We start from the raw sequence: 60,896 nt of genomic DNA, 5'->3' as shown, positions 1-60,896 counted from the left end.
AAAGCGAAATTAGATGACGTTATAATCCAAACGACTCTATAAAAGAGATTTTAATGGATAATACTAAGAGGAAATTATTAAAAAAGATGTTTTATTGAATAATTGAATCTATAAAAACAATAACAAGACCTCTCTATTTATAATAGAGTAAACACATTTCCCTAAGTTGTAATGCTGGTGTCACGGTTGCTCTGATTGTTTCTGGTATATTTCGTAATTTGTATAAAGCTCCAGCTTAATATATCGATCCGATTAATTCAACTGTTCCGTAAGATGGAGGATTGTTCTGATGTTTGGGGCGTTACCGATTGCTTTTACGTATTATTGGCGCATGAAGATGCCGGAGACGCCTCATTACACTGCATTAGGAGCAATGAATGCTGGGAAAGCTAGTGAAGACTTCTCAAAGTTATTAGTTATGAACAACAACAACAGCAACAATATTATTGAGCAAGTCCAAGCTGTGGATCAGAGAAACGACGTCGTATGCGGAGCTGCCGATCATGATGATGATGATAAAAAGGGCATTTCTTTCGGGCTGTTTTCCAAGATGTTTGCACGCAGACATGGATTGCACTTACTTGGAACAGCAAGTACATGGCTCCTATTAGATGTGTCTTACTTCAGCCAGAACTTGTTTCAAAAGGAGATTTTTACAGCGGTTGGTTGGTTGCCGGCAGCGCATACAATGGGTGCACTTGATGAGCTTTTCAATTTTGCTAGGGCTCAAACCCTAGTTGCTCTATGTGGCCTAATTCTTGGTTACTGGGTCACAGTCATTCTCATTGACCTTATTGGTCGTGTCACAATTCAATTAATAGGGTTCTTCTTCATGACCGTTTTCATGTTTGCACTGGCCATTCCTTATCACCACTGGACTCAAAAACACAACAGTACTGGATTTGTGGTCATGTATGCACTAACATTCTTCTTTGCCAATTTCGGGCCCAACAGCACCACGTTTATTGTGCCAGCAGAGATCTTTCCGGCTAGGTTTCGGTCCACTTGCCATGGAATATCAGCAGCTGCCGGAAAAGCAGGCGCCGTCATTGGGGCTTTTGGGTTCTTGTACGCAGCACAAGATCAAGACAAGTCTAAGGCTAATCCGGGTTACCCTGCCGGTATCGGAATTAAAAACACTCTCTTTTTGCTTGCTGCAGTCAATGTATTAGGGCTGCTGTTCACTTTTCTAGTGCCTGAACCCAATGGGAGATCATTGGAGGAGATTTCAGGCGAGATCGAAGAATGTGAATCTAATAAAAGCAATCCAATAACAGATCAGTTCAATTAACTTCAGTTTTAGAGGATTCTGCTCCTATAATTAATTTCTAATTCTAATGCTTGTACGTTTATATAAATTAAATAATTAATGTTGTTGAGCTTTCAGTCTCCATTATTGTTCTTCTTATGATCAAGAACGAATTTTTTTTTTAATTTTTTGTTCTCTTATTGAAATATTGAAGTAAAATAATTAAAACTGGACCCCAAAAACATTGTGTGTGAACAGTGCAGAGCTTAGATCTTGGTATTCGTTAAAAATTGCCTTCCCACGTTGTTCTGAAGCTCATCGATGCAAAGAAAAATCTAATTTGGGGGCAATCCAATAAACAGTAAGACCACAAATATGATTAACTATCACTTCAAAACGTAATCAACGCGGTGCTCTAGTACGCTAGAGCAGCAGTACTATTCGTCGTATTCGATGGCCATATAGAATATTTATGTTTCAAATATTTAAAACGCTATATAATCAATTCAACGGATCCAGTGGACCTTGTGACATGATGAGCGACGGATGCTGTCTGATTAATCATTTAATCTATATTTTAACATTATTTATAACAAGTCACGTAATTATATAATATGCTCGGATACTCACCAAACAATGGACAGTACTAATGGTTATTATATATATAATTATTTAATAAGAAAATCTTTAAATTATTAAAATAAAACATAAATTAAAAGACAAATAAAACACATTTATATGACAAAACACATAACATAGGAGTAAGTGTTTTACTTATTTTTAGTTTATCTCGTCACCTTGATAGCTTAAAAGATCCCTTGTTAAATAGTGTGTGTGGTTCGATAAATTATTAAAATAAGACATAACTAAAAGATAAATAAATCACACTTATATGACAAAACAGATAACACGAAAATATGTGTTTTATTTTGTTTTAATTTATCTCGTCATTTTAATAATTTAAAAAATCTCTTATTAGATAGTGTGTGTTTATACACCTATTCGTAAGATTTATACATAAAGGATTTGATCTCTTTGGTCGACAAATCTCCAAGGTCAAGCAGACGATCTTGTGATGCAATGACTTGTTGAATCTTTGAGCGGATGGAGAGTCTTTGATACGACAGAAATTTAAATTAAAAAAAAAATTAATTTATCGTAGCCCAACCTTTGTGTTCGTTATTTCTATTTTGACCATTTTTCCTTCCATTAATGATTCTGTATTTATATTGAACGATCTGTGATTATAAAAATTGTTTAAGAAAATTGTGTGGATGGTAGTTTTATGGGTTCAAAATAGAAATAATCCCATATTGCAGCAGCATATCATTCAAAGTTTCCAACCAGGAATTGATGCCTAGAATAGAAATCTCTGCTATATAGTTGATTGTTTATAAGAATAAAATGGCGATCAGAATCTAATTTGCACAAAGTAAAATTGCAATCACAGTGCTATTCACATCCTGTATTTTACAAAGATCTCCATCCGTATAAAATGGTAGTTCATTTGTTTCACAAAGCCCTCTGCACGTTTTGTAGCTCTTTCATGAAGGAATCATCAACCCTTTTTGAAAGCATGGACTTGACTGCATGCGCAACATCCTCATGTTGCCTCTTCTTGATTCAGTAACTTTCATCTCCAGAATCCTGAATACAGAAACAGAAATGGAAATGAAAATCCAATCTTCAGCTTCCGCCACAATGGATACAGAACCAATTGACCTAATAGGATACGGACAATGGTGGGTGACACTGTGTGTGTTTTCAATTGGAAGTTGAGTCTCTGTTGTATCATCGTAACAGGATGTCCCGCCAATGTGGAAATTTGAAAGGAATAAAGTAATGAAGGATTCAACAGAAATTATTATGGATCAGTTATTCATCTGATAATCCACTGGATAAGCGGAGAAGGAGAAAGAATCAGTAACAAAAAGAGGATGAAGAAAACAAAATCAACCAAGTTAAAAGTTTGAATGCAAAATATTTGCGGGTCATGGACTTCAAAACTCTTGGTTAGTTGAGATAAACAAAATCAATGGATGATATGCAGCACCTCAACTAAAGCAAAGAGAACATATAAGAGACCATCTATAACCATGACCACTGAACTTTCCCGCGTATCAAACTAGATCATAATAACAGAGTGCCAAACCTGCTAGACATGCAGCACTTACGAATTATGTGCAGCAATCTCAAAGCGATGTTCTATTTGACGGCAAGGAGACATTACACTGCCATATAGATTATGAATAACTAGATTTCATCTTGAGCTCATCGAAGAGAGTTTTCTACACTTTAATCCTAGCTTTATCAAGAGAACATATATTAACAAATACTTTCATTCACAGTATCTTGCTATTTTCAGATTCATGTGCTCTTGGTAAATTGTTATCTTCAGGGCAAACGCCTTCAACGAGGTAGTAAGCATAACATCTATTTTCAAACACAATATAGCACAAAACCACTCCCATGAAACATACCTATTGACCAGCATCTTCAGGGAACCTCGCATCAAAAGGAACAGAAGGATGCGCATGCGCTGAAGTACCACCAGTTCCACCATGCTGCAACTCAATGACAAGCCACCGAACAGCTTTACTCATCTGCTCCAACCGAACTGCACTAATAGGAGGGAGACCAGTAGTGGCAGCTTGACCCGACTTTCCAGCCAGAGAGCCGGTAGCCTCATCAACCAAGCACTCAGATCCTATTCTTTGTTTTACAGACTCCACGAACTCCTCGGCCTGATCACAAGCCACCCTGAACAACTCCCACCTCTGCTTGAAGTTCTCTAAAGCAGCATCAGTAGCTGCTGTTTTCTGGGCACCTGAAAGTTCCTTAGCTTCAAGCACATTAGCTGCAGCGGCAACAAACTCCTTATATGCACTACTTAAAGCATCCACAATGTTGTCCATCACCGCCCACTTGAACTGCAGGTAACCACAATAATGAACTTTCAGCTTAATAATTCAAGAATTGAGAGTATACGAGAACTACATAATGCAATATCAAATAAAAATGTCCGTACAGTCCTAAATTTGATCTAACAAATCTCATTCTAACAAATAGTTTTGGAAATCAAGAAATTATCCCGCAACAAACAAAATAATATATATATATATATATTTAATTTAATTCAATTCCCTGCGTAACCTAAATTGTCAAATTTTGAGTCTAAACACTTCATTTACGATTAAAACTGCCAATAATTGGTTTATGTGTTTTGATTGCAAAGAGCTAACAATTGCAGCACACGAGAATTTAAAACCCTAAACTAAAAGAAACTATCGAAAAGAAAACTCGAAAATTGAATAGGATAATAAACCTTAAAACTAAAAATTTATGTCCATTATTTTAGTGAAACAAGAAGAACTACTACCTTGGAAGCTGAGACTGAGGCCGAAGCAAATTCTGGAAGAAACTTAGCGCAGAATAAAATTAAAATAATAATAATAATAATAAAAGCAGTAGAAAGTTAATAGATACAGAGGAACTGGAGGAAAGCTTATGAAAACATGACGTAAAGGGGAGATTCTCAGCAATGCACGCGCCTGTGAATATGATTTTGGGCCGGGCTAACTTAAAACCTGAATTGAATATTGGCCTGTGAGAACGAGGTTACTACGAATTTACTGAGGCTCCTTGAGAGAGCTCTATTTTTTAGTAAATTTCCACTTCCTCAAAAATCGTCGTAATTTTTTTTTTTAATTGAAATCACTTAAATAACTTAACATAAATGAATTTATTTTTTATTTAAATAAAAATTAAATTAAATTATTCTTTTAATAATTTTTTTATGACCACCATTTTCATAATAATTTATATTTTAAATTTTTGAAAAAATATTTTTTTAAAAAACATAAGAGAGGAGATTTATGAAGATACATAAATTTGATATTTCAGAATTTAAATGTAATTTAAAAAGAAACATCTTTTCAGGGTAAATTTTTATGGGAAAATGATTAATTTTAATATATGAATTTGTATTTTATAAAACAGAGTGTATTTTAGGAAATAAGTTAAAAAAGAATGTTATCAAAATTTTAGAGTTGTGTTAAAAGATCCACTCAAAAGTAATCATTGGATCTACTACAAATTCCACGATGTAGTTTGCGTAAACCTAAACTGATTGGACTAAATTATGTGATATCTGGCTCAAAAAATTGGAATAAAATCTTCTAAGCTATGATATATACCAACAACTAAACTCTTTACTATATCTATGGAAGGTATTACACAATTAAAGATTTTATTCAAATGAGAGTGTATCTTGTTCTTTTTTTCTTTTTTTGGTTTAAACCACCCGATTTCCGGCGACCGCATTGGGTCCCGACTAATTCGGATTCGGGGTGTAGTCACAGTTAAGGCTCTTTACCCCTCTCAACTGGTGTGTTTAGTGGGGATCGAACCCGAGAGCTCTTCCCACTTACCCAGCCTGCGTCGCCAACTGAGCCACAACCGTTTGGTTGTTCTTTTTTTTTTTTTAAGTAATTTCAATCAATCCAAAATCAATTCTAAAAATTGTGATCTTATGATATGTGACATTCACTCGATTGGTGACTTTGGGGTGGATGGTGTCATAATTTTCAAAATAATTCATATTAGTTTATATATTTTAGGCAGCATTAACTAGCTTTCTAATTAAGCTTGACAAGAAGTTATGAGGAAAACCTTATTCTCTTGATCAATGGAAATTAAATTTAGATGGATACATTTTGCCTTTAAACATAACTTTAATTAGATACGTGTTGATATATGTGAAGAGTTCAGGATATGCGAGTGTTAATCTTTGATTGATTGGTTGATAAATTTCGTAATAGGAAAATAGTATTGTTAGATTTTAATGATCACCCTAATAAATTTCTCGTTAACATCATTTACACGACATAATACGTATTCACTGAATTAAGATAAAAAAAACAACGATGTACTCCATTAATTAATATGCTCACATGACCCGAGATCAACTTATTGTATTAATTCCATGATTAACAATGCCATTAGTAACTAAATGTCTATGGATAAATTCGTTTTTATTGTTATCCTTATCACTGTATTTCAGATGATATGTAATCAACCATTAATTATTTGTATTTCACCGTCATTCATGAAGTAGTAATTAACTTTATTATCTCTTAACGCGTACACAAGCATGTTTAATCTAAGGTGGGGGATGGTTGATTTATGCTTTTAATTTGGAGCGGGATAACTAGAAATAAACAACGTCTTTCAAAAGGAAAAAAGAATTCTCACATAATACAATTCATTGAGAGAATTTGTTTAATCCAATAAATGGTGGTTGCGTGTGCCATAAAAGCATTCTAAATTTCTCTACTAAATATTTAGCAACCAATCACTCATCCCCATGCCGTGTACAAACAAGTTTCCATACGCATGCACCCACACGATTCCATCCCGAACGGGCACCACCAGTCGCAAGCCACAACAGTACAAAAAATGTGCAACAGAAACAACCTGCAAGAATTTGAATAGCCGTTTTCAAATTTAAAGAACTCTAATCCAACCCCAATTCCTTGTATTTTACCCACACTCACACACATATTCTTTCATTCTGTTTTCTCTCAAATCTCTATCACCAAATCTTGCATGCCCCCCTAAGCTATCACTCTCTCCATCATCATCTCCTTTTCTCCCAACCCAATATCAAAAAATATAATTAAAAAAAAACAAACAAACCTAATTTCTTTGTCACCATGAACAACCAACAAGAAGACTTCAACCAAGAAATCACTAGAAAAAGAAAAAGCACCACCACCGCCACCACCAACAATAGCTCAAAAAGAATCAATAATAATAATAATAATAACAATCAAAACATCAACCTCGACCACTACGATCAAGAAGACAATGACTTGCTTGCCCTCTCATTATCCGTCCGCCCCGCTTCCCGTCCCCGTCGAGCCATCCCCGATGAAGAAACATCCCCATCCCCGTTACCTCTCCAGTTATCACAGCCTTGCTCGATGCAAACCCGACTCGTTTCCCAATCCCCACCACAACTCCCTCTCCAAATATCACCCTCCCACTCCCACTCCCTTTGCATCCCTCCCTTCATGCCCGACCCCTCCGTGGTCCCCGTTTATCGCCAAGAGATCCCCTCCCCCGCCCCCGCCGCTGCAGCACCGCCTTCTCGGCCATTACGTCCTCGACGCAACCCCACGCAGGCCCCGGGCCAAGGGAAGGGCGACACGGTCCCGGCCCTATACCCCTGGGCCACGACTCACCGTGCCACGGTGCACAACTTGAACTACTTGCTTTCCAAGCAAATAACGACCATCACCGGGGAGATGCAGTGCAAGAAATGTGAGAAGCAGTACGAGATGGGGTATGACTTGAGGGACAAGTTTTACGAAGTGGGGAGGTTCATTGCTGAGAATAAGAGTAGCATGCACGACAGGGCGCCCAGTGTGTGGATGAATCCCGTGCTGCCCACGTGCAAGTTCTGTGATCAGGAGAATAGCGCGAAGCCGGTGATTCCTGATAAGAAGAAGCAGATCAATTGGTTATTTTTGCTCTTGGGTCAGTTGCTGGGTTGCTGTACGCTCGATCAGTTGAAGTATTTCTGCAAGCATACTAAGAATCATCGTACTGGGGCTAAAGATCGTGTGCTTTATCTTACCTATCTTGGTTTGTGCAAGCAACTTGATCCCAATGGTCCCTTTGGTCGCTAATTATCATTTTAATCAATCAATTGGCTTCTTATCTAGTTTTTAAATGGTTTCTTTTCGTATTTCTATGATTATGGAATCTTGATAATTTCCTCTTGTTTATCATTTGATTAGATTAACAGTCGCTGTTGTCAAAATTGCGTTGATATCAGTTTACGTTGATATTGTTTATCCAATATTTAAATTATGTCTCGATGAATTATCTATTCAAATTTTAAATTATGTATGCATAGATGAATTATCAATTCAAATTTAGCTGATTTGTAGGTAGTTTTGAAGATTTTTGAACGGTAAAAGGGTCTAAAGGAAATATGAGAGTCATGCAAAGTCTATGCTTTGACTGCTTGGATTTCATCAAGCAGCTGGGTCCAAGTATTGCTCAATGAAGTTGCAATGATGGTGTATTAAATCTAGTGTGATGGGAAAAATTGAACCACTTGATATATGCAGAGGTTCTACGGCTTGACCAAGGTCAATTTTCATAAATTTACAGGTGAGCTACTCTGTGAATCCATATATATTTTTAGCATCACCACGTAACTTTGAGACTGCAATGGCAATTTTGAGGACCCGTGTCATTCTGTTGGTTAAGTTATTTTCACAAACAGTTTCTCTTCTACGTGAAGTGTGTATCTCTCTTCCAATTGACAACGAATGACTGTCCTCAACTCTTTCATACAGAAATAGTCTCAGCAAATCATATCATGCCGTGTGTAGGCCCAAAAGCATTTAGCCAGTAATTTTTTAACAAGTGTGTTCAAGTAATAGAAAAGTTCATGAAACTAATGGCCTCCACTAGTCAACCAACCTCTGCTTGCCACGTCAATCCTCAATCATGACCATCCACGTCAATCCTCCATTCATGATCACCCGGCAGGGGGAAAAAAAGAAGTGTGCACAGAGCATTTTTCGGACCCCAATAAAGTTGTGCAATGAAGTTTAATTTCATATTATTTGAAAAAATTCAGACAAAATTTAAGTCAGGAAATAGAACCAAATTCCTCTCCAAGTTACCCATGCATGATGCACGAGCAGCATGATTGCTGCTTAAAAAACAGAAAAGGACTTCTAATGTTACGATGCTTTTGCTCATGATTATTAAAAAAAAACGCATACGTGTCAGCACGATCCACTTTTATATTATATTCCAACGCCACCATAATGATAAAAATCACCCACCATCTCATTAATTACAATTTTGTCACTACACTGTACAGAGTGAGAGCATAGCCCAGCTGAGATTCTTTCTATTTCACATCGTGCTACATTTCAAAATTAACTGTCACGTGACTCCCCACGCAACCAAGCCAGCTAACTGTCTCCGAGTGAACTAGCTCGTATTTTTATGACCGTACGTTAAATTTCCCCATTTTTATTTTTTCGGAGAAGACGTAAATTTCTCTCAACGGTGCCGGATTGAAGGAATGCCCGGGGGGCGCCAGAATTGCACATTTACACCTAAAGAGAGTGTGTGTGGAGACTTTTATTAAACTTCAACGGAATTATATAAGTAGAGAAATGAAAACAGCTCATCACAATATTTGATTTTTTTTTAATTTTCTCGAAAACTAAAAAAAATGGCCGAGTTTTATCAAGGAGCCCTAATTTTTTAATCGTAATTTCGTGAATTAATTTGTGCATTTGATTTTGTCTTTGGTTTGATGGAGGCATTGTTCGAGCTGTGTGATCTGATCGCGCAAAATCCAAAACAATTCTCCGAGAAACTCGCGTGGATTTGCAACCGATGTCCGCAACCCGAATTGTTGTTATCCGGATCCCCGAGAGTTTCTCGTTCTCATCTCAATGCCGTACTCGCCGTCGCTCGGTTCCTTTCAAAATGCGGCGACTCGGCCGATTCCCGCCCCAAATCCGTCATTCTCGAGTTCATCCGCGCCATTCCGTCGTCTTTTAACCGCTCCTTCTGGCCGCAGGCGTTCTCCACTAGCGACTCGATTTCGTCTTTCTTCACGGAATTCTTAGGTTACGTGTCCAAATCCTGTGACGATAGCCCCGATTTCGCTGCAGAAGTCGCTGGTCTCACTGGTGAGGTCATTATTTCGGCGGTCTGTTGTTATGGAGCTGAAGATTCGGGAATCACGAGAGCTTTTTTGTTGGCTTCATCGAAGAATTTCCCGCCAATTTTGCCTTCCGATGCAAATAAATTGGTAACGGTTCTCCTCGAACAGCTGGCATTGCCAATTCCGGCTTCGCCGAGAGAACATATACCTATAAACTCTGGAACTTCGTCGTCTCAGAGCTCCCCATTGAGTGCAAATCATCTTCAGCCCAGTCAAAGTAACGGGAGTGAGTCCAGTCCTGGAAATGAGGGGGCGAGCATCGTGTCGGGCTCAAGTGTGTCAATGAATGGTGGGGCAAGCATATTTGGTGGATTCACTATGAACGATGGGCAACAATTCGGGCAACAATTCAGGCAACAGGTGGCTTCTTTTGAGGAAGAGTCTGTGGAGAGCTTGGAGAAGCAAGAAATTGCGTTTAAATTGATTACACATGTTTTGGATAAAGTACAGATCGACACTAAGCTTTTGGAGCAGATTAGGTTTTTGGCAAAGAGGCAGCTCCAGTCCATGTCTGCTTTTCTGAAGGTACCAATGTCAATAGATAAATTTCATATTATAAAATGTTTGATTTATTGTTAATAGAATTAGATAATTCTTGTTGCATTTAATCAATTTAATACTTGGATAAGTAGAGAAATAGTAGTGCGTTGTGCGGGAATACCTTATTGAAGAAAACATTAGTTTGGGTTAAATTCCGTGTGACAATGTTTGCTTGATTGTTATATGTAAATATATGTAGATAGTTCTTAGTGCATATTAACTTTTGAACTTTTTTAAGAGAAGGGGAAGCAAGAGAAACTGTATGGGAAAAGCGAAAGCATATACTGTATTTGAAAATTAAAAAAAAAATAAAATAAAAGTTTGTTATTGGTTATTGAGTAGGAGAAGTTTTTATTTTGATTTCATAAAAGAAAAAAATTTAGCAAGGTTAATTGGTTATATATGCAGATAAGGAAGCGGGATTGGACTGAACAGGGGCCTCTCCTGAAAGCCAGAATAAATGCAAAGCTATCTGTTTATCAATCTGTGGCAAGGTTGAAGATAAAGAGTCTTGCATCTCTTGATATGGAAGGGAAAACCTCAAAGCGATTGGTGTTGGAGACTCTTGCATTATTAGTTGATGCTGCTGAATCTTGTTTGCTCTCTGTTTGGAGAAAGTTGAGAGTTTGTGAGGAGCTGTTCAGTTCCCTGCTTGCAGGGATAGCACAGATTGCTGTTATTAGGGGAGGTCAGCCGCTGCGAGTTTTGCTTATTCGTCTGAAGCCTCTTGTGCTAACCGCCTGTGCGCAGGTACTGGTTTGTATTATGAGTTTGCACCATGACAAAGCTAATTCTGGTCACTTTAGAAATAAAATTGTTTTTTTATCTTCTATCATTTTTATGTTCTTCTACAATTTATTTGTGACAGGGTGACACTTGGGGCAGCAGCAAGGGAGCCATGTTTGAGACTGTCATGAAGACGAGCTGTGAAATAATTGAATCTGGCTGGACCAAGGACCGGGCGCCTGTGGACACATTTATCATGGGATTGGCTACAAGTATTCGCGAACGAAATGATTATGATGAGCAGGTCATTTGTTCATTTTTCTTGTGGTATATATAGATGTATGCATGCATTTATGTTACCATATAATAATGTATGTAAGTGTTTATGTATAGACATTTATTACTATTCGTTTGGGAATAAACTTTATTTTCTGCTCTTTAGTTTGCCTTCAAGCCTATGTTTGATTTTGAGTTTTACTTCTGCTTAAGTTACTCTTGGAGAATGTTGTGCACTTCTGGATTGTACTGATTGTAATCTTCGGTTTGAGATGACCACTTAAAAAATAATTTAACAGTGCATAGGCCAATGAGTTTTCTCATTAGACTTGTTTCTCTTTCGTCAATTCATGATGTTTGTAACAGTTTGTTGTCTTGCTTCACCTTGGGCTTCAGTTTCTTAGGAGTTTCAAGATTCATCTTTTTTCTTCATTCATCTAAAGCGGGATGGGGTTTTGAGATAGGGAGTTGTAGCTGATGTTAGCCTTATGGGTATACTTTTGTATAGCCCAAATAGTCTTACTTTTTTGTTTTCTTAGTGGACAGCTGGTCCACAAGCTGTTTTAAAATCTTCATCATTAATGCATTTTTTATTTCCTTATCTAAAGATTCATGATGTTTGTAACCTGTACTGCTATAATTTTTTTTTTCTTGTTTCATTTATTATTATTATTATTATTTTTTCGAGTGATAAAATTTGAATTGCAGAGCTAACTACTGGTCTATGCTTATACGTCAAGCCAATTTCAGGTTGAGAAAGAGAAACAGGCAGTTCCAGCCGTGCAGCTTAATGTTATACGCTTGCTAGCTGATTTGACTGTTGCTGTTAATAAGTCTGAAGTGGTAGACATGATATTGCCACTTTTTATTGAGAGCTTGGAAGAGGGTGATGCTTCAACTCCTAGTTTATTGCGGCTCAGAGTATGGAACCTTTATCCTGAGACCATATATTTGCTGATTATTTAGTCTGCACCCTTGTTTCAAATTTTTCTATGTGGATCATTGAAACAATAATGTCATGGCTATTACTTGTTTGTGATATAGTGGCATGGTTTCTCAACTCTTCTCTCCTTAATTTACTACAGCTTCTAGATGCTGTGTCTCACATGGCAAGTTTAGGTTTCGAGAAGTCCTATCGTGAAACAGTTGTTCTGATGACAAGAAGTTATTTGAGTAAACTATCAATTGTTGGATCTGCTGAAAGCAAAACAATGGCAGCTGAAGCTACTACAGAACGTGTTGAGGTATGCTTGCTTCTGTGATATAGAACTTATTTGATACTGTAAGTTGCTTAACAGTTTATCCTATCTAATTGTTGCTCACTGCTTCAATTACATGCTAGACTCTTCCTGCAGGATTTCTTCTTATTGCTGGTGGTCTTAGAAATGCTAAACTACGTTCTGACTACCGACACCGTTTGCTATCTTTGTGCTCCGATGTAGGCCTGGCTGCTGAGTCTAAAAGTGGGAGGTAAGTATTGCCTATTTGAATGCTGGTAGGAAATCGTATTTAATGATTGTGATATCCCTATTTAATTATTTTTATGTATCCATGCACTCTTCTGGATATGGTAATCCTTGCCTCACTTCGTGCTCATTTTTTTGGCCTCATTGTCTTATTTGTTAGAGATTTCATATCTGATACTCTTCACTGCTGCAGGAGTGGAGCTGATTTTCTGGGGCCTTTACTTCCTGCTGTTGCTGAAATATGCTCTGATTTTGATCCTACCGTAGATGTGGAACCATCACTTTTGAAGTTGTTTCGCAATTTGTGGTTCTATATTGCTCTATTTGGCTTGGCACCCCCCATACAGAAAACTCAACCGCCAGTAAAGTCAGTTTCCAGTACATTGAACAGTGTTGGCAGCATGGGTACAATACCTCTTCAAGCAGTGACTGGACCTTATATGTGGAATACACAGTGGTCGTCTGCTGTTCAACATATTGCTCAAGGGACTCCTCCCCTTGTAAGTAGAAGCATAATTTGCTTTAATGGAAGTTCGGTTTGGTTCCAAAATTTGCTGTGGCAGATTGCTGTTTCAGATCGGATATGACATCTCTGTCTTTGATTTTCCATCCATATAAATGCCCTCCTTTATGTTTTATGCTTTTATTATTCATTTCAATGTGTTTGTGGGAAATTGGAATACGTTGGCAGTCTAACTTCTGTTTGCATAAAATACTTGGTAAGGGTCGCCTGGTGATTATCAGGGCATTTTAGGATACAAATCTGGTAGAGAGAAGTCTGGTCTGATGTGTAGGAATAGCAGATTAGTCAGCGTTTTAGCAGTGGTGCACAAGTTTGAGATCTAAGTGAATGCTAGGATGCGCTTGAAGCCGCCATTCTTTTGGAATTATGGATGCAAGACAAGCAAAGCTGATTAAAATCTTGAAGGAACAAGTTACCTATTATCCTGTTAAAGAAAGAGGGCTTTACTTCATGATAGAGGCTTCTATTCTTTCCAAATCACAATGCCCTCATCATATCTTATTGTTGTTTAGTTACATCATTGCTTCCTGGACTTCCTCTGTTATTAGCTTTTTTAACCATTAGGGGAGCCTTGTAATTTAAGCTTTTAAAGTGTTGCCCTTAACACTTTCAGGCACGTATTAGTATTCTTAGCTTGTGTGAATATGCAAAGGCTTTTTGATGTTCAAGAGTAAAGCCTTACTTTGGATTCCTAGATAATACTACTTTGTTCGTTGGTGGTCCTGTAGGTATGGATGCCTAATACCCTGGCATTACTTAGTTGACTGGGCTTTCTTGTTATGAGAGTTGTGCTCTTAGTTGCACTTGTCAAGTTAGCCTGAATGGATATGATTTTTGTTTGTGAATTGGGCTAATATCTGTAGTGATTGCAGTAATATAACTATATTGTAATGTGATATTTTATGATGACTTGTTTCCATGATTGTTTAATTATTATTTTATAATATTCTCTTGTTCGCTGTAAAAAAATAAATAATGTCTTTTCCAGGTTGTCAGCTCAGTGAAATGGCTTGAAGATGAGTTGGAACTCAATGCTCTTCACAATCCTGGTAGTCGTCGAGGGAGTGGGAATGAGAAAGCTGCGGGAACCCAAAGAGCAGCACTTTCTGCTGCTTTAGGAGGACGAGTTGAAGTTGCAGCGATGAGCACAATTTCAGGTTTGTTTAGAAACTATTAATCTAAAAATTTTAAGCTTATAGGAAGGTACCAACAATAGTATTGAAGTCCAATTCAACCTCTCTCTTGCATAGCTGGATTTAACTGGCATACTTATTATTAAATACACAGGAGAAACACACACATGACATACACAGGGATCTGAACCCAGGTCTGTCTAGTTCTGTAATTTTCATTAATAAAATCTGGACTCAAACAAAAGACTTCTCTCTCGAACCTGACTTTAATATCATAGTGAGAAACTATAAATGTCAAAAGCTTAAGTATACAGAAACCAGACCAATGACAATGTTTGTGATGAGGTTTGATGGGGGTTTTTAGTGTTTCTAGAGAATTAAATGCTTATCCTCTATGTTCACTGAATGCTGTCTAGTTTAACTATTTCGTAAAAGTTCATGATTTACCTGGTCCTTCAATTCTTTTGTTGACATCAAAGAATTTTTTTTTTTTTTTTATATTTCTATAAATTCTATTATATTCCGTTGGGTATATAGATTGTTGCTTTTTGTATATTTCACTTATAATCGTAAAAAGACATTGGTTATTATTTGTTTGTAGGCGTGAAGGCGACCTATCTTCTTGCAGTTGCTTTTTTAGAGATTATACGTTTCAGCAGCAATGGTGGCATACTTAATGGAGGCACTAGTTTGACTGCCGCCAGAAGTGCATTCAGTTGTGTTTTTGAATACTTGAAAACTCCAAACCTTATGCCTTCTGTTTTCCAATGTTTGAATGCAATTGTGCTCAGGGCATTTGAAACTGCAGTATCATGGCTGGTATTTTTTCATCTTTTAACTGGAGCTTTTGGAGCAATGCCCTTTGCTTTCCTCTGTTTTCTCATATAGGGAAGGTTCATTCTTTGATGGGGTAGGGTATAGATCTTAGACCGAGTTGTCAAAGTTAAGTGCAGCTGATTTGGTTTTTTATCTTCATGTATGAGTGTTAGCCACATTGTGTGTTAAAACATTTATTCTTGGATTGCAATTTGTTCTAGAGCTATATGTAATCTTTATTTTCCATATGGTTCAGTTCCCCGTATTGGTTAATTGTTAGTTTAAATTTGCACACCACATATGATCGGTGTCTTTGTGGTGAATTCTGAGCCCTGCCTCGTATTCTCTGAGGCGGCAGTAGCTTTTCTGAGGCCTGCCTAGTTTTTGAAATTTTTATGAGGCACATATGTTGATTTTTGTCAGATATAATGTTGTCTTTTTTAAATTATGTTCTTAATATGGTGAAAGACCAGTTCAAGTGTTTGAGTACTCTCGTCACACTAAGATTGGTCTTTGGTCCTTGTGGGTTATTCTTTGTGTATTATTGCTTGTAGTTGATTATGTGTTATATTTTAAATATCATAAATCTACATACAATTTTGATCAATTTGGTGGTGATAAATTGATAATTTCTTTTCTAGATTTTAGTATGATTCTTAATGTCCAAACAAAATTTTAGATTCTTATTAACTTTCCTTGATATTGATTTGTTTATACGTACTTGTAAAATTTATAGTTAAAATGTAAGTACTGTGCATTCTACCTTGAGGCTTGCACTTCTGGTGGTGCGCTTTTGGTGCTTTTCTTGCATTTAAGTTTGCCAGATAGAGCTATTGACTTTTGCGGTAATATTGCTGTTTTGGTGACTACAAAAATGAATGAAAATTAGAATGAGTGTTATAGTGTTGACTTTTGATGATTTCTAGGATGTGATATTTAATTAATAGTTTCTTGTTTGCATGACTTATGCCCTCATTTGCTGAAATATAGGCATTAGAAATGCTTTCTTTCTGTTCCATCAAATATGATGTTTGTTGCTGTTCTCTTTCTCTTGCTTTTGGGCATCATTGACATTTTGATCTGGGTACAGGAAGAACGGACAGCAGAAACAGGCAAGGAAGCTGAGATCAAAGAATCTACTCTTTTTGCTCATGCTTGTTTCCTCATAAAAAGTATGTCACAGAGGGAGGAACACCTCCGTGATACTGCCGTTAACTTGTTAACTCAGCTTAGAGATAAGTTTCCTCAGGTAAAGTTATGTTCATGATAAGTTTCCATTTATGCTCAATTTCTCTGGTGCATTTTGAAACACGTGGAACTCTATAATGCAGGTTTTGTGGCATTCATCTTGTTTAGATTCGCTACTATTTTCATTTGATAGTGATGCTTCTTCTGCCGTTATCAATGATCCTGCATGGGTTGCAACTGTTCGTTCTTTGTACCAGCGACTTGTTCGAGAATGGGTTCTCACATCGCTTTCATATGCTCCGTGCACTACCCAGGGCCTGCTTCAGGTGATGACTGTGCTTATTATATTATTATTATTATTTTAAAAGCAAGGAAACCAGTTTAAGTTGAGTTTGCCCCACCACCACTCTTTCTCTTTTTCTCCCCTCTCAATATGTGAATAGGTTAGTCATATGCAGTCCTATACATCATCTCAATTTCTCTTACATTTGTAGAGTTAGTCATGTGGAATGGATTTGCTTACACTTCATGGTGGATCTTGTTTCTACACTATAATCTTCTGCTTTGTCCTGCATTTGGGGGACAAACAGTTTGGTAATGCAAAAGTATTCCAAAAAGAGTTCCCCCCCCCCCCCCCCCCCCCCCCCCCTTCTTTTTCTTTCTCTGCATGCAAGCTAATTTCTGTGGAAAATTGAGGAAATAATTTCACTTTCAGCCCTTAGGCTGGTTGGTCCTTATATGCTATGAATTATGGTATATATGCTACAAGCTAATATTGGTGGTCAATGTTTTTACACCAAAGTCTTCTGGAATTTAGTTTATTTTCTTGCTGGAATGGAAAGCTTTTGACTATGCGTTTGTTCATTATGTGAAATCTTACTCTTCTTTTGCATGCTCAGTTGGCTATTATTAGACCATGTGGAAGTATTTTCTTGGAACTCTTTGAATGATCTTTGATTATCTGACTTTATACTATGCGGGAATATTTACACGGAATTCTTTGAATGATCTTTGGTCAGCTAACTTTATACATCTTCTGTATCATCATTATTCCCCTTTTCATGGTCCCAAAATTTATCATCATTGGTGATGCTGTATTTGTTCTTTGGTTTAGTTTATGTATTTCTATCTCGATTTTTATGGTTCCAAATTTATACTTCAGGATAAGCTTTGTAAAGCAAATAATTGGCAGAGAGCGCAGCCTACGACTGATATGGTTTCTCTTTTATCTGAAATACGAATTGGTACGTGTAAAAATGATTGCTGGCCTGGTATACGAACAGCAAACATTCCTGCAGTCACAGCTGCGGCAGCTGCGGCTTCTGGAGCAACCTTAAAACCAGCAGAGGCCTTGGAGGTGCTCAGCACTGGTATTGTCAGTGCAACAGTTAAGTGCAACCATGCTGGAGAAATTGCTGGCATGAGAAGGTTGTATAACAGCATTGGTGGATTTCAATCTGGCACCATGCCAACAGGTAGTTTTGGGTTTGGCGGTGGCTTTCAGAGGCTGATATCTGGAGCATTTTCCCAACAGCCACAGACAGAGGATGATTCATTCAATGAGATGTTGCTTTCCAAATTTGTTCACCTTCTTCAGCAATTTGTTAATGTTGCAGAAAAGGGTGGGGAAGTGGATAAGGGACAGTTTCGTGAAACTTGTTCTCAGGCAACAGCCTTGCTTCTTTCTAATCTGGTAACAATATATTTTTCATCTTCATTTCTCCATATTCTTGGTATTGAAAACTATTCACTCAGGCAATGCTTTATTCTGATATATGTGCGTGTACATGTATTTTTTTTTTCTTTTCTGTGCCAGGATTCCAATTCAAAATCAAATGTAGAGGGCTTCTCACAGCTTCTACGGCTGCTGTGTTGGTGTCCAGCTTATATTTCCACCCCTGATGCAATGGAAACTGGCGTTTTCATTTGGACATGGTTAGTATCAGCTGCACCCCAACTGGGGTCCCTTGTCCTCGCTGAGCTTGTTGATGCATGGTTATGGACAATTGATACAAAACGAGGTCTCTTTGCAACTGATGTGAGATACTCTGGACCTGCTGCAAAATTGCGGCCACATCTTGCACCTGGGGAACCAGAACCACAGCCTGAAATTGATCCTGTTCAACAAATAATTGCCCATAGACTATGGCTTGGGTTTTTTATTGATCGCTTTGAGGTTAGGAATCATTGAACTAAATATTACTTTCTCTCTTGCTCTCTTTCTATTTCATGTTCATTATTATTTTTTTTTGTTTTTTTGGGGATGTCATCTATATATGGTAGGCAGTAGCTCATACTTCAATCAGTGGAAGGTTTATGTTTTGTTTTTGGTTGTCCGCTCACTCTCTCACTGTATTTCATGTCCATTGTTTCATCCTCTTCGCCACCTCTTCCCCGCCCTTGCCCCTTTTTTTGGGATGTCATATGTAGTTGAAGGTTTGTGAACACATCCTTGTTGTGTTTTTGGTTGTCCTAGGCTTTTAAATGTATATGAGCCCAGAATCTCAGTGGAAAGCTAAATGATTCTCAACCCCTTTTTCGTATCTGTGTTCATATATTGATCAGTACATGATAACTAGATTAATCAGTCACACCTTGTTCAATCTTAATATATGATATCATTAATAAGTATTCTGCACTTAGGTTTTTCCCTCTGGCTATGGAGCTGCTGTATATACTATCCCTAAAACAGTGTTTAAGTCACCGGTAGTCTGTTTCAAATGTTCTCTTGTATCATGTCTATATTTTCAAGAAAATCACTTGTGCTATATTTCTTGCAGTGTTCCTTTCTTTCTAGCAAACATACTCTTCATAGTGTACCTGGTAATTCTTTATTCTATCATACTCTTATGATCCCTGTTTCTCTATCTGGTTTGGCTTCACAGGTAGTTCGACACAATAGTGTTGAGCAACTCTTGCTCCTTGGTCGGATGTTACAAGGAACCACAAATTTCCCATGGAAATTTTCACGCCATCCTGCAGCCGCTGGCACTTTCTTCACTCTCATGCTTCTTGGCCTGAAGTTCTGCTCTTGCCAGTCCCAGGGATATTTGCAGAATTTCAAATCAGGACTTCAACTTCTGGAAGATCGCATTTACAGGTTGCCGCAATTTCCTTTTTACTTTAACTTTCTATCTTTTTACTTTTGCATTTTTTGTGATGCTTGATTGGCTCTCATTAGGGTTGGCAATGAGACGAGATGTGACGGGATTTGCCAATCCCAGTCCTGTCCTGTATATGCAAATGGGATAAAAAAATCTCATTTCCGTTCCTTTATTTTTTTTTGGGACAAAAAATATGTCCTAGTCCCGTCCCATTCCATCCCATTATCCTGAACAGTCCCAAATGTAAATAAATAAATTCTGATTTTTTTTTTCTTTTAAGGTCATCGTAATTCAATATAGCAAAAATCTTCAATAAATACAAAGTAAAATAATCAAATAATAGTTTTATTTTGACTATATGCATGTTTGAAAATAATTTTATGCTAACATTTTTTAATCGCCTATGTGCTTCCATTGCACATGCATTAATATTAAGACTTACGCTTCAAAAACTATAGATTTGGATAGTAATCAACTTCAGCTATGTTAAAATATCCAATAATTCAATAATATAATAATAAACCAAACCAACAGGGTTGGCAATGGGATGGGACGGGACGGGATTTGCCAATCCCAGTCCTGTCCCATTTATGCAAGTGGGATAAAAAATGTCCCATTTCCGTCCCTTTATTTTTATTTTTTTTTGGGACAAAAATATGTCCTAATCTTGTCCCAAACGGGATGAGATCCTACGGGAACCCATCCCAGCAGGAAAAGTTGTCATCTCTAGCTCTCATTATGATACCATCCCTGCATGTTTTAGGAATGCTCAACTTTTTGTTTTTTGTTTTGGTGTTTTAAACTCTTTATGTTTTTTTCTTTATCAAATGGGATCATCATATATGTAACCATGCATTTCTCTACCTTATCCTTTCAAGTAACAGCACATAGCTTATCTATTGTTCAATTTAATGTTCCTGTTATGGAACTCGAAAATGTCTTGAATGGGTTTTTCAAGTAGGTTTGCCAAATTGTGCTGCTTGGTCTATGCTTTAAATCTGCTGAAACTTTTAACCATGTAAAAAATTTCTAATAATTATTTCAATCTCTTTCTCACGAGTCTTTGGGCCTAGCATGACTTGATTGCATGATTTATGTGCATTTGGTCAATTTTAGATAACTGGATACGAACATGCCACAAAATACACTGTAATTAGGGGTATATACAAAATTTCTAAGTATTTTGTTTGCTTTCCCTGTGCATGTAGCATTCAAGGCTTACGTTTGTTTGCCACAACTAAGAGTCCTTAAATACAATGTATGCACCCTTGTGCTATCTGAGCATTGCACAAGAAAATGCACTTTTGTTGTTTCTACTCAAATTAAATTATATTAGTATAGTTTTGTTTATAGGAATTGTTATTTACTTTGATGCATTTTACAGGGCCTCACTGGGCTGGTTTGCTTATGAGCCTGAGTGGTATGACATTAATTGTGTGAACTTTGCCCAGAGTGAGGCTCAGTCCCTTTCTTTATTTCTTCACTATCTTTTGAATGAGCGAGCGGATGCTTTTCAACATGATGCAAAAGGGCGGGGACATGAGAATGGTAGTGCTTTGGTTGACGTGGTAAGATGTTTATAATTGCAATACATGGAGTCCACAGTAGCCAGTTGTTTCATGATTTTTTGAACTTAAGTAAACATCTGTCCGTTTGTTGTAATATTATTCTTTATGTAAATTCTGTTGTCATGGTAACTCTGAGTTGGATACCACACTTGTTACTAAATTTTCTTAGATATTTTGCAGAATGATCAGTTTCATCCTATCTGGGGCCAGATTGAAAATTATGACGTGGGAAGAGAGAAACGGAAGCAGCTTCTTCTGATGCTATGTCAGCATGAGGCTGATAGGCTTGACGTTTGGGCACATCCCATTATCTCAAAGTATCATTCTCTGAATTTATTAAGCATGATGAATATTTAGGTCTTTTTTTATTTATCTATTTTTGTCTCTGTATGCTTTACCAGAATCCCATGTGTGGATGTTAATTGTATGGTTTTCATATTCCCGTTCATCTCCAGGGAAAGTGTATCTTCGCGGCCGAGAATTAGCTCAGAGAAGCTTGTTGAATATGCTCGGACCGCCTTTCAAGTGGATCCTAGGATTGCTCTATCCTTGGCATCAAGGTTCCCAGCAAATGCTTCTTTGAAGGCTGAAGTAACTCAGCTGGTTCAGGCAAGTTTGTTATGTTGACTAGGAATTATTTAGTCACTAGATGATATTACCTAAGTTTAAATTTGCTCATCGTGGTTATTATTTGCATGATGATTTTAGAAAGAAAGGTGTGAATAAACTTGAGAAACATACTTTGAAAAATTATTGTGGGAACCTTTGAGCCATGCTAGAGTGGAATTATTTAGAGTTTCATGTATTGATTCACCCTGAGTTTTGTGTTTGAAGGATTGTCAAGAGGGATTTGAATATGAAGTTAAATTTAGTTGAGCGTCTATTATGACCAAGATTCTTTTCTGGGTTTATTCTGTTCTGAAATATTGGATGATTCACAACATTTTCTTTCCTCATCCTGTTTCTTCATTTTTCAGGGTACAATTCTATTTTTGAACAGTGAGCGAATGATTCATTGCATGGGGCATCATTGGCATAGTATTTTTTTTCTCCCGTTTGATACGCATGCACCCGGTGTGTTTGTTTGTCTGTGGTGGTTTGAGTTTGGGGTGGGTAGGTTGGAGTGGGGATGATGGTGGTAGCAGTATCCTTTTATGCAAAACAATACATGGGTGTTGTAAAATAAGGATTTGCAGTAATGTTTATCTATCTGATGCTAAATGTTGAACATCCATTTCTAGGATACCTATTTTGTTCAGAACTTGGAAGTGATAAAGAAACCCATGCCTTAAATTACGATAAGATGAATTCAGCTTCTCAATATGATTCCTAGTTTGAGACATCATTTTCTAATTGTGTGAAATGGAAAAGACATATCCCAAAAGTTCATTGCTTATATGTGATGTTTAATCATGTTTATTTTATGATTTCTCTTGATCTTCCCTGGTGGTTCTTGCAGTTGCATATATTGGACATCCGCTGTATACCTGAAGCATTGCCGTATTTTGTCACTCCTAAGGCTGTTGATGAAGATTCAGCTCTTCTGCAACAATTGCCACACTGGGCAGCTTGTTCAATCACACAAGCCCTTGAGTTCCTTACTCCAGCATATAAGGGTCATCCACGTGTCATGGCCTATATACTTAGGGTCTTGGAGTCTTATCCTCCTGAACGAGTTACTTTCTTCATGCCACAGCTAGTTCAGGCTCTTCGATACGATGATGAGGTGAGTAATGTAATGAAAATGTTGATCTATGTGTGTGTTACTATCTATATTTTGTGCATTATCGCAGGGGTGTTGAGTCTGGAAAATTGATTGAGACCTTACTGCATTATCTGGGCTTTTGAAATTTCCTGATCCACTGTTAATTTTCCCTTGGATTGTGCCAAGAGGTTAAGCAACTTGGACCAATCTGAGCTTGATCTATCTTTATTTAATGGCATGATTCCACTTCTGTGACATTGAATTACATTCATAAGTTTTTATCTAAAGGACTGATAATGCTCATTCCAGTGTAAATCATTATTTATTTATTTATTTTTGATGATTGGAAGCACTGAAATTTGGAGTAATAATGAAAGATTCAGTTATTATGTAGGGTGTGGACCAGATGGCCATCAAATGACAAAAAATACCCTATATTGGGGAAGCTAAAGCTATATAAAGAAAGTCAAAAGAAATGCTGGGATGGTCAGCAAAAATACCCATCCACCACTGTTAAAGCTGAACAACCCAAATAGCTAGAACCCAAAATCCCCTCTCAATTGGGATAAATGAAGATAAACAATCAATCTTAATACTCCTTGGAACTCTGAAGTCCTATCTGGAGCAAGATGTTAATTTTTCAGAATTCCTGTCTCTTTTTGTAACTTGAAAATCCATTTGTTTATTTCATTTCATACCACCATATTAGGGCATAAACTGCACATTCGGGAAGATTTAGCTTTTCTCCCTTCCAAATGCCAATGATTTTCGTAGTAGGGAGTCACAACAGTACTCTTTACTTATCTCTTCCACAATCTTGAAACCATTCACTAGAAGAAAGAGGTGATTGGAAGTTTCTATACTTTTCTAACCAATCACACTCTATGAATGAGTTGTACACATAAAAGAGGGGTTTTGAATTATTTCTCTAGTGTTCATCTCTTCTTCATTCAAGTCCCAACAAAAGACTCGCCCTCAAAATCATTTAAATGGTTCGGATAAGCAAATAGGAAACTTTGATACCCAATAAGGGACGTGCTAGACTACACTCCCTAAAACTTCCAAATTCCAAACTCTTCTATCTTCTCTCAACTCATCTATAATAACATTTTCTAACAACATGAGAGTTGTAAATCCTTAAATTCTCTCTAATAACATTTTGGAGATATAGATTAGAGTAAGTTGGGTATTTAATTGGTAAGGTCTTCGATATTTTCTCAACTTTTCTATTGTAATTTTTTATAGCAACAGCATAAGAGTTGCAAATTCTTGGATTTGCTATATAACATTTTGGAGACGAGATTACTGTCATTATCTATGAGCATATACTATGATTTAGTGGGTATGGTTGCGGTTGGCTTGACAGACATTCTAAAATTAGACCAAATAATATGTATGACTACTGTCTTTATCTATTAGCATATATTATGATTTATTGATCTATCTATTTTCCACTTCATAACTTTCAGAGATTGGTAGAAGGGTATTTGCTTAGAGCAACTCAAAGAAGTGATATATTTGCGCATATACTGATATGGCATCTACAGGTGTGAGAATATTTATTTATTAATAGGACTAGAAGGCCTGCAGTTATTATGCTTTTGGTTAATTTTGATGGAATGTGCTTTTCATGTAAATTATATTTTCTGTTTCTCTATTAGAATATGTAACACACGAGTTTGTGGATGGCAGGGTGAGACATTTGTACCAGAATCTGGGAAAGAGAAAGATGCTAACTCTGTGAAGGTACATTCATCTTCTCTTTATATCAAGCAAGAATCCATTGGTCCGTGAATGATATGAACCTTTGCATAAGTCTCGATCGAAGTGACTTATGAATGATCAAAAGAACTCCTTGGCGTATGAACAATGAGAACATCTATTATGACGCCATGGAAACCACTTATTGAAATATCTTAATCTATGTTATAGTTTTCAAATCCTTCATTAAGTTGTGTATGGATTTGTTTTCTTTTGTTGTGAGAAATATGTTCGTTATATCATTTTTTGTACAGATTTTCCCAAGAAAATTGAAAGTATTTAGAAATATATGGCTAAAATCTCTAAAAATTTGAAAGATATAATCCCTTATAATTTTAGATGGGAGCTAAATTCTCCACATCTTATTTTGATGAGTCACATGATCTAACTATAAATTCAAAATTCAGTAAGGGCCAGTTTGGTAATGCTATGAATTTTAGAATAATCCTGTTAGCTGTGTTGAAGAAATTATCATTTGTGAGGGTAAGAGGTTAGGTGTGTTGTAAATTTTGTTGTTTAGAATACTGTGAGTTCTAAGAGGAGTTTGTAAATTATTGATAAATTTTACTGTTAAAAATGTTTTGATGCATATGACTAATATGGGCACAGTGCTGAATAAAAAATCACAGACATCTATGTTTATATATGATATTGATAAATAGGTGTGGTGTTTTGTACCACACCTATTGCATCTATAACTTGCAAAATTTGTGGAAACGTTCTTAATATTTCTATTGGATTTTCAAAGCCTTTCTGTAATATGTCATTCATGCTCAATATCTCTTCCTACTTGCTGTTTTTTCAGAATGGTTCGTTTCAAACATTGTTGCCCATGGTTCGGCAGCGTATTATTGATGGTTTCAATCCCAAGGCCCTTGATTTGTTTCAAAGAGAGTTTGACTTCTTTGACAAAGTTACTAATATTTCTGGTGCACTGTATCCGCTTCCCAAGGAAGAACGTCGAGCTGGTATCCGGAGGTATACTTATTACTTGTTCAAGCTGTTAAAGCAATATTAAATGCTATTGTTTGGGCCCTTACCTTCAAGCTTAAGCTTTTAGGTCAAGTGGTTTCTACTCAGCATTGTCTCAGAGCATATTTGACCTTAATGCTGTGTTCAAAACCCCCTGAACACAAATTGAATTCCCCCAGAGTGGAATGGGCTGCCTGTGTTGGTCTGTTGGATTCATACGACATGGCCAAATGAGCCTTGCATATGAGGGGGAATGATACAGCAAGCTTAAATACTATTGTTTGGGCCCTTTATTTCAAGGTTAAGCTTTTAGGTCAAGTGGTAGCTCAATGCAAGCTTTAATTGGTGTTGACCTGCTTGCTATAACAGGGAGTTGGAAAAAATTGAAATGGCGGGAGAAGACCTTTATCTACCAACTGCCCCTAACAAGCTTGTAAGGGGCATCCGGGTGGATAGTGGAATACCTTTACAGTCAGCAGCCAAAGTTCCTATTATGATCACATTTAATGTGGTGGACCGGGATGGTGATCAAAGCAATGTGATGCCCCAAGCTTGCATTTTCAAGGTGTGTATATATCATTGTCTATATATCATTGTGGGTTAGAGCAAAATTAGTTTTTTGTCTTATGTAACATTCATGTCTTATATGAGAACCTGCAAATGAAAGATCACCAAGCCACACATGTCGGTTAACTGTGAATTATGTGATATCTATTTTGTTCAGTATTTATGGCATATAAGTGTTTTCAAGTAGAAACCAAAAGTCAAAAGACATGCTTCTTCGTTTCATCTACCTGATCTTTTATTATATTGTTGACTTAATATTAATTTTTATCATATTGCAAACTTCATAGATATTCCTGTTTTTTGATCTTTATCTTAACTACATTTTCTTTATTCAAGGTTGGAGATGATTGTCGACAAGATGTTCTTGCTCTTCAAGTGATTTCCCTTCTTAGAGACATATTTGAAGCAGTCGGACTTAATCTCTATCTGTTTCCATATGGTGTTCTCCCAACTGGTCCAGAGAGAGGTATAATTGAGGTGAGTTTGTTTAATAGAAAAGTATGCTTAAGTATCTGCCCTGCCACGCCCCCACACACCAACCAACACTTTTGTTTTAGTAATTGTACCACTTTAACATTTCTCATTAATAATTACTAGATAAGTTATGGACATTGGAATATCTTGTCAGTTTCTGTTTGGGATTTCTGTGCTCTAGTCTGAGGAGTATTTTGGATTTTACAAGATTTTGTATGATGTGCTTTGATACAGATCAGGGCCCACTTTGTTGATTGTTCCAAATTTCTAAAAGACATTATTTCTGATTAGATACAGCCTGGCTGCCATCTTGTACGATTTACCTGGGCTTTTGGGTGTCATTAAGCCTGTCCAAACATATATACATCATAGTTTTACCATATAACTTGGATAAGATATTAATTAATTTTTTTTCCCAAAGCAATGCAAAATTTTTTTATTAGGTAGGAAATGAAGTCTTTATAGCTGAATTTACACTTGACATTTGAAATTCAAATGTATGAAGGGCTCTAACTTGAAAAGGCTTTCTGTATACAATGCGCAGGCTTCTTCTCCTAACTAGCTTTCTTATCTTGCAGGTTGTGCCTAATACACGGAGTAGAAGTCAAATGGGCGAAATAACTGATGGTGGTTTGTATGAGATTTTCCAACAGGACTTTGGACCTGTTGGTTCTACTAGTTTTGAAGCTGCACGAGAGAATTTTATCATTAGCAGCGCTGGTTATGCAGTTGCAAGCTTATTACTCCAACCAAAGGATAGGCACAATGGAAATCTTCTTTTTGATAAGTATGAGGCATCATCTCTCTCTCTCTCTCTCACCTACGCAATTTATCAAGTTAGATTTGTGAATTCTGATGACTGTCGCTGTTATTTACAATTGCTTTACTTCGTTGTCCATCAATAGATATATCTGAAAAATTATATAGTTTTCTGGTATTTGTTATGAAGATACTGAAACATACCTTTAACCATGTTATAATGTCATTGTAGCATCGGGAGGCTGGTCCATATTGATTTTGGTTTCATTTTGGAGACATCACCTGGTAGAAACATGCGTTTTGAGAGTGCACACTTCAAGCTGAGCCATGAAATGACTCAATTACTGGATCCATCCGGGGTGATGAAGAGTGATACTTGGAATCAATTCGTTAGGTAGTACAAGTATTTCTTTTTGAAGCTTTATTCTTTTATTCTTAATTTTATTTGTGTGCGCGCGCGCTTGTGAATGAACTTTTAGCTGAAAGTTGACTGCATTACTTTGTGTCATTAATAGCTTGTGCATCAAGGGTTATCTAGCTGCTCGCCGTTATATGGATGGGATCATCAACACTGTGTTGTTAATGCTAGACAGCGGGTTACCTTGCTTTAGCAGGGGTGATCCTATTGGAAATCTTCGCAAGAGGTTTCATCCTGAGATGAGTGATCGTGAGGCTGCAATTTTCATGAGGAATGTGTGCACAGATGCTTACAACAAGTGGACTACTGCTGGCTATGACTTGATTCAGTATCTGCAACAGGGCATTGAGAAGTGAAACAAAATTTCAAAGCTCTTATGCTAATGTACATGATTGCTTTATATTTTGCTAATTATTGTGATGTAGATGCAATTTTCAGAGGATTTCTACTGTATTTTTTTCAGCAGAAAAGATTGTAGACCTGCTACAAAATCGATGTTGAGGAAATGATTGTATATTAGGCATAACTTAATTGAGTTGGCTTTAACCTAGTTGGTGGCTTCATCGTGAGGCTTGTATAGATATAATTTTTAGTGTCGATTGATCAATCACACTTCTACAGCTTACTGCATCAGCAGGTGAAAGGTGTGAATTTGGTCATACAGATACCAACTGACATGACATTTTTTATCGAACCTTTTCGTTGTATTGGTTAGAGATACTCCAGTGTTAGTGTTTTCCTTTATAGGACAAGAGGCCAGTCTGATGTCGGTGTTCGTCCTAGTGATAAATGATAATAGGGTAAAAAAAAAACGTGTAGGATTTGCCAATTGCCACCGTCTTACTCGAGCTGCAACGTCTTACTCAAGCTGCAAAACCATTCATCAATGGGCGTATTAACATTAATGCATGGACGGTATATAATAATTAGGATGATGTGTCCCTGAAACGTGATCTCCCAAGATATCAAGCAGGTGCTCTGTCAGAATGAGATTGAAATTCCCAGCACAGACCGATTATGCGCTGATCCATGTATTGAAAACACCACATCAAATGCCTCATTATTTGATCGCTTACGGGCGCTCATATCTTGCATTTTCATCTCTTGGTTTTGGTAATTAGGGTCGTATGGTTCCATGTACATTTGTTTTATTTAAAAAAAAAAAATGAAAATCTTGTTACTTTGTAGACCTTATTATGTACTGAAATCTTTTTCTGTTATGTCGCTTCAAAATGCACAACTTATATGGGTAAGTTTTATTAAGACAAATTTCCAAGGAATTGAAAACCTTCAAAGTTAAAACTATTGTCTTACCTAAAAAACCAAAGAAGGTTACTTAATTTACAGTGTCAGCTTGTTTTGATCACGCATTTCACAATTCACACACCAAGAAAAAAATTAAATTAATAATTACGCCTTTTTTGGAGGGGACCATTCCTTCTTTAGCTGATAGTTTGGTAAAAAGCCCATGTCCGAAATTTTATTATAACCATATCAATATATCATGATTCCCGAATTTACAAACTAAACTAGGAAAAGGCAACATGCATAAAAATTGCGAGGTCTCTTTGTTTCTACTTCAAATAAACTTCATAAGTAGTCAATTCAATCGACCGTCGACATATGCACGAATGGACCACTTATTCTAAAAGCCACATAACATAAACCACATAAACTAATCTCTTTTATTATAAAAAGACGAAAATTTATAGGTAAGAAAGGGCATAGCCAAGCAAAAATTATAATAATTTCTTTAAAAAAATAAGAAAAAATTTCCAAACAAAACAAAAAAGAAAAATAACCATCACCATTCACCACCAACAATGAAGTGTCCAAGCGCATGGCAATTTCAGCCCCAAATGCATGCACAAAGACACTTTGTTGATCACAACATATATATCTATCTCCTCAATAATTGGAGCTTTCCCACTTCCTCATAATTTATTTTTCCATTCCACTAATTCATTAATCATTATAACAAGAGTTATTGAAGTACAATTACGTTCTTTGGTTACTACTTACATAGAAATTTAGTCACATTATGTCAATCGAATCAAATAAATAAACTTGAATATGTCTATCGAATTAAATACGATTACAAAAGGTTTTAGGCATAACATTTTTGCTCAATTCCAGAATGACAATTGAGGCATTAGAATCATCATTGCAATGCGAACCAAAATTTTAACCATTCACGCAAATTTTAAAGAGATAGGAATTATAAGAAGTATTATATCTATTTGATTCATAGTGCTTCATTTTCATTGCATAATGACTTCTTCAATCGCCCATTAGTGATCAGCACACACACACCACGACACAGTATTGATTTTACAAAGCTACACCAAGATTTTAAAAAGCATCGTATTTACTAAAATACCCTTCAGTTACCGTTAGAAACCGGCCCTAACTGAACGTTACTCGCACTGTCACCGTTAATCTCGTTGGCTTTGTTCCTCCTCTTCTCTCTCTTGGAATCCCTCAGCCAACGGAAATTACCAAAGAGCGCCCCCATCTCTTCAAGGGTTTTACCCTGCGTTTCGGGGAGACACGTGTAGAAAAACACCCACGCAACTGATGCAATTGACGCGTATAGAAAGAAGGAGCCGCCAATCGTGATCGCTTTACTAAGCGATAGGAAAGTCATCGATACGACCCCACTTGTTACCCTGTTCACCATGATCCCGATACTCGCTCCCTGAGCGCGTAGCTTCAACGGCAGAATCTCTGAACTGTAAACCAACGTGATGGGCCCCATCCCGATTGAGAAAAACGCCACGTAGGATAAAACCGTTGAGATGGCCAAACCGACGGCCCAGATCACCTTTTTGTGTGACTGATCGATGACTGTGAGAGAGATAGCAAGGGTCGCGAGCGAGGCGATCATGCCTGCAACACTGCTCAAAAGCAACGGACGCCGTCCGATTTTGTCGAGTAAAAACGTAGCCACTAGGATGAAAGTGGTCTTGACAAATCCAACGGCTACAGTAGCGAGTAACTTCTCGTTTTTTGACGTAATCCCAGCTTTTTCAAAGATTCTAGGACTGTACAGAACGACAGAGTCTATGCCGGATGCTTGTTGGAAGAAATGAATACCAACGGCTGCGACTATGATGTGACGAACAGCCGGTGTAGGACGGACCAGCAGCTCTTTCCATACGCCTTCGCCACGGTTGATTTTCGGTACTTGAACGACGTCGTCGTTGCAGTCTTCAGGAATGCCGGCTGCTTCTTTGATATCGGCGAGTCTGAGCATAGACTCCTCTTTCGAGTCCGAGGTTTTGTCGAGAACTTTCTTTGCATCGGCGAGTCGGCCTTGCATCACCAGCCAGCGCGGAGATTCTGGCATGGCTAACGCGCCGACGGCGGGAAGCACCGACGGAATGGCGCCGATTCCGAGCATCATGCGCCAGCCTAAGTGGAGGGGTAGTTTGGAGAATCCGTAGTTCGAGACGTAGCCAAGTAATATCCCGCCGTTAATGAAAACCTGAAACGTTGAAAAGAGGATAATATCAATTAATCCCTTATAGTTTATTATATTTTAGTTAAGTATCAAATATTAGCTTGGTTTTTAAGATAGGTCCTAACACTAGTGAGGAGATTAGAGATTACTTTGTTTAATTAATACGTCACGGATTTAGAGGATAAAATCTTAAAATACAAAAAGAGAGAAACGCATTTATACCGTTACTCATTCGAGTGTTTGAAGGTTGTATTTCAAAACTTTGGAAAGTAAAAGTATCATCCGTTCAAAATTGTTTCTGTTTTAAGAAACAAGAAAGCTATTTCCAAAAACAAGAAGAAGAAGCACAAACCTCAGGAAATGAGGTGAGAAAGCCTCGAGTGGAAGCCGGAGAGAGTTCAGCTGTGTATACGGGAGCGATCAATGCAGCGTATCCGACGCCGACGCCGGCGACGAAGCGACCCCCCATGAGGAAAGCATAGTTTGTGGCAAACCCCATGAGCAGCGCTCCGGCGAAGAAGATGGCCCCGGCTAACACGATAGTGTACCGGCGGCCAATCCAGTCGGAGGTTCTGCCGGCGGCCAGTGAGCCGATGAGTGAGAAAATATTCAAGATTCCAATTAAGATCTCGATTTTTGTGTCACTGACTTTAAAGTCGTCTTTGATGTAGAGTGCAGCTCCACTCATTACTCCAATGTCTACAAGAAAAGAACACCAAAAAAAAATAATAATAATAATTAATTAATGCATGCAGAACCAATCACGCATGCATGAAATAAAATCTTATGACAGCGAGATTCGAACTCTTAATTTCTTATACTAATTTAAACAGTTTTTTTTCCTGTTAAACCGACTAACACCCACACAAAACTTATCCACTTTCTGAGAAGATTTTCTTCACAAAGAAACCTTATTACTTCCATCTCCATGATGCATGTTTCGTGAATCACGATGTAAAGCAAACTTATAGATATAGATACAAGAAAGGGTTCTTGCAAAGTTAACTTACCATAACCTAGTAAGATTGAAGTCATGGAAGCCAAAATGGCAGCGCCGGAGGCATACAGATTTCTTTTTGGTTTCTTTTGGGGATCAAAATCCGCAAGAGTTTTTTGGTTTTGAGGGTCAGTATTGTTGTTGCTCTTGGCTCCCAAGCCTGCAGCCATGTTGTTGCTAAGCTAGCTAGCCAGAGAGCGAGAGAGAGAGACTGCGAGTGTTTAATTATATAAGCTAGGGTTTGGAAGAAGAGATAGAAACTCAAGCTGCCATGAAACTACTACAAAAACAAGAAGCCTTGTGTGTGAAGTGTATGTTTAATTTGCTGGACAGTTTAGGTTATAAGCTTATTATATAGAGCGAAGCTTACATCATTGCTTGGACCAAAGAGTCCAAATAAAAGAGAAGTTAATTATTATTTGATTATTTGTCCTTGTTTCATTTTCACTCATTGGTAAAGCCATGTGAATCTTTAACCCTGTTGGGTAAAATAGGATAGAAGTGTCAATCTTGCTGTGCATATGTGATATATAAAAACTGAAACCAATGTGCTGTTTTTTTTCTTTTTAATTATTTATATTCTCAATATATTAATGGTTGCTGCTTGATATTTAGTATTTTATGTATAGTTTTGATCGAAAGGGGATAATGGGTTGTTAAATAATAATGCTTTTTTTAATATTTATTTTTAGATATGAAATGATAATAATATTAGTTTTTTAATTCGACCCACTTGTTTGCCAGCGAGCATCCAAAAGAACAGGGGAAACGATGCAAATTGGCGGTGGCCCCCAAAAATATGACAAAATTTGCACTGGCGTTTCATACTTTCATTGAATGAGGGTCGAAGTTTTTTGTTGTGTTGTTTTAGCTTGATTTTACAACACGTTGTGTCGCTGTACTGGGAAAGTGCTTCAAGATCTCAAAATTAATTAATTATACGTTACATTAATCGTAACGTAGTACTGGCCTATATATATATATATATAGTAGCTTGTTGAAAGTGAGATTAGCACATTTCCTTTTATTTTTTATAGCTTTATCTTAATTTTTACAATATTACCCTTTTACAATATTTTTTTGGATATTAATAAAAAGAAAAATTTAATTATCAATTTAATCTCAAAAAATAAAATAGAAACAAAATTAATATATGTTACTTTTTTGTAACACAATGCTAAGGAATTAATATATTTTTTTTATTACTAATGTCCAAAAAAATAGGTAATTTAATTATTTTTACAATAATTTTTTTGGACACATGTAAACTTTCACAAAAATTAATATATTTTATTTTATTTTATTTTTAGGGTTAAATTGATAATTTAATTTTTTTCTTTTTATTAATTTTATAAAAAGAAACATTATTGTAAGAGGGTAATATTGTAAAAACAAGTCAAAAGAAACAAAAAGTAACAGCAGGGATGTCAATAATTTAAGGGTAGGGATGTTTTGAGGCATTTTGAAAAATATAGGGACTAAATGGACACTAATATTAAAATATAGGGATGAAACAAGCTTTTACCCTCTTCATTTTTTTAAGAATTAATTTGAAAGCTTTTTAATAGAATCCTACTTACAATTTGGTTGGCAAATATATTTCTTGGGATCATCTATATGGTTAGCTTGAATTAATATGAGTTTGATGTTCTAAATAATATGTTAGTTTTATAATAGTGTAGAAAAGATATTTGGATCTAAAATAGATCAAATTTATTTATAAATATGCACACAAAAGGACTTCAATCTTTACTCTAATTCCCTAAAGAATGAAGCGAGGAAGTGACAATCAATTAATCAATGTCATTTATAGTAATATTAATTTTACTTTTTAGAAACTATTACAAACTAACTCTAGATCAATCTAACTGTGCTCGCACTTCATGATGATATTTAAACACACTCCCTGAGAGTATAACGAATTCCATTCAAATTAAGTTAAAACTTAAGTTCTCAAATTCTTAATTGCTAAACTAGTATCTAGGCATGTCACGCTTAATGCCTCTTACAAAATCAGTGAGCGACGAGAATATCTCATAGCATCCCACAAAAAAGATTATTAGGAATTCGAAATTTGAACGTGTTTTTCTAAAATTTGGAAACGTTGTTTCAAGTTGATAAGGTAATTTTATTGTTATGAAATTAAATTGATGAGGAGTAGAGACCTAAAATTCTAGAAAAATAATTAAAGAAAACAAGAAAAATCAATAACGATAGCAAACATGATGCACGTTAATTACCATCTTAGGCAACGTTTGCATTTTGAAAAAAAAAAATGTACATTAATTCAAGCACCAAGAAGGCAATTTTTTTCCCCACACCTTCGATTGAGCATGTGATTGGTTTGTGCGACAAAGGAAATGGTAGCAAGCTGGCTTTAGTTTTCGGTTGTTGGAAAACATAGGCCATCCTAACAATTGAAAAGCTACAAAAATCAACTTGCAGATAGTAGATATTCTCCGGAATTGTTAGCTTACGATATTTTTGGAAGAATTAATAAGTGAAATGCATAGCCAATTATCTTTTTAGTTTTCTAATTAAAGACACATGCCCTTAATTAGTACAATATTTGTATTTACACAAATAATTTGACTATCAGAGTTTTTTTTTTTTGTCCAACTTCGGCAAAGGGGGGAAGCTTTATTAAGAATTATAAAAAGAAAAACAGAAGATTACAGGAACAATGAATTTTACTCTTTAAAATTAAACTTAATGTTAGAAAACAAAATAACCTATGTTAGTTTCCGAGAATAATCTTTTTTTCTTTTTTTGTTAATAAGACATCACGTTTCCATACAAAACATCTGAAGAGATAGAGAGAATGAGACGAGTTCCCTATGCAGAAGCTGTGGGAAGTCTCATGTATGTCATGCTTTGCACTAGGCCAGACGTCTGTTTTACGCTATGGATGGTTTGCAGATATCAATTTAATCATGGACCTCAATACTGGAATGCAGTCGAGCATATTATAAAGTATATGAAAAGAACTAAAAATTATATGCTTGTGTATTCTGGTGATGAACTTATTCCAGTGGGTTATACTGATTCTGACTTTATGTCAGATAAAGATTCCAAAAAATCAACTTCCGGCTATGTGTTTACATTGGGAAGTGGAGCTATTAGTTGGAGAAGTGTGAAACAATCTTGTATCGCAGACTCCACAACTGAAGCTGAATATATGGCTGCATCCGAAGCTGCAAAAGAAGTTGTATGGCTCCGCAAGTTCCTACAAGATCTTGAGGTGGTACCTGCTGTAACTGCACCCCTTAAACTATTTTGCGGTAATAGTGGTGCGGTAGCTCAATCTAAGGAACCAAGGAACCACAAGAAACAAAAACACATTGAGAGGAAGTATCATCTTATAAGGGAATAGTGTAGAAAGGTTATATGACAGTACCCCGAGTGGCATTAGATGCTAAACGGCAAATCTTATTACAAAGGCCATTAGTGGGAAACCTTTATAACCTACACTTAGAGCCCTAGAGCATGTGCAATATGTTAGATATGCTTTAAGAGTTAGTGGGAGATTGTTGGGAAAATATGCTCTTTAAAAGTATATGTATTTATTTAATTGTAATAAATATTTTTCTGATTAATAAAATTAATGAGGTATTTTATTCAAATATCTTAATTGCATTAATATTTTTATTAAAGTCCATTTAATCGTATTATATATATTTATGTGATCACCATGTGGATTCACATAAGACATAAATATAAGTTATCTTATGATTAAATAAATTTAGTTCGCAGTTGATAAATAAAGTTGGACACTTTATTTAGGTATAGACTGTAATAAATTCATTGAAAGATTTGTCTTAATCATGTATGAATTTATTGATGTAGTATGACTACATTGAACAGGATCACATATGAGATTTAATTGACTTTGTAATAACTGTCAGACTTATTAAATCTCATAGGCATTGATTTTACTGTAATCTTAATCTTAAATTAATTATGATTTCATGATTGTAATTGTTATTCCATTTGAGTTACCAATGGGCATGACACATACTTGTAGTCTAGATTACCCGGTATCTTGGTGGGAGCATTTATGAGTATTGGAGTTATAGATTAACAATATAGAATTTGTACAACACATCTCTTGATGGGTTTTCGGCACTTGATCATAGAATTCTCTGGTCAGAGTGTGTCAACATATTTAGTACGTTGAAAATGATCATTAGAGAAAACCAGTAAGTATCAAGGAATAAGATGTTATTAAATTGATTGGACAGTTGAGATATCAATTTAATTAACGATGTTGTACAAATGATTGTGCAGTAAAGAAATCAATATGGCTTGGGACGAATTATTATTCGAGCATACAATTATGGAAGTCAGTTCCAATCTTTTAGTGGAGTAGATTTGGAATTAAATAATTGGGCTAGTTTAATTACATGCCTAATTATTGTAGCCACTATTGTATGTTCCCAAATGATCCCCGGGTTAGCTCATTTAGTTGACTGCACCACTACTGGATTAATACGCAAGATAACTAGCTATTTGGGTCAAAAGCCTAAATATATCATTTAGTGGGAGGCTCCATTTAATTAGCTTGTGTGTAAAGGGTCTTATGTAAGTTTACAAGGTGGGTCCCCTATAGAAAAAGCAAGTAACGTGAGTTTTGTTTTTCATTATTTGGAGTCTAGGGTTTTCACTAAAGGAAGATATAAAAAGACTTATTTTCTCTAAAGAAAAAGGTGAGCAGCCACTTTATACAGATCAGAGAAAAAATTTCTCGTGCTAGTTGCTTTGGTAGTGATAAAGGCGCCCACACGTCAAGTGCAGATCAAACTTGAGTTATAACCTGGAAGATCATTGGTGTCAGTTCGTGTTCTAACAAGCGTGGTGGTGACGGATCATGATCTAACAGGAGTGGTGGTGACGGATCGTGATCTGGGAGCCTAAATCACTTCTGCGGAAAAAGTCAAATCGGATTTTCAAGGTACGATTTCTAGATTACGTATTCTTATATATTATATGAGAGCGATCTTAAAAAAGTTTTATAAAAATTTAAAAACTTGTATTTTTCCCCAACAATTGGTATTAGAGCCATCTCATATTAATATATAAGAATATTGTATGAAATCATTTTTGAAATTTATGTATTAGAGTGGCACAATTTATTCATATATATATATTATTTGTTTAATATATGAATAAAGCATGTTTTGGTTTGTCTTAATTTATGGTTAGATTTTCTGCTGTATTTTTCATTTGGATCTGTAACAAGACGGGTGGCTTTTCATCACCATGTTTCCCTCTTGATTTATTTTACTGTAATGGAAATTTTGTAAGCCAAAAATTGGCATAGAAAATTTGTAAATCACTGAAAAATCATCACTAGAAAACGAGCTCAAAGCGACAGAGGCCGGAAATTTCGACAGCGACCACCGACCAGCGCACTCGCTGCAGCCAATGTGCAGTACACGCTATAAGCGCATGCTGGCAATGCATGCAGCAGGCAGCACACGCTGCCAGCAGCGCGCAGCAAGCGATGCGCGTAGCCAGCCTGGCTAGCGGCGCGCGCAGTAGCAGCGTGCGCTCCAGCAAGCATCGCGCGCAGGGTTGGTTTGTTTCCAGTGTTGATGGCGTGGCTGTTCGGTGCAAAAATAGCGAACAATGGCTGTTTTTTTGGAGATGGCGGCTGGGGAAGAAAGGAAAGAGAAAAAGATGGATTTAGGGTTTCAATGGTTTCTATCATTGAGGTCCCTATGGCTCCATAGTTTTTTCTTTTGGGCAGACATGTTTAAATTTTTTGCATTTAAGTCCAAAAACAGTTTTGGGCTTAATGAATCATAGCTTTAGGCCCAATTTCAATAAGGCTTAATGGTTTAAAATGCATAGATAAAATTGAATACATTAAATTTATTTTTGGTCCAAAAGTTTTATTTTAATAAATTTATTTATTTATTTATTTCCTTTTCAAAATTAAAATTGGATCAATTATAAATTTAAAAGCCCAATTTCCTCTAGTCCATTAAAGACAAGCTTATGGAAGATGGACATTGACAAGAAGCCCAATGAAGATTAGGCTTAGGGTTAATGTATTTTTCATTATTAAGAAAGCCATGAATTAAGATTATTTAATTATTTTTCTATATGTTATGTTTTGGATGAAAACATGTCATGATAACATGTCATATAGAATAGGTAGTGCCACTCTATGCATAATGATACATGTCATTCATTAATTATGAATCTCGCTATATTGTTTGTAATTTGCATATGCTTAATAATATTGGATATCATCTAGATAATATTATAGGAAGCATGCAATTAACAATATGTATGTTTTAAAAAGGAAAAACCAATTTTTAAAATATTGAGTGGGAGAGGGAAAATTCAAGATAATTTTTCCCACGAGCTCCATTGTTAGTTCAATAATAAAATTATATATATACATCGACTTCATGATACGGTGATGCTCCATACGGAGGGTATATATATTAGATATTTTATTTGATGAACTTCTTCAAAAATAAAATTGAAATATTTTTTCAATCAATTGTTCACCCCAACGGCGACTATTGATATGAAAAATACGTAGATTGAAACAATGGTTATACACTCAACTAAAATTTATTATTAACCTTCCCAACGAAGCTCTGTTAACAAATTTAGGCCCAAATGGATAACAATAATTATTTATCATGTCTCTACATGAAAGTAAATAATCCAATGGATAATTGGGTCTAGTAAGTGTAGACGTAACTTCCCCAACGGATAGCTTGTCAAAGCGGTACTAGATTATCGTTACAATAAATTAAAATGCATTTATTTTTTTTGCATTTTTGTCATTTATTGTGAATTTTGTTTCAAAGTATTTATACATGTGCATTTTGTTTTTTTAGAAAATGTCTTCCATCAACCCATTATTAATTATCCTTGTTAAAATGAACTCACTGACGAAAATTATTTAGATTGGAAACACAATCTATTTAATATTCTCACTGCTAAGGGCTGCAAATATGTGTTGACCCAGCCTTGTCCTCCTGAACCATCATTATACGATTATAGAAATCAGAGGGAGCCTTATAAGAAATGGTGCGAAGCTAACAAAATGGCTAAGCGCTATATATTGGCTTCGATTTATGTGGAACGACATAAGAAACATCGGTGCATGGAAACAACCACTGGAATAATGGCTAGTCTTCATCAGATGTTTGGGCAAAATACTCATTTTGCTAGAGAAGCAGCATTAAAACGTATTATGGATACTAAGATGGAAGAGTGCACAAAAGTTCGTGATCATGTCCTCAAAATGATGGAATATTTGAATAAGGTAGAGATTCATGGTGTTCAAATAAATGATAAACCAAAGATTAACATGGTGATTGAATCTTTACATGATACATTAAAAGAGTTTAAGGTCAGCTATATCTTAAACAATAAAGATATGACCTTAATTGAAATAATGCACGAACTACATGCTATAAAAGAATTTTATCATAGCAGCAAACTTCCTGAAAAAGGATTCTCTTTAAGGCTTAAGTCGAAAGACAAAAATGAGCAAGCAAGAATTGGGATCGGCAAACTGTCCACTAAAAGAAGTGGCAAGCCAAAAGGCAAGTGTTACAAATGTGGACAGAAGGGTCACTAGAAGAAAGATTGTCCTAAGATTATTAAAATCAGGTATAGGAAATCTTTAAGCTTCCTAATTAGTTCAGATTTCTATTGATTCATACAATAATGAATTCTGAGATAACTAATCTTATTTGTAATTCATTTATTTGGTTTTCAGGAAACCAAGAGATTAAGTGAAGAAAGCTTCAAACAGCAGTTGAGGACATGCTAGTTTATATCAATTGAAAGGCTAGATTAATTTTAAAAGACTTAAAGTTTTGATATTTGTCTTTATTTTTCCAAATATTGGAGGAATTTAATTTCGGTGACTTGTTTTAATAAACAGGAGTACACTATTATTTTTTGATCCTCTGTTTATTATTTATTTTGGTTATTTATAAAGACAATTTGTATCATATAAGTCCATTGATCTATTCAAAGCAAGATATAATGATAAAGAGTATATGCATTTATCTAAGAAAAGAAATGTTTCTTAAAACCAAAATCACCTCTGATATTTATGCTAAAGTCATATAAACTATAATAAGAGTTTAAGAAAATGATTAATGATAGACTTGTTGGCCTATTAAGATTGATCAATGTAACTCTATAAATCTTATTTAGAAAAGTAATATGACGAGGATGCTCGTTTAGAGCTAAAAGCATAACATTGTATTTGATGATTTAGCGCATACAAATGTATACAGACTAATCAGTTTACATGTTATAAGAGGTTATGAGTATTCTATTAATCTTGTTGATGGATATTTATTTTTTTTTTTATGTTTGTCTAAATGCATCATGATTCCATTGCTTTTGAAATTCAAAAGAGTACGTGGATAAGACAGAAGCAATTAGACAGGAACATAAAAGAACTTCGATATGATTGAAACAAAGAATATCTCTATGGAGAATTCAAGCACTATTTGGTTGTTAATGAACACTATGATACAATAGTTTAATTAAATGGAGAAACAAGATTCTTTTAGATAAAACAAGATATATACTAAGTGGTTTATCATTTACCTTTTTGATTCAAAATACTAATATTTAATACTACAAAGTTTATTGAACTTAGTTTCATCTATCTTGGTGTCTACTACTCCAAGAAATTATGAAAAAGTCACAAACATGGTTTGAGACACATTCGTATTTGGAGTTTACTAGTATTTCTACTAGAATCAGAGGTAGAGAAGATGGATTTGTGTTCAGAAGCTTGCATGTTTAAGGTATCTTAATGGAATAAAGGAAAGTCTGAATTATAGTCCTCAAGATAGGAATGTATTTGTGGACATATTCTTTACTTTCTTTGAGGAAGACTATATAATGACTTCTTACCTAAGAGTAAGGTAAAACTAGAGAAATAAAAAAGGTGATCAGGTTGATGCTCAGCTTTCAACGCCTGTTACAAAACAAGAAGAACAACAACAACAAGATGATCAACACAAGATTATCCCTGAACAACTATCACTTTTAGAACCTCATTGTAGTGGGAGGGTAACTAGGTTACCTGCGAGATACATGCTTTTAGGAGAAACCTATACGGCTATCTCAGATGAACATGTACAAGATCTCACTAGTTACAACGAAGCTCTAATAGATAGAGATGTTGAATTTTGGAAAAAATGCCATGAATCAAGAAATGAAATCTATGTATTCTAATAAAGTCTGGGAAGTTGTAGAGGCACCAAATGGGGTAAAACCTATAGGGTGCAAGTGGATCTACAAGAGAAAAAGAGGAGTAGACGGAAGGGTGGAAATATTTAAAGCAAGATTAGTAGCCAAAGGGTTTACTCAGAAAGAGGGAATCGATTAGGAGGAAACATTTTCTCCGGTTGTTATGCTTAAATCCATCAGGATTCTGCTCTCAATTGCTGTAGTGCTAGATTATGAAATTTGGCAAATGGATGTCAAGACTGCCTTTCTTAACGGGCATCTTAAAGAAAACATCTACATGCAGCAACCAGATGGATTTATACAAAAAGGCCAAGAACACATGGTATGTAAGTTGCAGAGATCAATTTATGGATTGAAGCAAGCATCTCGGTCATTGAACATCAGATTTGATCAAGCGATTAAATCGTTTGGATTCATTCAGAACATTGATGAACCATGTGTGTACAAGAAAAGTCAAGAAAAATCTATAACCTTCATAATTCTTTATGTAAACGATATTCTCCTAATTGGAAACGATATAAGAGTATTGACTACAATAAAGAGTTGGTTAGCAAAACAATTTGATATGAAAGACCTTAGAGAGGCAAGTTATATTCTTGGTATCAAGTTACTACGAGACCGGAAGAATAAAACTTTAGCGTTGTCTCAAGCGGTCTATATCAATAAGATATTGGCTAGATTTAGCATAGAAAATTCCAAGACTGGTTTATTACCATTCAGACATGGAATTACATTCTCTAAGGATCAATTACCTAAAACATCTGAAGAGATAGAGAGAATGAGATGAGTTCCCTATGCAGAAGCTGTGGGAAGTCTCATGTATGTCATGCTTTGCACTAGGCCAGACGTCTGTTTTGCGGTATGGATGGTTTGCAGATATCAATTTAATCCTGAACCTCAATACTGGAATGCAGTCGAGCATATTATAAAGTATATGAAAAGAACTAAAAATTATATGCTTGTGTATTCTGGTGATGAACTTATTTCAGTGGGTTATACTAATTCTGACTTTATGTCAGATAAGGATTTCAGAAAATCAACTTCCGGCTATGTGTTTACATTGGGAAGTGGAGCTATTAGTTGGAGGAGTGTGAAACAATCTTGTATCGCAGACTCCACAACTGAAGCTGAATATGTGGCTGCATCCAAAGCTGCAAAAGAAGCTGTATGGCTCTGCAAGTTCTTATAAGATCTTGAGGTGGTACCTGTTATAACTGCACCCCTTAAACTATTTTGCGATAATAGTGGTGCGGTAGCTCAATCTAAGAAACCAAGGAACCACAAGAAACAAAAACATATTGAGAGGAAGTATCATCATATAAGGGAATAGTGTAGAAATGTTATATGACAGTACCCCAAGTGACATTAGATGCTAAACGACAGATCTTATTACAATGGCCATTAGTGGGAAACCTTTATAACCTGCACTTAGAGCCCTAGAGCATGTGCAATATGCCAGATATGCTTTAAGAGCTAGTGGGAGATTGTTGGGAAAATATGCTCTTTAAAAGCATATGTGTTTATTTAATTATAATAAATATTTTTTCTGAAAATGATCATTAGAGAAAACCAGTAAGTATCAAGGAATAAGATTTAATTAAATTGATTGGACAGTTGAGATATCAATTTAATTAACGATGTGGTACAAATGATTGTGCAGTAAAGAAATCAATATGGCTTGGGACGAATTATTATTCGAGCATACAATTATGGAAGTCAGTTCCAATCTTTTAGTGGAGTAGATTTGGAATTAAATAATTGGGCTAGTTTAATTACAGACCTAATTATTGTAGCCACTATTGTATGTTCCCAAATGATCCTCGGGTTAGCTCATTTAATTGACTGCACCACTACTGGATTAATAAGCAAGATAACTAGCTATTTGGGTCAAAAGGCTAAATATATCATTTAGTTGGAGGCTCTATTTAATTAACTTGTGTGTAAGGGGCCTTATGTTATTTTACAAGGTGGGTCCCCTATAGAAAAAGCAAGTAACCTGAGTTTTGTTTTTCATTATTTGGAGCCTAGGGTTTTCACTAAAGGGAGATATAAAAAGGCTTATTTTCTCTAAAGAAAAAGGTGAGTAGCCACTTTATACAGATCAGAGAAAAAGATTTTTCTCTCTATTGTTGAGAGAAAAATTTTCTCGTGCTAGTTGCTTTGGTAGTGATAAAGGCGTCCACACGTCAAGTGCAGATCAAACCTGAGTCATAACTTAGAAGATCATTGGTGCCAGTTCGTGTTCTAACAAGCGTGGTGGTGACGGATCGTGATCTAACAGGAGTGGTGGTGACGGATCGTGATCTGAGAGCCTAAATCACTTCAGCGGAAAAAGTCAAATCAAATTTTTAAGGTACGATTTCTAGATTACGTATTCTTATATATTATATGAGAGCGATCTTAAAAAGATTTTATAAAAATTTAAAAACCTGTATTTTTCCCCAACAGTATAGATATAATTTTTAGTGTCGATTGATCAATCACACTTCTACAGCTTACTGCATCAGCAGGTGAAAGAAGGTGTGAATTTGGTCATATAGATACAACTGACATGACATTATTTTTTATCGAACCTTTTCGTTGTATTAGTTAGAGATACTCTAGTGTAGTGTTTTCTTTTAGGAAAATGATGTTTGCCCCGAGTCAAACTCCGAAAACTCAAAACGCACCGTTTCACAACTAAAGCCAAGGAACAGTGCGTTTTGCTTGCCTATTTCCCCTTTACTTATTTGTTTCCCATCTTTCACTTAACTCTTTCCTGTATCATTTTCTCTGGCTGCTTATGAAGAAACAACAAATTTGCTCACATCAAGTTCAAATCATCATCTTCTTCAAAGATGCCAAGATCCTTTGCTTTTCTTTTCTCCCGCAAGAAATCGCAAACACTTACCTTCAAAGATTACTACACAAACTGGTGCAACACTCTGCAAAAAACCCTCATCCCTCCCTCTCATTCATAAATCTATTTCTTCATCTTCTTCGCAAACCCTCCTCTGAGTATTGTTGTGTTCAACTCTCTCCCGTAAAAAAAACAGCTCGAAATAATGGAGAAGCAGGATAATTTCTAACTCAGGATAATTTGCCCTCTCTCTCTCTGTATTTACACACCCACGCACTTGTGCATGTATATCTGACAGATATGAGTAGCTGCAGAATCTGTCTAAAGAGGCTGTTATGGGTGATGCCTCACATGCTTTTGTTCATCTTCATGCTATGCTTGTAGCAGATAAGGTGAGGAAATTGTGGTGGTTTAAAGTTTTGGATTCTTATGCTAGGTTGATTGTACTTCCTAATTCGCGGTAAAATTATTAATTTGAGATTCATTTATTGTGAGTAGTTGATTTCTTCTTCTCCAAATTCAACCTTTGTAAAAGCATTGCAGTATAAGGTTGGGATATACAAACAAATGCCCAGCTCATTAATCAACATTCAAAATGCAATATAGAAACAAATACTCAGTTAATCTTGTTCTGCCGAAACTTCACAGCCGCTGTTGATCTTGTTCCGCTGAAACTTAGCTTTCACGGACAAATTTTGCAGCTGCTGTTAATCACTTTCTTCATTAAATGGGTGTGTTCTTTGTAAGAGAAAGATCACAGCTTAAGACGAAGAGGATGAAGAGAAAAACAGTTGTTAAGTCGAACAAAGAAGAAGAGAGACGCAGGGATTCTGCAGAGTCATTTTGCAAATGCTAAGTCAAACGGCAACGTTTTAGAGAAGTAAAAAAAAAAAAAAAAAACAAACGGCGTCGTTTTATTTTGTTTCGGGGTTTGACTCGGGGCAAATATCAGAACTCTTTCCTTTATAAGACAAGAGGCCAGTCTGATGTCGGTGTTCGTTACTTTGTCCTAGTGATAAATGATAATAGAGTGACAAAATTAAAAAACGTGTAGGATTTGCCAATTGCCACCGTCTTACTCAAGCTGCAAAACCATTCATCAATGGGCATATTAACATTAATGCATGGACGGTATATAATAATTAGGATGATGGGTCCCTGAAACGTGATCTCTCAAGATATCAAGCAGGTGCGCTGTCAGCATGAGATTGAAATTCCCAGCACAGACCGATTATGCGCTGATCCATGTATTGAAAACACCACATCAAATGCCTCATTATTTGATCGCTTACGGGCGCTCGTATCTTGCATTTTCATCTCTTGGTTTTGGTAATTAGGGTCGTATGGTTGCATGTACATTTGTTTTATTTAAAAAAAATATGAAAATCTTGTTACTTTGTAGACCTTATTATGTACTGAAATCTTTTCCTGTTATGTCGCTTCAAAATGCACAACTTATATGGGTAAGTTTTACTAAGACAAATTTCCGAGGAATTGAAAACCTTCAAAGTTAATACTATTGTCTTACCTAAAAAACCAAAGAAGGTTACTTAATTTACAGCGTCAGCTTGTTTTGATCACGCATTTCACAATTCACACACCAAGAAAAAAAACATTAATAATTACGCCTTTTTTGGAGGGGACCATTCCTTCTTTAGCTAATATTTCGGTAAAAAGCCCATGTCCGAAATTTTATTATAAACATATCATGATTTCCGAATTAAACTAAACTAGGAAAAGGCAACATGCATAAAAATTGCGAGGTCTCTTTGTTTCTACTTCAAATAAACTTTATAAGCAGTCAATTCAATCGACCGTCGACATATGCACGAATGGACCACTTATTCTAAAAGCCACATAACATAAACCACATAAACTAATCTCTTTTATTATAAAAAGACGAAAATTTATAGGTAAGAAAGGGCATAGCCAAGCAAAAATTATAATAATTTCTTCAAAAAAAAAAGAAAAAATTTCCAAACAAAACAAAAAAGAAAAATAACCATCACCATTCACCACCAACAATGAAGTGTCCAAGCGCATGGCAATTTCAGCCCCAAATGCATGCACAAAGACACTTTGTTGATCACAACATATATATCTATCTCCTCAATAATTGGAGCTTTCCCACTTCCTCATAATTTATTTTGCCATTTCCACTAATTCATTAATCATTATAACAAGAGTTATTGAAGTACAATTACGTTCTTTGGTTACTACTTACATAGAAATTTAGTCACATTATGTCAATCGAATCAAATAAATAAACTTGAATATGTCTATCGAATTAAATACGATTACAAAAGGTTTTAGGCATAACATTTTTGCTCAATTCCAGAATGACAATTGAGGCATTAGAATCATCATTGCAATGCGAACCAAAATTTTAACCATTCACGCAAATTTTAAAGAGATAGGAATTATAAGAAGTATTATATCTATTTGATTCATAGTGCTTCATTTTCATTGCATAATGACTTCTTCAATCGCCCATTAGTGATCAGCACACACACACCACGACACAGTATTCATTTTACAAAGCTACACCAAGATTTTAAAAAGCATCGTATTTACTAAAATACCCTTCAGTTACCGTTAGAAACCGGCCCTAACTGAACGTTACTCGCACCGTCACCGTTAATCTCGTTGGCTTTGTTCCTCCTCTTCTCTCTCTTGGAATCCCTCAGCCAACGGAAATTACCAAAGAGCGCCCCCATCTCTTCAAGGGTTTTACCCTGCGTTTCGGGGAGACACGTGTAGAAAAACACCCACGCAACTGATGCAATTGACGCGTATAGAAAGAAGGAGCCGCCAATCGTGATCGCTTTACTAAGCGATAGGAAAGTCATCGATACGACCCCACTTGTTACCCTGTTTACCATGACCCCGATACTCGCTCCCTGAGCGCGTAGCTTCAACGGCAGAATCTCTGAACTGTAAACCCACGTGATGGGACCCATCCCGATTGAGAAAAACGCCACGTAGGATAAAACCGTTGAGATGGCCAAACCAATAGCCCAGATCATCTTTTTGTGTGACTGATCTATGACTGTGAGAGAGATAGCAAGGGTCGCGAGCGAGGCGATCATGCCCGCAACACTGCTCAAAAGCAACGGACGCCGTCCGATTTTGTCGAGTAAAAACGTAGCCACTAGGATGAAAATGGTCTTGACAAATCCAACGGCTACAGTAGCGAGCAACTTTTTGTCTGATGACGCAATCCCAGCTTTTTCAAAGATTCTAGGACTGTACAGAACGACAGCGTCTATGCCGGATGCTTGTTGGAAGAAATGAATACCAACGGCTGCGACTATGATGTGACGAACGGCTGGTGTAGGACGGACCAGCAGCTCTTTCCATACGCCTTCGCCACGGTTGATTTTCGGTACTTGAACGACGTCGTCGTTGCAGTCTTCAGGAATGCCGGCTGCTTCTTTGATATCGGCGAGTCTGAGCATAGACTCCTCTTTCGAGTCCGAGGTTTTGTCGAGAACTTTCTTTGCATCGGCGAGTCGGCCTTGCATCACCAGCCAGCGCGGAGATTCTGGCATGGCTAACACGCCGACGGCGAGAAGCACCGACGGAATGGCGCCGATTCCGAGCATCATGCGCCAGCCTAAGTGGAGGGGTAGTTTGGAGAATCCGTAGTTCGAGACGTAGCCAAGTAATATCCCGCCGTTAATGAAAACCTGAAACGTTGAAAAGAGGATAATATCAATAAACCCCTTATATTTTATTATATTTAGTTAAGTGTCAAATATTAGCTTGGTTTTTAAGATAGGTCCTAACACTAGTGAGGAGACTAGAGATTACTTTATTTAATTAATACGTCAGTACGTCACGGATTTAGGCGATAAAATCTTAAAATACAAAAAGAGAGAAACGCATTTATACCGTTACTCATTTGAGTGTTTTGAAGGGTTGTACTTCAAAACTTTGGAAAGTAAAAGTATCATCCGTTCAAAATTGTTTCTGTTTTAAGAAACAAGAAAGCCATTTCCAAAAACAAGAAGAAGAAGCACAAACCTCAGGAAATGAGGTGAGAAAGCCTCGAGTGGAAGCCGGAGAGAGTTCAGCTGTGTAAACGGGAGCGATCATGAGAGCGTATCCGACGCCGACACCGGCGACGAAGCGACCCCCCATGAGGAAAGCATAGTTTGTGGCGAACCCCATGAGCAGCGCTCCGGCGAAGAAGATGGCCCCGGCTAACACGATAGTGTACCGGCGGCCAATCCAGTCGGAGGTTCTGCCGGCGGCCAGTGAGCCGATGAGTGAGTAAATATTCAAGATTCCAATTAAGATCTCGATTTGTGTGTCACTGACTTTAAAGTCGTCTTTGATGTAGAGTGCAGCTCCACTCATTACTCCAATGTCTACGAGAAAAGAACACCAAAAAAAAAAAAAATTAATTAATTTATGCATGCAGAACCAATTACGCATGCATGAAATAAAATCTTATGACAGCGAGATTCGAACTCTTAATTTCTTATACTAATTTAAACAGATTTTTTTACTGTTAAACCGACTAACACCCACACAAAACTTATCCACTTTCTGAGAAGATTTTCTTCACAAAGAAACCTTATTACTTCCATCTCCATGATGCATGTTTCGTGAATCACGATGTAAAGCAAACTTATAGATATAGATACAAGAAAGGGTTCTTGCAAAGTTAACTTACCATAACCTAGTAAGATTGAAGTCATGGAAGCCAAAATGGCAGCGCCGGAGGCATACAGATTTCTTTTTGGTTTCTTTTGGGGATCAAAATCCGCAAGAGTTTTTTGGTTTTGAGGGTCAGTATTGTTGTTGCTCTTGGCTCCCAAGCCTGCAGCCATGTTGTTGCTAAGCTAGCTAGCCAGAGAGCGAGAGAGAGAGACTGCGAGTGTTTAATTATATAAGCTAGGGTTTGGAAGAAGAGATAGAAACTCAAGCTGCCATGAAACTACTACAAAAACAAGAAGCCTTGTGTGTGAAGTGTATGTTTAATTTGCTGGACAGTTTAGGTTATAAGCTTATTATATAGAGCGAAGCTTACATCATTGCTTGGACCAAAGAGTCCAAATAAAAGAGAAGTTAATTATTATTTGATTATTTGTCCTTGTTTCATTTTCACTCATTGGTAAAGCCATGTGAATCTTTAACCCTGTTGGGTAAAATAGGATAGAAGTGTCAATCTTGCTGTGCATATGTGATATATAAAAACTGAAACCAATGTGCTGTTTTTTTTCTTTTTAATTATTTATATTCTCAATATATTAATGGTTGCTGCTTGATATTTAGTATTTTATGTATAGTTTTGATCGAAAGGGGATAATGGGTTGTTAATTAATAATGCTTTTTTTAATATTTATTTTTAGATATGAAATGATAATAATATTAGTTTTTTAATTCGACCCACTTGTTTGCCAGCGAGCATCCAAAAGAACAGGGGAAACGATGCAAATTGGCGGTGGCCCCCAAAAATATGACAAAATTTGCACTGGCGTTTCATACTTTCATTGAATGAGGGTCGAAGTTTTTTGTTGTGTTGTTTTAGCTTGATTTTACAACACGTTGTGTCGTTGTACAGGGAAAGTGCTTCAAGATCTCAAAATTAATTAATAATGTATATATATATATATATATATATATATATATATATATATATGGTAGCTTGTTGAAAGTGAGATTATGTACCCTTCTACCTTTTTCATTTTTTTAAGAATTAATTTGAAAGCTTTTTAATAGAATCCTACTTACAATTTGGTTGGCAAATATATTTCTTGGGATCATCTATATGGTTAGCTTGAATTAATATGAGTTTGATGTTCTAAATAATATGATAGTTTTATAATAGTGTAGAAAAGATATTTGGATCTAAAATAGATCAAATTTATTTATAAATATGCACACAAAAGGACTCCAATCTTTACTCTAATTCCCTAAAGAATGAAGCGAGGAAGTGACATTCAATTAATCATTGTCATTTATAGTAATATTAATTTTACTTTTTAGAAACTATTACAAACTAACTCTAGATCAATCTAACTGTGCTCGCACTTCATGATGATATTTAAACACACTCCCTGAGAGTATAACAAATTCCATTCAAATTAAGTTAAAACTTAAGTTCTCAAATTCTTAATTGCTGAACTAGTATCTAGGCATGTCACGCTTAATGCCTCTTACAAAATCAGTGAGCTACGAGAATATCTCATAGCATCCCACAAAAAAGATTATTAGGAATTCGAAATTTGAACGTGTTTTTCTAAAATTTGGAAATGTTGTTTCAAGTTGATAAAGTTATTTTATTGTTATGAAATTAAATTGATGAGGAGTAGAGACCTAAAATTCTAGAAAAATAATTAACGAAAACAAGAAAAATCAATGACGATAGCAAACATGATGCATGTTAATTACCATCTTAGGCAACGTTTGCATTTTGAAAAAACAAATGTGCATTAATTCAAGCACCAAGAAGGCAATTTTTTTCCCCACACCTTCGATTGAGCATGTGATTGGTTTGTGCGACAAAGGAAATGGTAGCAAGCTGGCTTTAGTTTTCGGTTGTTGGAAAACATAGGCCGTCCTAACAATTGAAAAGCTACAAAAATCAACTTGCAGATAGTAGATATTCTCCGGAATTGTTAGCTTACGATATTTTTGGAAGAATTAATAAATGATATGCATATCCAATTATCTTTTAAGTTTTCTAATTAAAGACACATGCCCTTAATTAGTACAATATTTGTATTTACACAAATAATTTGACTATCAGAGTTTTTTTTTTTTTTTTTTTTTTTTGGTTCAACTTCGGCAAAGGGGAGAAGCTTTATTAAGAATTATAAAGAGAAAAACAGAAAATTACAGGAACAATGAATTTTACTCCTTAAAATTAAACTTGAAATTAGAAAACAAAATAACTTATGTTAGTTTCCGAAAACAATCATTTTGTTATTTTTATTTTTTTGGTTAATAAGACATCACGTTTCCATACAAAATTAAGTGAATGTTTATTCATTGCAATAAATAAAACGTATTTTCTATAGGCAAAATGAATAGGCCGATTTTATCAAATTGTGTAAATGTTATGTCTCCTTGTCAAATTTGATTTGAACTTTTGAAGAGGATGGATTCGTGCTTTGCAAAAACATATGGGACCAATTACTTGTACGTTTCTGTAAACAAAAAAAAAATTAAAAATTACTTGTACGTTTCAATTAGTAATTTACAAGCTTTTTGACAAAAACATACAATTAGGTTTGACAAAAACACGTTTACGGTCTATTTTGCGACCAATCAGTTCAGTAGAAACTATTCGGATTAGGACTAAAAAAATCTGTCTCCATCTTTTAAATCTAAAAGTATATTTTAGGTAGAATGTTTACATCTATAGTTTATTAGGGGCAGGTTCAAGAAATAATTTTTTTTACATAATTCTAAACACAATTTTTGGGCCATTAGATTACTAATTAAGATTCGTTATAAGGGAAGAGTTGTAACTCATTTAATTTCTTTTCTCTCCCTTATTAATTACTAACTATTTTATTATTATTTTCACCCTCTCTCTCTCTTTTTAAACTACGTCTTCTCTCATAGTAAATTTTACTTTCTAAATAATCTTGTTTTCTTTTAATCTTATAATTGCTTAATAGAGCATAAAATGAATAACTCTAAAAAGAAACATATCCATCAAAATTTTCATCAACATGCGTTAAAATTTGATCTAAAAGTGAAAATTTTTAGTTTTTGTGAAGCCTATAAAGTAATCATAAACTAAGGGCCAGTTTGGAAATGCTATAATTTTTAAAATAATTATTGTCAGCTGTGTTATAGAAATAATTAACTATGAAGAGAATCAGTTAAGTGTTTAGTAAATTTTATTTTTAGAAGTACTGTGAGTTTTGAAAACAGTTATGGATATTTGATAAATTTTACTGTTAAACTACTGAGAGAAAACAAATAACTAAAATATACATAATGTAGAATAAAATTTGCTTATATATATAGAAACATATACATAAAAAAAAAATTAATTTTGTATTATGATGATTTTTACTAAAAATAAAATTTATAATATATTGATTTTATTTTTTATTTTTTTATCTTAAAACAATTGATAATGAAATTTATAATATAGTTAAACAAATTTAATAATAATTTGACCAACAAATTGATATTAATAAATTTATATTGATGAATTATAATAAAATTTTATTAAACAATTGATTTTGTTTCCAATTTGAATAAAGATAATTTTGGGTTTAAGTAATAATTTTAAGGATATTTATGGAATTGTATTAAAGGATACAATTGATTCTCAAAATCTAAATCTAAAAGCTACTACTTTCTTACTTTTCAAAATCAGCTGTAGGAGGAGCTAATTTTGACAAAAGTGATTTTGTTTTGGTGGAGGAGCTAATTTTGACAAAAGTGATTTTATTTTTTATTTTTCACCAAACACTAAAATTACCTTTTAAATTTTCAAAATCACTTTTAAACCTCCCAAAAGCAATCTAAAACAAGCTCTAAATTGAACACTCGCACAACCTTAAAATTCTACTGGATTACAAATTGGACTATGTCCTAATCCAAATTTAGGAGTCATTCATATGAACTCATATTCATTGTCAATAATACCGGATTGTCTTTTGTCAATCTCAAAAAAAAAAAATTAATGTCAAATATACCTTGAGTGACTATCTTTAATTTTGAGAAAAGAAGAAAAGATGAGAGCATGTTAAATATATCTTGAATGGCTAGAAAGAAGAAGAGAAGACGAGAGCAGGAAAAAAAAAAGGAGAGAGAGAGAAGCAGATGGAGACGATGACCAGATAAGAAAAAATATTTTGACAGGAAACAAAGGGTAAATAATGCTGGAGAGAATATGAATAAATAAGAGAGAGTAAAAATTGTGTGGGGTATGAATAAATAAGAGAGAGAATATGAATAAATAAGAGAATATGAATAAATAATTTAAATGACTGTTGATTCGCCTCATCTAATCTTGACCATTTATTAATCTCTAACATTAATTAGAAGAGAGAGAATTTTATTCATTAATTCATGTCGTCAAATCTTAACTCTTTATTATTCTTTAATCCATGCCTTTAAAATTGTGTTTGTAAGTTGTGTCTCTTAATTTTACCCCTTCTTGAATTATGCCATATTTCACTTCCTCGTTTAAAATAGAAAACTTAAATAATTTTTTAATTACCTCATAAATAGGGTATTTTTGTATTTTGGTGCAAATAAAACATAAATTGTATTTCGTCTCGAATAGATAAAAATATAAGAGTATAAAAGCAGGTTCCTGACAAAAGGTACTCAAATGGTGAAACTATTAATCTAACTAATACTTAGAAATACTCGTGCATGAGTTATAAACATAAATTTATGTTTAAGATAAATAAAACTTATGTTATAAACAAATGATAAGTAAAATTTATGTTTGTTACCCTTTGGTAAAATAATGTAGGTCCATTAGTGCAGAAGTTTGGTTTTGATAGTATATAAAAACTCATAAGTCTCAGTCACACTTAAAAATAAGTTAGATCACGAGTGTCTATAATAAGTGTATAAAATTTGTATTTGTAATATATTTTTTTTAATTTTTTAAGTATTGATATTACATTTAGAAACATACAGATATTTATAATTTAAAATTTATTATAACTAACCTAGATTAAATTTATTATGATATAGCACATAAATTTATTCCTTTGCCAAAATGAGCATGTTAATATCTAAGAGATACATATTCTCTACCATAGTAGTGGGAGAATTTAAATATCGGTACCCAATTAGGTGAAAAATAGAGTCCCAACTTCTCAACTTTGGGGTACAGGTATTTTGCCAATGTGCTAAGATCATCTCTAAAATGCTTTATTAATTTTACTCTTTAAATATCTATTTATTTACCTATGTGATAAAAAAAATGAAAAATATGTTATTATCCAAAAGGCTCTTCAAATATGAATAAGTTAATAAATATTATTTTAATCAAATAAATATCTTTTCAAAGGAAAAATAAATGGTAATTAAAACACTTCTCTCTGTCTTCAATAAAAAATAATAAAAAATAAATTTAAAAGGATAAAGTAACTCTATTAAATTAAAGAGAGGTAATATTTTTTATTTAAAAAATTTTAATTTAGAGTATTTTTTAAAATTTTAAATATTGATGTGATTCTTTAAATAAATAATAATAAAAATTTAAATTTTTTTTTTTAAAGATGCCGTAACATCTAAGCCTATTGGCTAGTCTAAAATTTTAACATCTCTCTACTGATTTTTTTTTTTAAGTCAAGCAAAGGCAAGTCAATGAATAAGACAAAAACATACAGTCGTATGGACTATGGAGTATGGAGGTTGGTTTAATTTTGATTTTCGTTTGTCCAATTGTGAGCTAATAAAGTCTTCTCAAAATTCATGGGTCAACAAAGACAGCCTTTGCCTATCCAAAATAAAAATAAATGGCCAATGGCCTACTTCACTTTAAAAAAGAGTCAAGACGCCTCCCTTGGCTCTTTGCAAATTGAGTGAGTTGTCTTCAGTTATTGTCTATTTCAAATTTAAAAATGAATGATCATTAATCTTTAATTAATTAGTTTTATAAAGTGTAATAATCTCACAACATTTATTTATAATCCTAGGTTTAGTGTTCGAACCTCTAGTATATATGCACCTCTTTTCTTTCAATTATTTAAATAATTCATCTATATTAGTTTTGTCGAATCTCTCGTATCCATGCCCATATTCTAATTCCATATAATAATTTTCATCGAATCCATATAATAATATTGTAAAACATTTACCCAGCAACTTAAAACTAGTGATTAAGACCCAAATTAGGTAGATGCAAAAACGCAAACGTTCACTTCATTTTTGCAACTTCACACGTTAAATTAATTTACGTACCAATAGATGTTAGATTTATAGCACGTATTCATATTCATATTATATAATAAACCACATCTTTTTTTGTTTAGTTTTTTCCTACAAACCGACGAAATTTTGATATAAAAATACTCATATAATTGGATCCTTGAGCGAACAATTTGACTACAGGACCTTCAATTTCAAAACACATCATCATTTTCCTTTAAAATTTGAGTGTATATATATTCAAGGGAAATGGTGGACTTACAAGAGTGATTGAGTTGGGGACTTTATTGGATAGACGACAGTGCTGCAAAAGAGCGTATCTAAGCTTTACGATAAGGACAATCACAATCTTATTGAGAAGTAAAAGTACTTTATTTATTTTGATTTCATTTAAAAACTATTCATTATGAGCGGATCATTAATTATTTTTTTGTGAGGATCTTTTCGACAGAAACATTGAATATATTCACAATTTATCTTACGTTTACGTTTCCGATTCACACTTATAAACAGAAACAATAGACCTTTTTTTTTGTTTATTCTTTATTTTATTAACAATACTCTTATCATGTTATATTTTTTAAATAATTAAACAAGCACGCCCTTTTGAATCGTACATATCACACTTTTTTTTTTAGATTTATTTTCGACTATTCTACCCAACATTTACAAGGTATGTGCTACTTATTTTTTTTAATTAATCCTCATAATAATAGATAAAATCATTTCTTTATTTAAAAATAATACACTCGAGCAATCGTATCCAAATCAATAACGAAATTACAAGCAGGTTAATTATCCTATAAATAAACTCTTACTGATAATTTAATTGATACAAATTTGTATGCCCTCAACCCAGCATGCTGGTGTGATTCAAGTTGTTTATCACTTTTCACAACTTGTATTAGTTGCTGAGTCAATTGGAAGAACTTTAAAATTTTCCTTGATTATAGTGAGATTCACGAATCGTTTCTAATTAATCATGTTTCAATTTTAATTGATCCATTTGGTACTTGAAATAACTAAAAAATAATATCGGGACATTGACCCGAAAGATTGGCAGAGCAGGTTCGATCTTATTCGATCAATTGGTCTAATCTCGGATTAATCAAAAATAAAAAAGAAAAATTATTCATTAAGGAAAGATAATGAAAAGTATTAATAAATGAATAAATAAATGTACAGTAATTGCAACTTGCAATCATGTTGCTTGTTGCGTGGGCAAGTTGTTTGATCTTTTGGAAACTCCCGGAAGTTGGTTCATAGGTTTATTTATGACTGCGACGTTCATAAAATATTGGAAACATTAAAAATTTGATGAGTTTTATTACGATTTCACTACTTTAAGAAAAGTGAAACAATGAAAATTTGGAATAAGTATTATTTAGGAAATATGTCTTATTTTTCAATACGAATTTCTTATAATATTTTCTTTTTTAGTAAGATTCTTATTTAAGAGCATCTCCAAAAGACTTTATAAATTTTACTCTTTAAGTATTTATTTGCTTACCTATGAGGCTAATAGAAGAGTGAAAAAATATGTTATTTTCTAAAAGACTCTTCAAATATAAATGAGTTAATATTATTTTAATTAAATAACTATTTTTTTAAAATGAAAAGTCAATAGTAATTAAAGCATCTCTCTTTTTCTCCAACAAAAAGTAATAAAATATAAATTAAAGAGGGAGAAAGCAACTCTTCAAATTTAAAGAGAAATAATCATTTCTTATTTGAAGAATCTTAATTGGAGTGTCTTTTGGAACTTTAAATGCTGATGTGGCTCTTCAAACAAGTAATAAAATCTTATTTGAAAAGTCTTTTGGTGATGCTCTAAGGAATAAGTAATTTTCCCTTCTGAGACTTTACTTATTCAAGGAGGAGCACAACTAGTATAACGAAGAAATACTTCTCTTACAAGAAATAATCACTATATAAGAGCATCTCCAAAAAAGTTTTCAAATAAAATTCTACTTCTTATTTGAAGAGTCATATAAATTTTAAACACTCAAAAAGACACGTTAATTTAGATTCTTCAAATAAGATTTGTTTCTCACTCTTCAATATTGCTGAGTGAGTTTCTCCCTCTTCTATTAATATTTTATTATTCTTTATTGGAAAGATACAATTGCTATAATTATTATTTATGTTTCCTTTCAAAAACATAACAACAATTGAACGGCTTCTTTTTTTTTTTTTCAGTTTTTCACTTGACTTCATCAAAATGGATCAAGTTGCTGGCCATGAAGGAAAACAATGGGAAAAAAAAAATAGTTAACTGGCGGAAGGTTGAGAAGTCCATTCACAAAAATCTATTTCATAAAGAGTTAAAAGCTTTCAAAAAATCAGAGGTTGAATAAATTTTTTAGAGGGAAAAAATAGAGGGTAATTAAATTTGTTGGAGTGAAAAAAATTGGAGGGTAATTAAAATAATTAGAGTGAATAATTGGAGGTTAATTAAATTTGTTGTAGGGAAAAAAATGGAGGGTAGTTAAATTTAATAGAGGGAAAGATTTGATTAAAATAATGTTAACTTCTCTTATTTGATGAGTCTTTTGGAGGAGATTGTATTTTTCTACCCACTTATTTGCCACATCAGTAAGCAAATTAAAATTTGAAAAGTAAAATTTAAATAATCTTTTGGAGATGCTCTAAGGAGATTGAGTTCACTTGTTTATATAAAACAATAGTCAGTTCTCTACAAGTAAACAATTTTCTAATGTGAGAGAAACGATATATTTATTCAAAGACTAGGTGTTATTGAGATTTTGAGTGTGACAATAAAATATTGGAGTGATTATAATAATTTTTTATATAGTGGATTTTTCTCTTATCATCCTTGACGGCTGTGGTTTTTCTTCGGTATAGGAGTTCTCCATATAAATTCTTGTTTTATATGATTAAGTTTATTCTCCATCTATTTTCTATTTATTATTTGTTTTTATATTTTTTGCTTACAAAATCTTAAGTGAGATTAAATTTTTTTAACAGTATTAAAGGGTATCAGAGTTAAGGTTGCAACACAATGCAAATATGTCAGCAATGAGGTTTTCAAAACCTGTGAGGTAGGAATATAAAAATTTGATAGAAAAATCAAATTTGACTTGTGGCAAATTCAAGTTAAGGATATATTAGTTCAATTTGATTACACATTAAAAAGCAGGACGACGTTCCCACTGGTGGAAACATGTGAAGGTGCACAGCCGATCAAGGCACCTTAAAAAAGATTGTCATAATAGAGCAAGTTCACCAAATAGTTTTAAATCAGTAGATAGAGATATTGATAATGTCAACTAGTGGTGTGTTTTTTTTTTTTTTTTCTCCATGAGAGACTGGCTTATCCCTTTTGGCATGCCATGAAAGAGGATGTGTTACTACTAGTGGGTCCACAAGATTGCACACGAGACATGATTTGACATTATGCAAAGTGTGGTAGAATTTTTTTATGTCGATGGCTAGAGATTCTCAAAGAAGCTAAACCTGAGAGTAGCTACTTTCAATCAGGTGATCGACGTATGCCCCATATGTGTACTCTGGATAAAGTAGAGTATGATGATTCTTGGTATAAAGAATTATGGTTACTAGATAGAAACAAAATTTTAGCTATGATGGAGTGATTCTCATTAGCCAAAATGGAGTTATTCTCACAAGATTTTATCTATGGTGGAGTAAAAAAGGTGAAGACGACGTAGTTGTGTGGATACACGGTGGATCATGTTTTGTTGCTTAATTAAAAAACTCGCCAAAGTGAAGGTAGTTAGAAAATATTTCTTATTTTTTAATAAGGATTTTTTAGGATATTTTCCTCTTCAGTAGGATTCATATTTAAGGAATAAGTAATTTTTCTTTGGGATTTGACTTATTTAACGAGGAGTACAACTAGTATAAGGAAACAAATATTTCTCTTACAAGAAATAATCACTATATATAGGAAGGTTGAGTTCAATCGTTTCTATAACACGCAATCAGTCCTCTACAAGTAGACAATTTCTAACGTGAAAGAAACAGTAAGTCTATTGATAAATTGAGTGTTTTATTGGGGCTTTGGGTGTAAAAAAAAAAATAGTAGAGTGATTGTAATAATTTTTCACCTAGTGAATTTTCCTCTTGTTGTCCTTGGCAACATATTTCTTTTAGTATAGGAGTTTCCACTCAAATTATTGTGTTGTGTGATTGATATTATTCTCCATCCATTATTTATTTATTATTTGTTTGATATTTTTTGCCTGTAATTTGGGTGAGGTTAAAATTCTTAATAGTATTAGAGGGTAATACTTTAATACTATGACTTCGCAAAATCTTATATTTTTACTACACTTTTGTTACAACTTTACTAAAATTATTATATCATACTGATGTCATAGCAATAAAAATAGTAGTATAGTGTAAAATATAAAGTTCTGTTATGATATAGATGTAAAGTGTTATATCCCATACAATTTACACTCATTTATTATTTTATGCTTTTTAAAAAAGTAAAATAATAATAATAAATTTGATAATTAACATTAGATAAATCACTTGACTTAAAAATTTAAATCGATAATATATCTTGATTTGATACAACACTAGAGAATTGTAATACGCAAAACATAGTGGGACATAAACTTTTTTTTAAAAGGTAGTGGATATTGTAGAATGGAAAATTCTTGGTGCAGAGAAAGATGAGAGAAAGATGAGAGAAATAAAGAAGAAAATGAAAGAGAGATAGTGGGCGGGAAGAGAGAGAGAAGGCAAATTTCTCTCATCTTTCTTTACACCTAGCACTACTCTTGTGGAATTGCTTCACCGTAGAAAACTGATGATTACCGTCAAATTATAGCAATAAGTGCATATATAATATTTATCTCTGTGATTGTATGGTCATCATCAATACTTCACAATGGAGCAATTCCAACATAATCAGACCTTTTTTTAAAGGGAAAAGGACACAGAGACCCCTAACGTTTGAATAAGGGACACAAAACTCCCCAATTTTTCAAAAAAGACACTCAGACCCCCATTTGTTAACAGTAAATTATAATTTTACCATTATACCCTTATAGCATATTAAAAAATAATTGTTCATTATCCAATTTATTTCTATATTATTAATAAAATTACGAATATAACTTCATTACCCAAATTTTCCATTTAATTTTTATCAAATTTTATCTTCAAACTAAATAAATTTAATCTATTGCTCAAAAATAAAAATAAATTAAATTGATTATTAATATAATAAAAATAACAATTCTCCATATGTTATTTCTTATAATTTCTTATATATAAATTAAATTGGTAATTTCTTAAAAATAAAAATTCTCCATATATAAATTAAATTTATTTTAATTTAATATATGTTATTTTTATATTAAATATATGTTATTTTTATTATATTAGTAATCAATTTAATTTATTTTTATTCTTGAGTAATGGATTAAATTTATTTAGTTTGAAGAGAAAATTTTGACAAAATTAAATGAAAAAA

The 60,896-nt window shown here is 34.6% G+C and overlaps 6 protein-coding genes across 7 annotated transcripts; 3 read left to right on the top strand and 3 right to left on the bottom strand.

Annotated features, from left to right (window-relative positions):
• The first annotated feature begins 234 nt into the window (after nucleotides 1-234).
• Nucleotides 235-1,291, top strand: LOC18034314 (probable inorganic phosphate transporter 1-3). The gene has a single exon (XM_006423158.2). It carries the CDS (start codon nucleotides 290-292, stop codon nucleotides 1,289-1,291), a length of 1,002 nt encoding a protein of 333 aa, XP_006423221.2. The 5' UTR covers nucleotides 235-289.
• A 1,310-nt stretch (nucleotides 1,292-2,601) lies between these two features.
• LOC18034218 (mediator of RNA polymerase II transcription subunit 32) lies at nucleotides 2,602-4,810 on the bottom strand. The gene is made up of 3 exons (XM_006423157.2): nucleotides 4,629-4,810; nucleotides 3,730-4,179; nucleotides 2,602-2,896 (listed from the first exon to the last, which is right to left on the bottom strand). The coding sequence occupies exon 2, from the start codon at nucleotides 4,162-4,164 to the stop codon at nucleotides 3,730-3,732; it is 435 nt and encodes a 144-aa protein (XP_006423220.1). The 5' UTR covers nucleotides 4,165-4,179; nucleotides 4,629-4,810; the 3' UTR covers nucleotides 2,602-2,896.
• Nucleotides 4,811-7,037: 2,227 nt separating this feature from the next.
• LOC18034891 lies at nucleotides 7,038-7,941 on the top strand. Its single transcript, XM_006423155.2, has one exon. The coding sequence runs from the start codon at nucleotides 7,234-7,236 to the stop codon at nucleotides 7,939-7,941; it is 708 nt and encodes a 235-aa protein (XP_006423218.2). The 5' UTR covers nucleotides 7,038-7,233.
• A 1,253-nt stretch (nucleotides 7,942-9,194) lies between these two features.
• On the top strand, nucleotides 9,195-29,088 carry LOC18034675 (phosphatidylinositol 4-kinase alpha 1). Of its 2 annotated transcripts, XM_006423154.2 has the most exons (26): nucleotides 9,198-10,541; nucleotides 10,965-11,306; nucleotides 11,425-11,586; nucleotides 12,309-12,479; nucleotides 12,644-12,802; nucleotides 12,901-13,028; nucleotides 13,218-13,524; nucleotides 14,536-14,704; nucleotides 15,282-15,499; nucleotides 16,587-16,745; nucleotides 16,828-17,010; nucleotides 17,847-18,377; nucleotides 18,501-18,860; nucleotides 19,570-19,784; nucleotides 21,173-21,356; nucleotides 21,537-21,673; nucleotides 21,812-21,965; nucleotides 22,816-23,082; nucleotides 24,531-24,608; nucleotides 24,754-24,807; nucleotides 25,628-25,800; nucleotides 26,164-26,359; nucleotides 26,698-26,838; nucleotides 27,414-27,622; nucleotides 27,827-27,988; nucleotides 28,110-29,088. In XM_006423154.2, the coding sequence occupies exons 1-26, from the start codon at nucleotides 9,600-9,602 to the stop codon at nucleotides 28,366-28,368; spliced, it is 6,060 nt and encodes a 2,019-aa protein (XP_006423217.1). In that variant the 5' UTR covers nucleotides 9,198-9,599; the 3' UTR covers nucleotides 28,369-29,088. The 2 variants fall into 2 exon arrangements, with proteins under 2 accessions (XP_024035329.1, XP_006423217.1); XM_024179561.1 differs by lacking the exons at nucleotides 24,531-24,608; nucleotides 24,754-24,807; nucleotides 25,628-25,800; ... (3 more) ...; nucleotides 27,827-27,988; nucleotides 28,110-29,088 and adding an exon at nucleotides 23,445-24,111 and having other exon boundaries at nucleotides 9,195-10,541.
• Nucleotides 29,089-30,230: 1,142 nt separating this feature from the next.
• LOC18035365 (polyol transporter 5) lies at nucleotides 30,231-32,818 on the bottom strand. The gene is made up of 3 exons (XM_006423153.2): nucleotides 32,486-32,818; nucleotides 31,828-32,174; nucleotides 30,231-31,499 (listed from the first exon to the last, which is right to left on the bottom strand). Exons 1-3 carry the CDS (start codon nucleotides 32,640-32,642, stop codon nucleotides 30,396-30,398), a joined length of 1,608 nt encoding a protein of 535 aa, XP_006423216.1. The 5' UTR covers nucleotides 32,643-32,818; the 3' UTR covers nucleotides 30,231-30,395.
• A 13,991-nt stretch (nucleotides 32,819-46,809) lies between these two features.
• Nucleotides 46,810-49,574, bottom strand: LOC18033863 (polyol transporter 5). The gene is made up of 3 exons (XM_006423152.2): nucleotides 49,242-49,574; nucleotides 48,587-48,933; nucleotides 46,810-48,249 (listed from the first exon to the last, which is right to left on the bottom strand). Exons 1-3 carry the CDS (start codon nucleotides 49,396-49,398, stop codon nucleotides 47,146-47,148), a joined length of 1,608 nt encoding a protein of 535 aa, XP_006423215.1. The 5' UTR covers nucleotides 49,399-49,574; the 3' UTR covers nucleotides 46,810-47,145.
• Nucleotides 49,575-60,896: the final 11,322 nt, after the last annotated feature.

Source organism: Citrus clementina, unplaced genomic scaffold, assembly GCF_000493195.1.
Source record: "Citrus clementina cultivar Clemenules unplaced genomic scaffold, Citrus_clementina_v1.0 scaffold_8, whole genome shotgun sequence".
Lineage (NCBI taxonomy): Eukaryota > Viridiplantae > Streptophyta > Magnoliopsida > Sapindales > Rutaceae > Citrus > Citrus x clementina.
Note: the sequence above shows the minus strand (reverse complement) of the source record. Positions and strands in the feature narration are given on the sequence as shown.

Excerpts from the sequence above, each read along its gene's own strand:
- LOC18034314 (XM_006423158.2), top strand. The coding sequence starts at position 290 with ATGTTTGGGGCGTTACCGATTGCTTTTACGTATTATTGGCGCATGAAG.
- LOC18034218 (XM_006423157.2), bottom strand. The coding sequence starts at position 4,164 with ATGGACAACATTGTGGATGCTTTAAGTAGTGCATATAAGGAGTTTGTT.
- LOC18034891 (XM_006423155.2), top strand. The coding sequence starts at position 7,234 with ATGCAAACCCGACTCGTTTCCCAATCCCCACCACAACTCCCTCTCCAA.
- LOC18034675 (XM_006423154.2), top strand. The coding sequence starts at position 9,600 with ATGGAGGCATTGTTCGAGCTGTGTGATCTGATCGCGCAAAATCCAAAA. Across the intron at positions 13,525-14,535 it reads CTCAAGGGACTCCTCCCCTT|GTTGTCAGCTCAGTGAAATG; the intron begins GTAAGTAGAAGC and ends TGTCTTTTCCAG. Across the intron at positions 24,609-24,753 it reads TACTGATATGGCATCTACAG|GGTGAGACATTTGTACCAGA; the intron begins GTGTGAGAATAT and ends TGTGGATGGCAG.
- LOC18035365 (XM_006423153.2), bottom strand. The coding sequence starts at position 32,642 with ATGGCTGCAGGCTTGGGAGCCAAGAGCAACAACAATACTGACCCTCAA. Across the intron at positions 32,175-32,485 it reads TTCAATCTTACTAGGTTATG|ACATTGGAGTAATGAGTGGA; the intron begins GTAAGTTAACTT and ends CTTTTCTTGTAG. Across the intron at positions 31,500-31,827 it reads TTCTCACCTCATTTCCTGAG|GTTTTCATTAACGGCGGGAT; the intron begins GTTTGTGCTTCT and ends TCAACGTTTCAG.
- LOC18033863 (XM_006423152.2), bottom strand. The coding sequence starts at position 49,398 with ATGGCTGCAGGCTTGGGAGCCAAGAGCAACAACAATACTGACCCTCAA. Across the intron at positions 48,934-49,241 it reads TTCAATCTTACTAGGTTATG|ACATTGGAGTAATGAGTGGA; the intron begins GTAAGTTAACTT and ends CTTTTCTCGTAG. Across the intron at positions 48,250-48,586 it reads TTCTCACCTCATTTCCTGAG|GTTTTCATTAACGGCGGGAT; the intron begins GTTTGTGCTTCT and ends TCAACGTTTCAG.